The following is a 72089-nucleotide window of genomic DNA, read 5'->3' on the forward strand; positions in this document are numbered from 1 at the left end:
CCACCTTAGTCTTATCGGCACCCGCGTTCGCGTCCGCCATTTTAGGTCTGTGGTAGCGTGACCCCCACGAGGTCATGTCCACCATTTTGTCTCGCTCTCTTGCCTCTTTCCCTCACACACACTTTCTCTCTCACACACACACACACACACACACACAGATCCACTTGCATGAGTTGCTTTATTGCTTCTAGTTAGTTTGTTCATTAGCCTAGTGTGTTTATTACTTCAAGTGCTTGATTGGTTGATCAATCGCTGCTTTAATAAACATGTGTGACTTAGCTAGAGCAGTCCTCTGCAGTTATTTGTGCATTGTTAGTTGTATCACATTGGGCCTGTATACATGCTGTGTTGTTTTGCACCTTCAAATCCGTTGTTTTTATTGTAGACATGCGGATGGCACGCTTAAAAGCAAGAGTGACAACATCACGGTGCACAAGTGTTCCCTAGTGCCTTTTTTTCAGGGCAGGACAGCTGAGATGAACAAAGTTCAACTTTTGTAACGCATCAGTGCAAATCCCATGCAATTTGACAGAAAACAACTAGTCACAGCTGGCAGATATCTCTCCCTTCTTCCTTAAATATCAGTCTGTGGTAAATATTAGGAAGAAGTTAATCTTTTTAGTGCAGGGCGACCCCAGAGCTTCACATCTGTCCCATATACAACATTTAAGAGCTGATACTCACTTAAAAAGAAGATCAGCTCTGCACTCAGGATTTCTGGTAAGTAGGCTATGATAGGTTGCTGGTTATGGTCGCTTAGAAATTCCAGGCACAATCTGCCTCTGCACCCTTGAAAGCTGGCACAGAGCTGGCACTTGTTTTCCAGGTGGTTAAAGACACAGCGTGTGTCCTGGCCCCTAAAATGGCAAACCTTTTTTTATCAGAAGCATTCTGGAGTGACCCTCAAGCAGTGGATCAGAGAGTCCCAAACTGAGCTACAGTACTTCTACGCCCAAATGGCACAGATTTGGCCATTATCTTGCATTAGTATCTGTCTTCTTCCATTGGTTTTTAACATTTTTTTATTATATCCTATACATGCAAATAGCGATTCAGATCTGATCCACAGAGGTGCACAGAAAATGTTCAAGGTGAAAAGGTCAGTTAGCCTGGTGCAAGTGGGATTTTATATATGTATCCATATATTTCCAAAGAAGTAAGCTCATTATTTTAGCACAGTGAGAGCAGAGCTGTGTCAGCTCCTTTTTTCTGGCTGATTGGAGGCAGTGGCTGATGCAGAGAGAGAAACAGAGATTGTCATCAAAGGACAGAATTGGAGAAAGATATGAAAAAGTTTGGAGAGCAGAAAAGAGGGCTTTTGAAGAAACAAACGGGGATGATGGCATCCTGCTGGTGTGTCTAATCAAGCTCATCTCTTCTTCCTGATCCGTCTCTCTCACAGTGTGATACACTACGTACGGATGCAGGCAGATACACACAAACACAAACTTTCCTGTACGAAACCTTTTTGTTTGCCTCTTTCTCTGTGACCTTGTTATTCATCCGTTCATCCCCTCCATCAGCAGCTCTTCTACATCTTTGGTTGTCATTGTATAGAAGACAATTGGACATAATTATCCGCCTGCGTCAGCGATGACCTGCAGGTCACAGTCCAAATAACCGTATGTAAAAAGTGTTCCAGTGTCTTGATGATGTGTTACGGTAATTATAGCAGAATAAAACTCAGACAAAGGGAGCGTCATGTTTTCTGTGAGTGCCATTACATTTCTTTTTCTCAACTGAGTCTCTCTAAACACATAGTAGAAGAAAAAGTTTCAAAGTGTGGCACATCTTTAAAATATTTGTAAAACTCGAGGAACAAAAAGCCTCATTAGTCTACTCACTGTGAATAACAGCAGATAAATGGCTTCTTAAATTTGCTGAAGCCATGAAAATTCAATTTTTTAAAAACTAGTAAGAATAAATCTTATATGAAATGTATCCTCCTGTTAATAATGAGTCTTTTTAGCCGGCCTGGTCTTTGCAATCTTATTATCTTTATTATCTTTTTATTGTTATTACTTTTTCTGAATATTTTTATTAATGCACAATCTTTTTCCCATTGCCTTTTTCATATGTCTTTTAAATTGTATTGTTTTAACATTGAAAATTGTGTTGTTTTAACTCTGAATTTAATTGCTATCTATTTTCTACCTACGTCTGTGTAGGTAATGTCCTTTATAAATAAAACTGCCTTGCTTTGCAGACCCGGTGCATACCACAAAATATCTGAAATATCACAGCTCCTTTGGGTCCTGCTTTGCACCAACTTGTTTGTTATGCATTGTAAAATATTTCTAATGAACATGGCAAGTCGCAAAAATGTTAAAATTGAACGTGTAAGTAAAATGTTCATTGGCAATTTATTTTTATTCGTTTTCCGGCAGCATATCCAATCTTGCAATACAGTATCTGCTTGTGGTGATTTCATGATTACATTATTGCGTCTTTTTGCTTTTTATAAAACTATTATTAAACCCAAAATAACTATTTCTGTATCAGTTAGTCATGCCATCTTACCTTGAATTCATGAAGAAAACTTCACTGTTTTTCTCACTTGCCTACATGGTGAATGAAGATGACGCCTGCCAAGCAGCAGGCCACTGTTCCAACACTAGTTGTTTTTATCCCCCTTTCCCACTGAAAAAAAACACCCATTAATATCTTTCTTTTTTCATTTGTGTAATGGGAAAGTTTACAATCGACATTTACACCCGGGTCAAATGACTCTGCAGTAGTCATGGGTATTTATCCACTCCAGCTAATTTTTTGCCCCTTGTTGGCACGATGCAATGATGTATGACCACAAAATACCATCATTCTCTGTCCATGGAGCACTCAAACATCATTCCAAATTGGTCTATTGATCTTTCTGTTGTTTACTAGCCTGTTTTCTGGCCTGTACATGACAGCAAACATGACTCACCAGTAAAATAAGGAAAAACACAGAAAGGCATGCTCGTCTGCTGCAGAGTCGTGTACACAGCTCTAATCTACTGGCAATGGGAAGGAGTCTAGCACCTATTTTTATAAGTTTCTCCGGTGTTTAAAAAAACATGCGGACACCAGGCCCACCCACTTTTCGATAGGCCCACCCTTAAATTCACTTAAAAAAACCCCCCAAAAAAACAACTTTTTAAAATATTTTAATTTTGTCATGAATGATTCAAAATCAGCTAATAATCACATCATTTGTGCTAAAATAGTCTAAAAGTTTAGTTTTAAAAATGATTTTAAAAAGCTGGAAATGTTATTTTGGTACTTCTGCCCAAGATTAGCAGATATGTGAGGTTTGGGATCGGATGTAGCTTACCGCTAGGCTAGCTCCAAGTGATCTGGAAGTGTGAATCAACTGCTATATGTTTAAATTAATTTCTAGTAGTAGGCTATGTTGCAACAGTCTTTGTTTAGGTACCTTAAACGTGCACGAACAGTCTCGGAGTCATCGCTGCAACCAGGAGATGATCGAGAGCTGGTATCCACAACTCCAAGTCCTTAACAGACAGCTGTAAGCCGTTTCAGGACCAAGGACAGTGTCCATGATCAGCCACACTACAAAAACAACAACACTATCAACTATGCCAGAGTATGATGAAAAAAATAATCCCTGTACTGCGCCTATGGCAGGCTAATATATTGTAACCCACCACTAGATGTCTTTACGGAAGAACGATGCGTCTGTTATTGTGATTGCTGGCAAAGGCACTGACAATTTTATCTGCGTCCAGATCTTTGGTCCTCCTGCTGTATATGGTCAAGAATGCCAAGTTACTGTTGCGCGTATCGCCGATGCTGTTCCTCAGGCATGTCTTCAAACGCCAGAGGCAAGAGGTGCTGCGTTCGGGCAGGACCTACCGTAAATAATGTATTATCAGGCACCTGATAATACATTATTTACGGTACGTTTGCTAATTGATGGATTAGCCTATTCATAGATTGTCTATTAATAATATGACCCCCAGATAATGTCACACAATTGAACAAAAACTATTTCATTCAGTGACAGTGAAAAAATTCAATTTTGTTTGAGCATTTCTTGGGGGTGCTACGGGGGTGCTATGGGCTTCTTTGGGGGTGCTGAAGCAAGCACAGGTAATATAGCAGTATTATTATTATTAAGTTAAACAGTGATCTACTAACGTTTGTAATTTAAGGCCCATCCACAATTGGTCTGGCCCATCCAAAACTGAAATCCTGGCGCCGTGCCTAGCGCACTCACTAATTTTGGTAGAAAAGGGGTTTTAGCAACTGATTGTTGTGTTCCAGCAGCTTTTTTCCTCCAAATGTGAGTGTTTCCACCAGAGATTGCCATGAAAAGCAATTATTTTTGAGTGATAAGCTGCAGTTTACAATAGAATTCTTTTCAGATGAAGGTCCCCAATGTGAAATTTGTGTGTGTGTGTGTGTGTGTGTGTGTGTGTGTATGTGTCAATTTCCTTATTATGTCTGTCCTTGACATGAACAACGTTAGGAACCACTGTACATAAAGAGGTACAAACATAACACAGGTTGGTCTTGGTGGTTTTGTTCAACTAAAACAAAATATTTATCAGCAGGAACAGGGTTCACACCATCGTTATAGTAACAACTGGTTTCCAAAGGCAACAGAAGCTCTTTTTATTTTACAACGTCACCATCAAATAGCTTAAATCAGACACATTCCTATTTCATTTTATTCCTGTTCTCTCTCTCACTTAACTAAAGGCTGAACTTTTAGAGGTTATATAAAGCCATTTGTAATAGCACTGCAGCTTGTATGAGCTGTCAATCAAATGCTTTATCAGACAATAAAGTTTTCTAACCCACAGTTTGAACAGAAATATTCAAATTTATTCATAGTTTCATTCCTGTGTGGTTGTTTAAAATGTGCTTATCTCCCTCTGAAAACTATAATGTATCTGTCAGTCCTACACTGACTGAAATGCTTTTACCACATGAAGAGCTTTGTTTCATTCTGGCACGAATACATTTGGGGATAAAATAATTTCCTGACATCTATCATTCAACAGTACTAGAAAAACGGAGCAGGTCTGTAAAAATAGCAGCATTTTTGCCAAGCAGGGACTCGACATACCTGTTGTCTGCTGGAGAACCAGTGAAGTCCCTACATGGAGATCTGTCAACCCCAGGAGTGATTTCATTTGAACATGTACATAAAAGGAAGACAACTAACAACCATGAAAAATATTTGATGGCTTCTGATTTCATTACATTTTAGCCTGGATACAGTTTACAGTGTCAAAGCCTCAAATAAAATAGGACTAATTTCAAAGTAAAGGCTCTATACGTTAACCCCTTTCTGCAGTTTTGAGCCTATTTTTGCCTGATACATGTGTCTATTCAATGCTCAATAACATTTCATGTAAACATCACAGAGCAATAATTAATGGCTTTAATATGAAGAAGACACGTGTAGCATTAAATGTATGAACATACAATTCTAAATGTATTTATTTCCACAGAAAATACACATGCAATATACATGCATTTTTTTTTAAAACAAAAACACACTTTTTGTTTTACAGTTAACCTACTGAAAAATAAGTGATGAAACTCAGTCACAGTCTCTTAACAACATACTGAACCATGAGCGAGCCAAGAGCCCCTCACCCTGATGAAATCCTTTGAGAAGGTTACATAAAGAAACTACAGAATTTTGCCTTTTCCTGTAAGTGAATTATCCCTTCGCAGTAAGAAGCTTTGAGGACCCCGACTTAAAAGGTTTGCAGCATTTAAAGCCTGTTAAGTTGGTAATATGCAGCAGGTTTGTTGGGGGGGGTTAGGGTTAATGACTGTCAGGTCTAAGAGACTTAGGAGCTTACTCACAGTTTTAAAAACTTACCTTGCCACATGCAGTTGAGCAACTTCTTCTATCAACTTTATATGAGAAGAAAGTATCTCCAGGAGGTGCACACAGCCAGTGGGTTTAAGATGTGGTTTAGCAACTACAAGTCTCCCAATAATGCTATCTTTAACAACATGTTAATTATAACACAATAACTTCTCATCAATGTGTTATCTTCTCACAAGTGATTAAAGCTGGGGTAGGCAGTTTAATTTTAGTTTAATTTAGCAAAAACTGCATAATAGACTTTTAGCATCTTGTAATACAAGTGGTCTGTGAAAACGAGACTTCTACTCCTCCTCTTGACTCTGTTTTCAGGCTTTAGAATCACAAGTCAATTCAGAAACAGAGCGTTCCCATTGGCTTTTCTACAAATGCAGAGCATGCACATCCCCTCATATGGTGAAAGCCTGATTAAATAACAAAAATTCTGGCCATGTTGTGAGGGAACAAGGTAAGGCAGCAGCAGCAGGTTATTAATAACTCAGAGTCACTGCCAAACCGTAAACACATAACAGCCAACAATCTGGTTCTCTTTTAACTACACTCTGGCATATTTTTAGCATGTTTCTATATATGGAACAAACCATACTGGGTGTGACCATGATGACCTAATCTGAAGCTGACGGTAATAACCGTTAAGTGGCTGGCTGGCTGGCTGGCAATGTGCTGCCATAACCAGAATAACAGGGGTCAGAGAAGGGAAAAAGACCTGGATTAAGCCTGCCCTGGGGTAAGGAGGCCAGCCTCACATGGGCTTATGAAACATGCTTAGGCTGAAGGTCTAGACCTGTATATGTAAGCTTTGAATTTTGCTGGTGACCACTGTGTCACCTTGACATGACTCATGGAATCAAGGGTGTACGCTTCATTAACACTCATCATGGAGAATTGGGCCAAAACCTTACTTTTTTTGGATTTTCAATTTTTATACTTTAATTAAGCCATTAAAAAAAAAATCTAAATCTTGACTATTAAACCCTGTAATGTGCAATCTTCCAGTGATTAATTGTTTTCTTGAATAGCATACATAATGGATGTCAGAGGTAAGATCTGATGGAGTTGATGTCTTGCAGATTTGGCAAAATGTTATATATTTATTAATTTTACAGCAGTCACAGTGAGCAGCCATTTTTAAGTTGCTAAGAGTTTTCGTACTGCTAATCAGAATACTCATTCTTAAACCATAATTCCAATTTAGTTGACAAAAATCTTTGACAAATCTTTAAAGAGACAATATTTTCACACAAATATATTGTAGAACAAACATGATTAGTGCATATTTACAGTGCTGCTATCAGTATGTTTTGTTAGTTTCAGATTAGATTTTAAAGGCAAGGCTTTAAACACAGAGAAAGGTACTTGCCAAAGTATTATTTAAACCATCTATGTTTAAATTAATTTTATTCTTACAACCAGATAAGCAAAAAGTACATTTTAAACTACTTTTTTCCCCTTCTTTATTTGAGTAACATTGGTTGTACTTTATGAAATAATAAAACAAATGAAATGAAATTAAACATTTTTAATGGTTTTAAGTTGTGAATTCTTATCTGGGACAAGTTTTTTTCTGGCACAGGGCAAGTTTAGAAGTCAAAAAAATCAAAGCAAATTTTTTTGGTAGGACATGATTTGTCCCGGGGCGGCACGGTGGAGTGGTGGTTAGCACTGTCGCCTCACAGCAAGAGGGTTCCTGGTTCGATCCCGGGTGCGGGAGCCCTTCTGTGTGGAGTTTGCATGTTCTCCTCGTGTCAGCGTGGGTTTTCTCCGGGTACTCCGGCTTCCTCCCACAGTCCAAAGACATGCAGGTTAACTGGTGACACTAAATTGTCCATAGGTGTGAATGTGAGCGTGAATGGTTGTCTGTCTCTATGTGTCAGCCCTGCAATAGTCTGGCAGCCTGTCCAGGGTGTACCCCGCCTCTCGGGAAAACATAGGAGGTGGAGGGTATGGCGGGCGTCTCCTAGGAGAAGTGTCAAAAACTTATTCCCTTGGCAGTGCCCAGGAGGTGAGCTAGCACCTCTTCAGCTACCAGTCCACACAAGTGTCTAGGCCATTCCAAAGCCAAGACACTATGGACTGAGCTACTGCTGCCAATTTATGATGTAATGTCTTCATCTATGTAAGAAGAGAGAGAAAAGCTTTATTATTATGGGGGAAAAATCGTTTTCATCACTCCTGAAGATTTGAAATAAATAAATAAATAAATAAATGAATGAAATCAAATGAAATGTCACATGTCTGAGCACCTATGACCAAGCCAAATATTCCCTTACGTTCTTGTGTTTACATTTATCTCTGCAGGGAGAAGCAACTCTAAGGATGCAGCTAATAGACTAAACATACTTTAATATTTAAGGCCATTTTAAGCATTATTTATATTCTAAGAATGTGTTAAAAGCATGTAAATCGAGCTGAAATATTTTGCCAGATTTTCACCCTAATCTGTGCTTTTTAAATTCTCCACCCATATGTTAACTCCTGAAATAATCTAAAGCTCCATGTTTGTGCATCACAGGCTCTGAAGTCAATTTCAATAAAGAAAGAGGAGGTGAAATGAAAAAAAAAAAATTACATTTTTGCTCTGCTGATATGGCATTGAGGTCAAATTTAAGTAGTTGTGGGCTACCCTTTAAAAGCTAAACAGAGAAAAGCAGGAGGATCTTTTTTTCTTCAGGTAGAATACTAAAACTAACTAAAAACACTTCTGATCAGACATAATACAGGATAGTCCTGTTGTGAAAAATAAAATGCACTGTCCTTAACTGAATAAATACAGATGTGATTTATCCCCTATTTTCGTGCACAGAACTGTCAGTATCAGTATGAGAATAATGCTAATTAGGAACATGGACTATACCATAATCACAAACAGACCTGTGGACACTTTACAGAATAGAGATATATGAGTAAAGATCAGGGTTTAAAAAGCAGAGGGACGCTTTTTAAGAAGAGCAACAAGATTTTGTCAAAGTTTGCAGAGTCAGACAATGAGTTTTGTGCACGTACTGGCAAATTAGGTCAAAATTTTCAAAACACAGTCTTGCCTGAAGGCTTGTTCATGAAGCCGAGTAAATTAGATCAGCAAAACAGACAGCAAAATGTTATTTGTAAGGATGAACATGCAAGCAGGAGTTTACCCTCATGCAGTGGAGGTCGAGTGTGGAAAATTAAAAAATGCTGGTAAGTCAGTGAGCTATATCGAGCCAGCTGTGAAGAAGTGTCTGTTCCCCTGATCATGATAAATTAATAAGCATGCAAAATTTATATTAATTCAAAAGTTTATCCACCTTCTTTCTAGAACTCTGATTTAAGTTGTGTAACATTTAAAGCCTGCTGAGATGCTAATTTGTGGAATTAAGTTTAGAAACTGTCACGTCCAAGAGGGTTAGGGACTTGATTAATATTTTAAATACTTTTACATGGAGGATACATTTAACGGAGGAGTTTAGGGGGGTTAAATCTTCATAATATCTGCTGGTGAATTTCTATGCATATTTGTGTCAGTTTTGATGTTAATAATGACGCATTGAGATGTTTCCATGTAATGAAGTTTAATGTTAGTATTTAATTCCCATGTTCTAATCCAAGAGTGCAGTAAATGTCTCTCCACCTCAGAGAGGCAACAATGGATTTCTCTTCTATAACTAGTACAGATATTCAGGGAGAAATCCATCAGAGAAACGCAGAAAACTTTTTCTCCTCCCACATGCAGTTGCAGAAAATAGAGCAGAATGCAATGCAGACACAAGACCTGCTTTTGTGAAGATCTCACATTTCTCTAGACTGAAACTCACGCAACTCTCACACTTTTGTTCTTACTATCACTACCACGCTCCACCTACATATAAAACCCACAACTGAATACAACACATTTAAAGCCTGTTTGGTTACAAGGGAATTGCAGACAAATGTTAGTGCTGCAGAAGTGCTCAAAGTAGCTATTTATGATTGTGAGTTCACACTATGACTGGACAATATGACCCAACATATTGGCACTGTATCAGCTTCATTCCTATAACATGACATGGCCAGACCAAATGCAAATTGCCAGGGCAAATGAACATGATTGCAGATCCATTGGTTCCCAATAAAGTCTTCTCATGTTTTATTACCTAAACCATGGAAATAAACCATGGCATGTTGGATAAGAGTTCTGCGGAGTCTGTCCTTCTAAGAAGAAACACAACATCCATTGTTTTAGCAAGTGCCCCAAAAGGATTTAAGTTTGTGTTCAAATGACAGCGACCTCTCGAAGCTGTATTGATTATAATGGGAGGAAAGGAGGAAGTCAGGTGGCATTGTTATGTCTAAGTTATACAGTTATGTATAAAGGCAGCATATGGAACAGGTCAGGCTGCAACATGTCTTTCAGGCATTTCCTGAATTAGTGCCCCCTACAGGTCAGATCAGGTTTAGGAAAAGAATCATGGTTGGGTATCATTACATTACATACTTAAAGACATAGTTCAGTAAAAGGGTGACAAATATTCTAAATATGGTGTCCACTTAGACTGATAGACTTTTGGAGGGTAGGGCCCTTTTTTTATGTGGTTAAAATACATTTTGCTGCTGACACCCATCCACAGCAGTCAGTGTATTCTGATAGAACAGTTCATATGTTATCCTACAAATTTGGGCCCCATGAATGACATTACGTCCTTAACACAGTTACGTAACTCTTACTTTTCTTGCATTTCACACAGCACTAAGAAAAAATTACATCCACAACTCCCGCCTCCCTCCAAAGTCCCACCCCCCTCCTCCTGCAACTCCACCTCCCTCCAAAGGCCTACTCCCCCCTCCTCCATTACGTCCTCATTATGTCTATGATAGACGTAGGCGTTGGCAAGGTAACGTTAGATACACGGAAGAGGAGAGCAAGTGTAACGTTTCAACCAAGACAGTCTAACGCAACCCCAGAGTTTTAAAACTCAACCGGAGTCAGTGATGACTGATGAGTTTTAGAATAAGGTTACAGTGCTAACGTTAGATAGTAGCATTATCGTTACTAGTAAGTGGAAACGCACAAGGAAGATAACGTTAATGTTTCAGAGGCTAAGCTACAGTAGGCTAACGTTAGCCATTAGCAACTGGATGCTGTGTTGTCATATATAACGTTATAGCCTATGTTACATCAGAGGCAAACTAAAAATACCTGTCCAGCAGAAACTCTGCAACCATCTCGTCCCTTTTTAGCTCAGGATAAAGCTGTATCAGTCATCGCCATCGCTCGATAGCAGAGCCGATGTTGGCTCTTGCAGCATCGAGTTCTCTCTTAGTGTTAGCTTTTTCTGCTATGTTCTTTCTTTTGCCATCTTTTTTGTGCATGGAGGTGGAAGCAGCGGTCCGCATTTGTCTGCCATTGTTATGGAGAAAAGTTTATATCCACAAGCGTCCCTAGCCTATTTGTTGTCTCACAGACTCGGGGGTGCGGGGGAGGGGATGTTACGCGAGCGGCTATGTCAGCCAGAGGCCTCCAAGTGGGGAAGACAGGCAGGACACCCGGAGTTTTCTTAGAACCATATGAGAATGGTACAATTATGAGTGTGCCATCAGCTTATTAACAGCATTTAAACCTAAACAAAGAAAAGCGTAAAATTTCCAGAAAGGTAAGGGTTGCTTTAATGCCCTGAATGTTGCATTCAGAACCTTTAGCGAACTGACCTGATTTCCTCCTTTGCTCCTGTCATATGAGGGAGGACAGCCTGCAGCACAGAGGTAACAGCCTCCTGGCTCAAGATTATGTGGGTTATATATGAATTATACTGCATTACATTGGTATAAGTAGAAACAGTAATTTAGAACAGCCTGCTGTGTGTGTGTGTGTGTGTGTGTGTGTGTGTGTGTAAACCTTTCCTACCCCGGTGTCCAGGTTGCCCAGCTACAAAGCAATGCCCTGTACCCTGTCTGTATCCTATGCTACGACCCGCCTACCTATTTATTCCTCTCAGATGAGCCTGTCCTAAGCTGACTGACTGTGTCTAATATATAACTGCCAAAATATCTGAGGGTGAATTTTCTGTTTTAAAAATCTCCACCAGAGGACATTTAGGCTAATTAAAGATAAGTTGCACTGCTTATCTTCTATTTCCTCTCATGCAGACTGATACCAGAACTTTTCTCTTTCATCTTAATCAATACTGTTATACAGTTACAACTCATTTCTCCTAACTAAAAACAACAGCTGCTGCGTGCATTCACTTAAACACGTCTTTGGCTTGTTGTGTGCCCTAATAGCATCATTAGTAGGTCTGGCATCGGGCCAATCAGGTATGTGGGACTTTTCCAGTCTGAATGTTCTGCCATGACGGATGGCAGCTCCTGCTGTGTAATTGTAAATAGGTGGGCGTGGTTAAGATGTGTGGGGGCTGGAGAGAGGCTCAAGCTAATCTTCAGTTAAAAGGACTTCACAAGCCAACGTGATTGGAGTGAATTCAAATACAGGTAGACCCAGGTACAGTCAGTTTGAGACATCAAAATGTGTTACTGAGTAAAAGAGCACTTTTTAAAAATGACTGAAGAAAATGGGAAAAAAATACTATGGTGACCTGCATGAGTCAACTTGTATGTACAGCAGGTTGCATGAGGAAGTAAACCAATGACAATCAGATCTAATCAGCTCTTGTTGCTTCGTTTTTGGTTATGGCTTCCTTGCTGAGTTTTTGAACCCACTCATGAAACAATTCTAAGTATTGATGTATGACTTCTCTGCACAGAGAACAGGCGTCTTTAACTTTCTCTCAAAGTTTGAGCAAATTATCATCTGTTGCTGAAGTGAAGCACTGCAGGTTTGTATCAACACACCAACAAAAGTCAGACAAAATGGCAGTTCTGATCTATGTCTGACCGAACATGTGTGTGTATGAGTGAGGGAGAGACACAGTGAGGGAGAGAGGGAGAGAGAGAGAGAGAGAGAGAGAGAGAGAGAGAGAGAGAGAGAGAGAGAGGTTTAAAATTACCCACCTAAAGCCAATCCTCCTCAAGCTAATCAGTGTGCTGAATGGACTAACCAGCTTGGGGACTTGAAACTCACGGGCAGGTAAGAAAACTTTTGCTTCTTTCGCACAAAATTTTCTTAAAAGCAAACTTCTGTGTTTTTAAACTCTTTGGGAAGAGTAAAACAATCCCTATCTTATGAGATCCTCCATCAGTTCTTGCTGGCACACAAAGTTAGAGCTGAGCTCCCCAGGTGGTTTGTTTACAGTGACGCAGATGATGTAAGTAATGCTCCGGCGAGAATGAGTTGCTATTATTTGTCCAAATCAGTTTAAGGGAAACCTGTTAATGTGTTTTTAAATGTTAGAAATATGAGGTGGGATTCATTTTGTTATGTAATGCACGTATAGGGATTTTCTCAACCGGGCCATAATTGACATGCGACCATAAGCTGTAGGCGTGCGTGCTACATGTGCAATAAGACAGTAGTAAAGATATAATTTCTGTTTAAAATGTATCTGCACACGCTCTAAAAAAAAGCTAGAATTAAAATCTGTGAATTTAGAGACCAAAATTTTGGCCCTTAGGATATTTTTGAAAAAACAAATGTAGGAATATAATGTGGCTTACACTTTTGTTATAAAACTAAAAGTCTCCCGGGGCGGCAGTAGCTCAGCCCATAGGGACTTGGGTTGGGAACCGGAGGGTCGCCTGTTTGAGTCCCCGAAATATGGAGCGTGGACTGGTAGCTGGAGAGGTGCCAGTTCACCTCCTGGGCACTGCCGAGGTGCCCCTGAGCAAGGCACCGAACCCCCAAACCACTCAGAGCGCCTGTCATGGGCAGCCCACTCTGACATCTCTCCACTTAGTGCATGTATAGGTCCAGTTTGTGCATGTGTGTGTTCGGACCTGTGTGTAATTGACAACAGAGTGAAAAATTGAATTTCCCCTCGGGGATTATAAAATATAATAATTTCAAGAACTGCATCTCCAGTCAGGTTTATCCGAAGACACATCCTGAACGTGACTGAATCACATTGAGTGTTGCTGAGTAGTGATATGAAAACCCTGTCTCCTAGAAATTAAGTTTGCATGTTACTAAACTGCTTTCTTAATTACATTGTTGAGGCAATGTAATCGCTGCCTGGATTATGTTCAAAGACAGTGTTTCTTTCAGGTAACACCTAGGCTTTGGAGAGAGGTAGTTGGGGAGGATGGCAGGTATGCAACGTGCAGGGCCTTGGCACCAGAACTTAAGGTTCACATCCAGACTCATGTCTTAGTTTAAGGCAACAAAAGCTCTTTGGTTGAGGTTAAGACAAGATTGTGACTTTGGATATATCTCAAATAAAACACAGAGAAACAAAGACCCTTGTCCGAGGTTAAGGTGACAAATGTGTTTTGGTTAAGAAAGAATAAGATTTCTGTTAAATGTTAATAAAAAAAGGCAAGAAAAATAATGCTGTAGCCACTATGAGTGGACAGTGTATTCCAAGATTCCCTATTTGGCTATTGTATATTTTGATGGAACAAACCAACCCATTTCTTGTTAATAGAAAGCATAATTTGATCTGCATTATATTTCTCTTAAAACTAATTTGCTGTTTCAAATTTGTTGCATATAAACATAATTTCTAGGAGATGGGACTGTGAGTTGTGATATGAAGCTGTTGGCTCATGTTGGAAAGACGTGAACTGAAACAACAGACGACTTGTGCATGTGTTCATTGTCATTTACCCGTTTGATGTTTTGACACAAAATGAAAAGTACAACATGAAAACTTTTTAAACTATCATTAGATTTGACTTTCTTGGAATACCCAAACAAATAACTCCCCCACCCCTTTATCCTCCGTGTCCCTGCCCCCATCTCTGCATGTGCCACTACTTCATCCTCGTCTAATATTGAGGGCAGTTTTGATGAGCTTTACATCACGTGTGGCTAAGATCTTGAGGTGTTTCACACCTCATCTTTAGCCTTCATGCAATCTCCTTATGTGTTTGAACTGCTAGAGTTCACGAGTTCACGAATTCACATCCTGTTAAACATATTTAAATTGTATGAGCAAAGACACTCAGATCCTTTAATAGCTGTATCTCTTTGGGTAATCCTTCGCTGAGTTATCATTCTATTAGCATACGTTTTGTTTAGCATTAGACATGTGTCTTAATATCTGTTTAGCAGAGGAACTGTTGTGGTTATTAGGTTCCTTAATTGTTGTTCTAGAAAATCCCCCTAACAACTTCAGCAATATGCATCAACTACCCAGACAATAGAGGGGAGTCTTTTGTTGTGGAGGCCTTGGCATCCTTTCCAGTACTCCTCATGTGTATCCTGCTGAGCCTTTGGCCCCGTTGATGCAGCACTGATGGGCTAGAGGTCACGTGCAGCGCTGAGACCTTGGTTTAACTCCTCTTCATTAGTCGCAGCAAGGCCAGAGATGGCTTACAGGAGTCAAAATGTGAGGAGATCCATCACCTCTCAGATCAGAAATCCACCTCTTGACAAGCATGACGCCGGCCCTCGCTAAATCCCTGACAGCCAAGAATTAAGATACATGATAGAATTATTTAAAACACAGGGACTTGAAACCTTGGGTGATAGGGAGATAGATAACCTTATATAGGAAAATTACTACCTAAAGTTCATTGTTTAGTGTGTCTCAGAGTTAGGAGATGCGATCTGTAAAAGTGGAAGTCCTATAATGGGCAGAATTTTTGACTTTGCCATCAATCATCAAAATCATTAGGATCAGTACATTGCAATTCTGGTTCCTTACATTATAACTGGTCTCTTATTATTGTCCAGACAGGAAACCTGTGTCCCAGTTACAAAGCTGTCGATGCTTTTGACTTACATCCCTTTCGTGATGATGTGTGAATAAACTCTCTCTGTTACAATAGCTAGTCCAGACCTCAGCTGAGAAACCTGAGCTCCCTGCAGCACTCCCTGTGCTAAGCCAGTGTATTGTCACATTAGTTGGTTAGTCTTTTCACTCTAGCATGAGCCAGAGAGCTTTCCACGGCATCACAAGTATTTCCAGCCGGTCTGGCGAGGACAACCCCAGGCAGGGAGGTCGCTGATGAAGCTGTCCCTGTGTAAACCCAGGTGGTGTTTTAACCTCAGGGTGGAGGCAGGGCGATGACCTCTGACTCATAGGCCCAAGTTCACCAGAGTTTCTTTCCCCTCCCAATGCTGTTGTGGGAAACAGAAATGCAAAGACCATAACTCATGCAACCCTGTGTCCAGAGAAGTTAAATTGATACTGCTTACATCAGTAGTAGGCTACAGTTGCATAATAAATGTTGGCATTGTACGTTTCTGAAAGCAATAGATTCTTTCTATATTTCATGCATATTTTATATCAGTGTTTCTCAAGTGACATAGTAGATATGGTCTGATTTGATCATCAGGAGGTGGAGACTATGGTGGATGGTGTAACATATAGGCGAGATGGCTGCCAAGCTGCAGACCACCGTTCAAGACCAGCAAACAACAAAATGGTTGTTTGTGAGCGAGTCATCCCTGTGTTTCCAGCAGCTTTTTGGCCACCAAACATGGGTGTTTATTATCAATCCATTGCTGTGTTTCCACCAGAGATAGTGCCAAGAAAAGCACTTGTTTTTGTGACATTGCTGCATTTCCTTCTGGCATAGTGCTATAAAAACCAAAGCAAAAACATGATATTTTCCTGACCATAACCAAGTCTTTTTTTGTGCCCTAACCCAACTGCATATTTGCCACAGCATTGCTGAAGTGTAAAGGTTTTTAAATATCCACAACAGAATAGCATACAAGTGAAATGTATCTGTGGTTTACAGAAACTTACAATGCCACCATTTATTCTAGCCAATGAGTTGTTTAGTACTCTGCAGGTGGTCCAATTTGTGTCCTGTGCCAAAGATGACAAAACGCTACTTTGATAAAACATTACTTGGCAATATGTAAAGTTGAGTATGATTTTAAACTTGATAAAGCAGGATCTGTATTGTGACCATGAGCTATTAGGCATTCTTTTCTTTATCATATTAAGAGGTTTGGTAATTGTTATCTGCAAGATTTGGGTTACAGTTAGAGTCAGGTTACTTTGACTTTGTCTTACTCTTTGAGCAAAGATTTTGCTTCTTTCATGTTAATTCAGGAAATCATGGATGCATGGCCTTTGTCTAGTGCTGCTATGATTAAAAAGAGAGGAGAAAGTTGAGTGTTTTTTAATCACAGTTAGACAAAGTGCCGCCACCAGGTTTCATTGCTTTTGGAGACACTATCTGTTCAGGGTAATGGATGCAGTTTAAAGTGAAGTGAATGACTACTCTTTTGTGAAAATTACAAAAGACTAAATTGCTGGCATCAAAATGTACTAAAATAAAAAAGTACAAAGGTGCCATCGAAGCACTCAGCACATGTGGCACTTAGCAGCTCCACAGTAAAAAGCTGTTGACCCAGACAGCTCTAAACTGTAATTATATGTGTCTGCCTGGATGTGAGGCAGGATTGGGTTCAAGAAGGGAATGGTTAACTCGTCTTTAACCCTTTTCAGTTGATTTTAATTGAGCTGGTTCCTGTTTTGCAGTCACAGGAAATAAATCTTTGTTTTACATCCACAGTGTTAGCATGTGAGTGAGTGGGCTGATTTGCATGCAGCTTGGTTTATAAGAGGCCATTTAGTGTCTCATAAGAGATAGCAGGGACATGTTACAGTATGTTTGCAAGATCAAGAAATCAGTACAACTTTGACTTAAATAGTGATATCTATGGGAACAAGATTACTTTTAAAATGTATAGAATGGATATGCTTAGGAGCCAAAACACTATGAAAGAAACACAGTTGAAATAGTAGTCATTATATTTATCTGGTACAGTGGCCAGATTAAACCAAAGGGTTGTTTTGAAATTACTTGAAATATTTTAGTTGTGGTATAAGTATTATACCAAGATAAATTGTTGTGACATTATCCTGGATAACAGTGATGGGTCCCTCATGTCACAGTTTCTTATAAGTTTTTATTATATTGCAGAAATGTAGAGGATGTCCTTGTAAAACGGGAACTTGGGTACCAAGACATAAATCATTACGCTGAACTGTTCCATATGGCAGTTTTCAATGAGGTCATATTTCATCACCCTCCTAACTTTGATTGACTGCATGAGCCTGGTGGTAATTATGACAGCAGACATTTTCAATGGATAGGTCATTATTTTCCCAAATGGACAAAGGCCTGAAAAATGAAGACATGTCTGAATGTACTGTTCATGAAAATGTATCATTAGCACAGCAAGAAGGACAGCATGATAAAAAATGTAATTATGCTAAAATATGCTCAAATCTAAAAGTTCTTACAACTGCAAGTTCTCACAACATCCGATCAACCAAAGGGTTCCATAGAGAAAAGCCCATGCAGAAAGACCTCATAACAAAAACGTCCCAGCAATGAAATGTCCTCACCAGTCCTCATAATCAACAGTCCTTACAACAAAAAGTCCTCACAACTGAAATTCTCACAACCACAGACACTCAAACTAAAACTGTTTACAGACAATAGCTATCACAACTTTAAGTCCTCATAACAAAGAGTCCTTCCAACTGAAAGTCCTTCCAACTAAATGTCCCCACAACTAAAAGTCCTCATCATAAAAAGTCCTCACAGCTAAGTGTCATCACAACTTAAAGTCCTCACAATGAAAAGTTTTCACATTTTAAAGGTCTCACAACTAAAATTTCTCATAACAAAAAGTCCTCACTACTAAATGTCCTTGTAAAAAAAGTCCTCATAACAAAAGATTCTTGTAAAAACAGTCCTAGCAATGAAATGTCCTCACTAGTGCAGGTCCTCATAACAAATAATCCTTACAAAATATAGATTTCCCACAAATACAACAAAAAGTTCATAGAACTCAATTTCCTCATAACAAAAAACATTATAACAAAACTTCTTGTAAAAAAAAAAAAAAAAAAAAAGGTCCTAGCAACAAAATGTCCTCACTAATGCAGGTCCTCACCACTGCAAGTCCTCATAACAAATAGTCCTCACAACAAAAAGATCTCATGACAAAAAGTCTCCACAACTAAGGGCCCCTTCACACCTACCTACCTAAGAGTTGTACAGATAAAACTAAACCAAGTCTCAGTTTGTAACAAGTGTGAAAACATTTCTTTGGAATGTTCGGACTTTCGGACCAGTTGCACTTAGTTCTGGCAGGCGGTCATCAGAACCAAAAAAAGAAAAAAAACAGTGCAAGAAGTCAAAATGAACCGTGACAGCACATGTGGAGAGGAGGTCCAATGACTTCAAATTTGTACACTTTCAGTTATTTTTCAATTAGTAATTGAAGATTCGAGAGGATGGGAGAACAATGCCACCTAAAGATCAAGAAACTATGGCAGTAGTATATAAAGGTGCTAACAAAATTAATCTGTTCATAGTTTAGAGGGCTACCCACCAAACTGACACCCTGCTGACACATGCTCGTATTCAGACCAATCAGTGTGCAACATAAACGCAATGTTTAACCAAAACTGTCTGGATGAAATTTATAAAACGTAACAAAATCGCATACCTTGGTTTGAACTTCAATGTGTGAAAAGACCCTAAAAGATGTCCTCGTTAATTACCACATCTGAAGGTTCTCTCATGTAAAAGTTCTTACAACTAAACATTCGTAAAACAAAAAGTTCTCACAATCCAGAGTTCTCACTGAGAAAAGCCCTCATACTGTAACTACTAGTGCTTACAAGGAGAACATTTCTAAATCAAGGATCCTCACAATTCAACAGGTTTACAACTAAGTCCCCACAACTACAATCCCTCACATTGTAAGAGTTCTCGTAACAAAAAGTCTTTGCACCTAAAAGTCCTCACAACTAAACAAGACAGTGAACCAACTTATTCTCTCTATATAAATTAAATGTAAATGCATTCAAGTAAAGACATCACTGTGAGGAAAATGGCTCAGACTTCATCAGATTTAACAAAGGCTTCAGCACTTACATAGCTTGATAATGATGCGGAGATGGTAGCTTTGTTTCAGGGTGTATAGAAAGATATAAAGGCTATTGAGGGAAACAATCACAGACTTGCCCATTAATACACTCTGATGTATTGCTTTTGCAAAATATATTAAAAAGAAAGTTTTAATAATGAAAATCACTATATTAGATAAGAGCATTTCAGTAATGGCTTTATGCTAATAGAGTCTGCATTCTGTACCACAAGGTTGTTATTCTCTTTTTAGTGCAATTTTGATTAGATTTAAAGCAGTTAATTATCACCCACAAAAAAATCTGTTTAAATTTGATATGCAGTGAGAAAATGCTGTCTGTTGTCTGTCTCGTGTCTTTCAATTAGGCTTCTACTCGTTAAATAAATGTACAGGTTAGGACAATAGTTTAGTGTGGTTCTACTGTTAGAACAAAATTCAACCTTAAAAGAAAGCGATGTGTAAAATACAAGAACTAGAAAAGAAAGCAATATAAAAGTGTGCTTGTAAGAAGTAAGTATTTTTCTGTATCGGAAGTCTAACTGTTTCAATTTTGCTTGTGAAGAAAATATGAGAGGAGAATGCTTGAAATTGTTTTAAATTAAATTTTTATTTGTCAGCAGCAGTACCTGACAAACAGATTTTCATGAAACTTGGATGCAAAGGTGTAGCGTGGGCCAAGAAGGACGCCATTCCATTTTGGAGCAGACCCAAATCTTGGGGCTTATAAATATAAATATATATATATGCACTAACAGTACAAACAACAGCAGCTCTGCTGAACTGTATTAATAATGGGTGTTAACTCACATTCAGTGAGGCGACCTGGGGGGGGACCAAAGGGTGGGCATAAGGTTTCCATGATGAGGTTGTCCCACTGCTGTAGGTTTGACATTGCAGCTGTAACTATCTTATGAGCAGCCCAGATAGTGCACAGTGCAGAGTGGCAGCACTAGCCACTGGGGACATGAACTTCGCGTGCATGCCTGACCGGCCTGGCTACCGAAACAAACAACGCACCCTTATAGAACAATTTGTGTTATCATCTCACGAATGATCTTACATCCTTAACATAGAGTTACATAATTAACGTAAAGTTACAGAAGTTAGGCCTAGACAGTTAAAGCTATGGTGGTTAGGTTTAAGACAAGAAACAACTCAAACTTCGCATGGTTCCAATCTCCAGGGAAAAGTCCACGTTTTTGTGAACCATCCACCACCCCAACCTGCCTTCTTACAAGACCGTTCAGAACTTCTCCCTTTTTAACTCTCAGCAGCATATTTGTCACGTGATCGCAGCCTTTTGAAATATGTGGGATATGTACAAATTTGTGTTCATTACTTTTTGTAGGAACACATACAAACAGTGTATGAGCACAGCGTAAAACAAACCACAGAGAAGCTCAAATGACAACACAGTGGCATATTATATACTTTGACATTGCAAATAGGGCATTTGGCCTTGGTGGTGGTCCACACTCACTGAGTGCACTTGTAGTTCACAGTGTGTCAATACAGAGGTCACAGACATAAAACATTTCAGTCGCTGAATTGATCAAAAATTGATACAGAATTTGAAAATTCAAAAGTTCCACAAAACATTTCAAATTTATTTTAAGTTAGGCTATATCCCAAAAGTTTGCCTACTTTTCCCTCAGTGAAAATAGTGTTTTCCAATGCAGTTTCCCATGTCTGTGCTTGTTAATCAAGTGCGAGAGATTAATGTTCATCCAGGTGTTGGAACGCTCCCCGAGCCTGTTTAAGAAATTAAGACTTTCACCTCTGACACATGATGTCACAGCACCTCCTACACCGTCACTCCTCAGAGTGTCACTTGTTTGTTGTGTTGTGGCGAGGCACATTCAGACAGACATGACTCACCTCCACACCATGTTTACCATGGAGCTGGTGCACCTGACAGGGAGGCGGGGGTGGGTGGGGGGGGGTTGACTCATGTGATGTGTTGCGTGAGGCGTGGAGTTGAGCTCAGGGCAAGCACAGGAAGAGGAGGGGGAGCACCTTTAAGCTGCAAGGAGGATGAGGCCACATGGTGGGAGGCATACAGTGAACCTGGATAATTGATCCTTGCCAGGGGCTGCGATTAGCTTTAGAGGCTGTCATATACATGTTAACATGCACAAAGACAATGGTTTAGTTTTCTATAATTTTTTTTAATAAACCATAATGTTTTTTGATGTTTTTGTGCATCATAGATAGAACACGTCCACATCACAAGTGTTAACTGAAAATAAGAATAAAAACTAACAGTATGACAAATCTGAATTCTGTGGACACTTCTCATCTTTAGCTTTAAATTCACTGAGAAATCTAATCTTCAACGTTGGAAAATATTCACTGAGGTAATCGATTTGAACAGAATATTTATACATACAGCAATCTTGAGGAGAAACCACACACTACCTAAGAAACTGTGATTTTTGTTCATACTGGCTGTTGATTGCCTCATAATGATCACGGGCTGCTCGTCACGCACATGTTCTTCTTCTGCAGCGACACGTGTCACAACAATGGCTTGACTTTGTGTGTGGAGGGGCGAATTCCTCTGGCGGAACCAGGACCCTGCAGCCAATCCCTCGTTAAACAGCATTAAATCCAACCAATCCTTTTAGTCTGTCACCCTCGAGAGGATGAGGTGAGGCAGGGAGACGTGTTCCTGTGGTCTGCTCTGCCTCTGCTGATGGGAGCATTAGCAGATCAACCTGATGCACCTGTAAGGGCCACTGCAAGCCTGACTACAGTGAAAATTACACAAAAATGAGTACCAATAATGACCTGAGAGAAAGACACTTTAGGTTTTTTTTTTAGATGTCATCCAAAATGAAAATTTGAGGAAATGAGAGAAAATAATTGTATCCAAGAAAACATGTAAAAACAACCAATAGTAAAGGCTATTCTTCACACTGACCATATTAACAAACATTATTAACATTATATATACATGGCTGTTCATTAACTTTTTATATCAGCAGAGAATGTGCTTTGCCACACAGAAAAAAGAAGAAAAAAAATGCCCTAAGTTACTAAAAACATGGTAATATTTAAATACTATTTATTCTTATTTGTTTTATACAAAAAATGGTTAAACGTAGTTCTTTAGTGACCCAAAACGCACAACTGCTAAACCTCTTTGTGTTTGCAGGAGCCACAGACGTTGTCACTGAAACAGGTCTATACATCCTTCCTTCCTTTTGTCTCAAAAGAAGGGGGGGGGGAGCATCACTCATTGCCCTTGGTGATGTTCTTTGTGCTCATGTGTGATGCCTCGTGCCTCAGCGAAGTATCACGTATCCTAAGTCTCCACTAATGTTGTCTTTAAGTATCAGACAGTGGGGCTCACTGTCAGATTAAGGCCTTCATCTGTTGGCTGCAGCTTCACCTCCGAACACCTCATTAAACTGCACTCAGTGAACCGACTTTTGAAGAAAAGAAAAAAAACATGTTTATTGTTAGACAGCAAATGGTGAAGAAATCAGTACTGCTATAAAATTGAAACTTTAAGGCTTTTGCCTTTAATGGATAGGACAGTTGTTTTAGCGTGTAAGAAGGAGAAAGAGGGGGGTTGAAATGTAGAAAAGGGCCATAGTTTGGGCTTGAACCACTCCTGTGGCCACTGTAGCAAGGCCCTACCAGGTGAGCTAATGTGCGCCAGCTGTTTAATGCTGTCCCCCTGTTTATATGGATTCATTTACAGCCAAGTCTTGTCCTTTCCAATATGGCTGCAATGTTCATGTATAATGCAGCAGCCAATCATCATCATCATCATCATCATCATCATCATCAATGATCGTCATCTACGTTTATATCTACGGTCACTGCCTTGCACGACAGCTGGATTCTCATGATATCATGAGATCACGTGAGAATCTTGGTTTCCCAAGATCATACATAAATCCAGCTTGTCATGCTTCAAGTAGGCCTAATGCATTTGTGTCAGTGTCTGGAATTGGAAGCAATCAGTATATTATGAGGAGCTACTAGCAGGCATGGTTTAGGTTTGTGAGGTGACTCAGAGAGGCAACTGTTGGTTCAAAAAAAAACAAAAGTGGCCGCAAAAGGGTTAGTATAGATGCTGCAATAGCATCAGTTATATCCAAACTCAAGAGTACTTCTTCATTGAAAGAAGAGCAAAGAACAGCAATGAAGCCTTTTCTTGATGGAAAAGATATTTTCGCTCTTGTCCTGACTACTCCATGATAGCCAGTGATAGACAGATGAGTCATCCATTCCCCTTCCATGTAGCTGTTCTGTGTACCAAACCATATGGCACATCAGGTTAAGGATAGCCACCAGGAAATGTGCCAGGCTTTGAAGCCATTTTTCATAGTGGCAAAACATTGGAATTACATCCCTCGCATGAGGCCATGTTGCCTAAAAAATACTTTATTTCTATAGACTTACAAGGTAAAAGATGTAAATCAGTAGATACTTTATTTTTCTGTGTGTGTCTCAACCCCCCCAAAATTGGTCCAATAACATTTGGAAAATCTAGAAGAGCTGCACAGTTGAATAATCTCAACTGTGTTAAGTCAAAGTAACCAGCTCAGCCAATGGAAGTCTTGAGTGCACCAGCTCTATGGGCAACACAGTGTGGAAGCAGTGTGATCATCAACATCATTTTATAGGCAACTTTTTTGGCCTCATACACCACTGAGCAAGTGTCATAGGAATGAGCAAGGTTCACCTCCAACACTGTAACCTTGTCTCTTTATACATCTATATGAACCCCCATGAAATCTCAACATGTTGATTTTATAATTCTCTTGTGCAAAAAAGCAGTAAAGACAACATTTTAATCAATGACATTGCTCTACACGTAGGTGTATTTTGTTACCTTTGTAAAGAGCCATGCTAGTTTCCCCTTGTTAACAGTCTTTATGCTAAGCTAAGCTAACGTGCTGCAGCTTCATATTTGACATACAGACAGACTAGGGAGTCTATAAAGCTTCTCATCTGGAGAGCAAGAATAGGAGTAAGTGTATATCTCAAAACTGAATGTAATACAACAAAGTTTTATGCTTCGCCTCACTGAGTGTGAGTTGAGTACAACCAGTGCTATCTTTTTTCTCAGGAGGAAAGTGTGCAGTGCTCAGCAGTTTAATGGGCGCTGTGGGTGTTTGAACTTGTGATAGCCTATGGAGATAAGGAGCTTAGAGGGAACAGCATCCTGTGTGTTCTCTTTGGCTTTCTTGCATCCTGCTCTCTGGCTGACCCATCAAACATGTAGAAGACTCGCCATATGCTGTGACACAGATGAAAGCTTTTCAACTTTCTGGCTGAAAACATTTAAATAGATCAGCTCTGCTCACTTTCATTAACCAAATATATTGTAGCTGCAGTGTTCCTTGCCTTAAATATTCTAGAATCTGTTCCCCTCAGAAATGCGAATTGTATAAAACTTGATTTCTGTGACCACTAACAAGCAACCAAGAGGAACAGAAATATGAAGTGTCTGTTCCTACTTTTTCCACTGACATGTTTGTATCAGTTCATGCTGCATATAGTCAGAAAACATTCATAAATTTGGCAGAATGATGTGATAATGTTGGGAAACTGACACTTCTGACTATATACATGCAGAGCTGGTGAGGAATAGGCTACTTCCCAGCAAGTATTTGACAGATGGGGATGTGCAAGTGGGCGAAGTTAAAGCTAAATCAGAACAACATGTCCACAATATTCTATCATTGAGTGGTAAATATATGTATAGGAAATATTCATAGAAACTCTTCTGAACTCATTTCAGAAAGACACTCCGTTCCTGGTATAATTAAACAACACAGCTATAGGGACATTTACTTTTGGTTCTAGGTTCGTCATCATTGCGCTAACATCCCTCTGAGATGATCCTTCCCCTAACTTTGTCTCCCCTCACTGTACTGTCTTTAAATAGCCATTAAACATGCTGGCCGAGGGCGGACGGGCTATGCAACTGATTCATAAGGCCCTGGTGTGAGTGCCTGGGCTTCACAGGCCCGCCCATGTTTCAAATGAAAACCAGCTATCATTATGTGAATTGCTGGGCTGTGGTTTTGAGGACAGATTAATTGGCTGTAATCTTATTACACTGTGGCTTGCTGCAGCCTTGACGACCCCCCACTGGCCTCCCCCTTAGCGCTGTCTACCTGCCTGCTGGCGTCACTGAACTCATACTGTAGTCTGCTGGCTTGGTGGACATAAGACATGCTGACAGACGAAAAGAGCAATTCAGTAATTGGAGATGAATTGTTTGTGATGCAGATTACCTTTCGCATATTCATCTGAACACATTTGTATCAATCTATAAAATGACTATGTCTGTTTATTCAGATTTTAATTTTCTCTTAATTCAGTCGTGACCCAGATTTCCTTCCTTTAAAATTTCGTTTCACTCCTTTAATTAAAGGTAGCCACATATTTACAATGTTATGTCAAATCTCTAGTTTTTATTTTGCTTTCTAACTTTTTTGAAAGAGTTAATGAAAATCTCAGTAAGTCATTTATTTTCCATTATATTTCAATTTTTTTGTTTTTCTTGATATCTTGTTAATCTTGTTGCTGTCCTACAGGAAAAAGCACTCTGGGATCCCATGGGTGGTTAGAAGCCGAAGTTAAAGGGATTACTCTTGGCTGTCGAACACAGGAAGTTCTTGGAGCCAAGAGGGATCACCTGACTGGCGGTGGCCCAACACCTCTTCCTAGAGACAGCAGGACCTATCAGGATACATCAGCCCTGCTCTCACGGCTTGTTAATTCACCATGGAGCCAAGAAATCTTGCGTGAAACTGCACGGTTGTCTTGAAGGCAACTAGCTAAAGAGTTTGGCAGCACCTTTTGTGTGTTTTTGGAATACTGCCCTTGAGTGTGTGCTGCTGGTCCTTAGAAAGCAATTTATGCTGTCTGGATTTTGCTGTTGACATGCTTTGCCCCACTACCTTTCAATTCAAAGCATATGACCTCCATTCATGGTCACAACGAAGCTAAGGCCTCGAGGGAGTGTCATTTGTCAAGGAATAATTTGGACTCAGGCCAAAAATGGCCAGAGATGTCAGTCCTCTGAGCCTCATGCCTCTTTCTGCAAGACACCAGCAATGGGTTGGAGCTTCTCTGGGGTGTATCCTCCCCTTCTTCCCTCTACGTTCTCTAATTTGCTACTACTTCCTGTCATGTGCAGCAGCAACAGGAAGCATGCCTGGCATAGAATATGACTATGGCATTAGCCCCAAATTTGTTTGCACCCCAATTCCCCCAGAAGCAGACCCCAGCTGCTATTCCCCACCCAGTGTGCCCCATGGACCAACGAGTACTAATGGCCACACAAATGGCCACAATGGCAGTAGCCGGAGAGGCATGATGTCTGACGAAGCCAAAGCCACCATCTTACACCTGCGTGAGAGCCTTGTGAGGCAAAAGGAGACCATCCTTGACCAGCGGGAGACCATCAGGGAGCTGACAGCCAAACTCACCTTGTGTGAAGGCTTTGGTGGTCACCATAGCACTGATCACCACGACAACCATCATGATACCCATCATGATAATCATCATGACGGCCACCATGATGACCATCACGGTCATCACAGCAACCACCATTCACCCTCATCTTCACACCACGGGCCTTCAGCATATCACAGCAGCGATCACCACTACCCCCACGGCAGCCACAGGTCCGACCCCCACCACAGGAAGGGCTCCTCATATGGAAAGCACAGCTCCTTCTCCCCTGAACAGACAGGCAAAACACTGCAGACTCTGAAGGAGAGGCTGGAGAGCTTACAGGTGAGTGCAAAGATCCACAATGCATGCTCAGAAACAGAACATTTTGTGTCACCGGTGGGGATTAACCACTTAACAACCAAAACTGGCAAGTTTTGACCAATGCCAGGAAATATATGCACTGATGGATGGATATTTTTGAGGTTTGGAGCTCCACCATTTTGGTAGCTTGTGCCAACACATTCTCAGTCCCAACTTAACAAATACCAACACTTATCAGTGGCCCTATGTATCAAACTATGAAGCTCTGAGTACCCGCTAATGTCAGTTTTGGATGCTCTGGGAAAACAGTCAGTTTTAACTTGTTACATGCATGGTGTCTTTTTTAAATAAACTTAGGTATTGACAGGGATTGAACTGTTTAAGAGCTTAATTCTGCTAGGCCATGTTGGAGATAACTATTCAAGACTAATTTAAAGGGGACTTTGTGCAGCAGTTGTATGACAACTGAATGTAAATGAAAACATCTTGTGTAACTGGCGGAGTGTGTCCATGTTCCCTCAGCCCTGTGTTCACACATATCAGCACCTCGGCCAACGACATAATGTCTTATCAATCTGTTTGTATGTTTGTTTGTTTGTTTGTGTCTCTTCTAGTCTTAGCATTATTTCTCAAAAAGTTATAGACATCTTATCATATGGGCAACCCTAACCTATAACCCAGTTATAGAAGTACCAGCTCTGATGCTTAGGGAAAATAAGACTCGGGGAACACTGGGCATCATTTGGGATGGAAAAAAGTTTACGAGGGAACATAGGACTGAGGGAACACAGGGCCTAATATTGGATGTAAAAAAGTTAATCAGGGAACATGGGTCTAAAAGAACATAGGGTATAATTTGAAATGGAAACAGTTCATGGGGGAACACTGGGCTGAGAAAATGTAAGGCCTGACTGGGGATGAAAAAAGTTCAAGAAGAAACAGGACTGCAGGAACATAGGGCCTAATTGGGATGGAAACAGTTCATTGGGGCATATAGGGCCTAATTTGAGATGAAAACAATTAATGCAGGAAAGTAGGGCCTAATTTGAAATGGAGAAAAAAAGGTTTATGAAAAAACACAGGGCTGCGGGAACATAGAGCCTAATTGGAATGAAAAAAAGTTCATAAGGGAACATAGGGCTGAGGGAACGTAGAACTTGATTTGGAAGGAACATTGCGCTGAACTGTCACGGGAAGCTCTGAATTACAAAATAAGGAGCCGCCAAGAGAGTTGAAGTATGTAGAAAGTTCTGAAAGAAAACAGAAATCACAAGAAAGCAATCTATGGTCTGCCACAAGGTAGTGTTTTTTGTTAACTTATTTAACTGTATGTGGACCATTCAAAGAAGAAAAGACAAAGAAAAGTCCGCACTCTTCAGCTCCCTTTAGGTGCATTTATTCCACCATCCTGGAGTGACGTTTCGGGCCACAGGTGCACTTCTTCAGACTGAGAAATACAGCTGTAGAACGCCATTTTTAAAGCTCCAAACAGGTCACATGACCAATACGACCGTGACAATACAAAATAGAAAAAATAAATAAATTAAAAAAATATATATAACATTATACACAGCACAAAAGAAACAAACATCAGGCTGTGAGGCCATCATACTCAGTTGACTAAATGTATAGAGGCGCCTCTATGAAATATTCGATATTTAGGATGATAGAAAGATACATTTAAAAAAAACAACAAGTTATTGTGTTTAATACACCAATTTATCAGTGTCAATAACCCTGGGAAAGAACACGGTCAGGCATGTACATATAAACACACATAGTACACTGGAGGACACAGAATACAGCAGCACAGACAAGTATAGTTTAGTACCAAATATTTTGTAAGCAACTCAGAGTCAAACGACCATTCAAAGAAGTCAAATGCCTAATATATTTTTATCAAGATTACATTATTGCCCCGGGGTTCTGCTCTTTCTCAAGTTCAGTGATCCAAACTGACTCCCACAGATGCTGTTACCTTTTTTTTTTTAGAAGAGTTTCTTCTTTTAACTATACAAGAACGCTGCAGGGATAGAAAGGAACAGCACTGTCTCCTATCTGAAGATATTCATATGGCTGTAATTAAACCTGTAATATTTCAGGTGAAAAGGGTAAACAATCTGTAAGAGCTCCCGAAGGAAGCCTGCACGATACGAACATTTTGACATGCTTAGTAATGTGTCTGCAAGGAGAGACTGAACAGTCTGCAGGGAGGTGGAAGCCTATCAAAGGTTTGACTTAATTGGGGTCATGTCTTGCGTCATTAAGTGTCACAAGCTCAGCCGCTGAATCAGCTGCCAGTGATGTCAGCTGCCAAAATACAGTAAGAAAGATATGATTCATGAAGACATGGTAACCCATAGGATGCTGTTTGTGTTCATGGCATTACAAGGCCATTTTTCATTAATAATTCATATTTTCAGTTTTGAAATATTTTGATTTCTAAACAATACTACTTTTAATTGGGTATCTATAGCTTTGGAATAAACACAAACATTTTAGGTAAGTGTCAAAAGTTGGTGGAGATACGTCTCGCGCACACATCAAGAACCATCCATCAGGCATTGTCTGACACACAACACTTTCGGAGCTAATATCACAGCTGTTGGCTGGCCTGTTGTCTCAGAGCCATTGGAGGCTAATGTCCTCTCAGGGCTGTTCCGGCTCTCCATCTCTCTGTTGGATATCAGTGGCCAAGCCTGAGCTCACACAGGGAGCTGCTCTAAGATTAGCCCTCACCCCTGACCTAAAGCAACCCCTATGTTCAACCATCACATGTTGGAGTGAAGCTTAGTGGAGATAGAGGGAAGGTACTAGCCTCTCTGAGAATCCTCTAGATCATCAGATCACAGTATTGTTATTTGTTATTTGGTCAGTTTATTTATCCCTATCACCATGAGATTAAGGTGGAGTCAGTGATTCTGGAGAAAGATTGTTAATGTTTGAACTTAAAACCCAAACGAAACAGTGCTCCTTCAGGACCTCTTGTAATATCTCTGATTTTATTTCATTGCTATCATGGTGTAGCTCCATACCTCATGGGCGAGGACATTAAAGAGGGAGAGTAGCCGGCATTTGTTTATTTCCCATTTACAGAGCCAGGGTTGTGTTAACCCCTAACCCTTACCCCCTAACCCACACACAGAACAGACAGCTCGCTGATTGTAAGGAGATATTTGTTAAAATAACAAAAATGTATTGGCTTAGAATGGCTGACCGCACCTTAAGGGTCTATATCCGCTGTGGAAACCATGCCAAGTAAGTCTACTTTGTATGCCAAAAAGATTGGGAACCATTAATCCAGATTTCTAAAAAACACTTTAAAAGTTAATTTCATTCAGCGTGAGCCCAACAAAGCACCAAATCAGTGCTAACTGGAAGTGGCTCTCCCAAAATGTAGGTCTTTCTGAATTTGTAGACATTGCACAATGTGAGCTGTAAACTGTGTTGTAGCACCTACAACAGGAAATACATGGGGTTTTGCTGTCTCACTTTTGTTACAACATTTAACAATGCTGGTGTCACATTGCAAGACTAAAAGCCTGCTGCCTGCTGGTCTGCGAAAGCCTCACTATCAGTGCAGGTGGTCTGAGGCTACGCTCAGGGAAAGTGTTGCCAAAAATCCCCTCCAATCTCCCTCGAAGGTGTGAGACAAAACAAAGGCAGAGCCAGGATTTACTTTCCGTCACTCCCTCCTCTAACAGGATGTCTACGCCACCAGCCTCTGGCCACGCGCCGAAGGGCGCTAGCCAGCCTCACCTTCAATTAGCTTCATCCTCCCTGACGAGGCTATTAATCGTGGCGTGCACTGGCAGGGAACAAAGCCGGATTTGCTGGTGAGGAAGACAAGGATGAGCAAGGGAGAGGAGGGGCGGAAACTATTCCCCTGCAAGTTTAAATGTCATTCCATAATTCTTTTTTATTCGCTGCAAATTTACTGCAAAGGACTTTGGACTCTTTAATGTAGTAATTTTTTTTAAGCTCAAAGCTTGTTAAATTTGATTCGTCATTCTTGACCTTGGAAAGTAGTGTTTAAAAAAAACAACACCATCTCATGGTCCACTTACTAGCTTTTTTGTGCCCTGCATCTTAATCAGCATATCATCAACATTGTTCATTTGTCAGGTCATTTTTAGGACTTCCTGTCCATGATGGCTTATAAGTGAAACATTAGAGTTCAACCTCGGTTTTACTTGAGCTGGAATTTCTTTGTGAAATTTATACTTTTTGTTTGTAACAGTCTAAATCAAGCAGTTTATGTATGTGTACAGTGTTTTTTTATTTCTAAAACATTTAAACATGTATACATTTGACTTGTTTTCAATCAATATTTTGGTATACAAATTATTACTATTCAGAGATCTTTGCAGGATGTTGACAATGATGATTATAGTAAAGATGGTGAAGATTTGATGATGATGAAAGTATTTCTATGGTAGGAACTATCTACTGAACTATATAAAGACTAAGATAGCAGTGGTGTGTTCAAAAAATAAATACTGCCAGTAACACTTTATAATAACCATAATTAATAAATGGCAAATTAATAGTTAATACAACTTTAGTTTACAATGAAAATGATAATTAATAATGTTTATGACTTTCTAGTAATGCTATGATTTATGGTATTTTACCAATTGATTGTTGCACATGTAATAAGGTTTTTTATATACTAGTAGTAGTCGGACAGAACCACCAAACCAAAGCATGTGTATGTGACGACACGGGAATGACTCAATAATCAGTTATCTTTTTCCAAAGTTACATAAAACATCTTTAAGTATTGGTTTGTTAACTGTCTACAAACATTTAAAAACGTAACTGATGATTCTGATACCTTGTTATATGGTTAATAAACCACTCATTAAAGTTTAATTAATCATTATTATAAAGAGTCGGTAAATATATAGGGTAAACTAGTATATGGAACATGTATGCCATTGCAACGTATCCTTATAGAATGGTTCATCTGATATCCTACAAATTACTGCCCCACAAATACTACAAATAACTTAAAGTTACATATTTAACATAAGGTTATGGAGGTTAGGTTTGGGCAAGAAAAGTTACTGTAGTTAGATTTAGGAAAAGAAACATGGTGAGGACATACCTTAAAATTCACTGATGCTCCTAACACGCATCTCGTGGGTAAAGTCCTGGTGGAAAGTCCATGCATTTGTGACCCATCTACCACCCCAACCTGCCTCCTTACAAGACCGCTCAGGATGGCTTCCTTGTTTACTGCAGTCAGTGCACTGGTCACGCAACCGTAGCCTTCCAAAATACATGGGTTCTTCACGAATTGCTGGCTCAGGATTACGTGGGATAAGCATGAATTTGGGTGCATTACATTTTGTAGGAAAATGATAAGAACATCCTGGCAAATGGGTCCTTTAATTGCTTGACCAGTGGACATGTGTACTTGTAACACCATTTTTAGATTTATTCTATAACATTCATGTGTTAACTGAAGCCTACAGAGCAGAGTCAGGGCCTGTTTTGCTTCACACTGTGAGAAATCCTGACTGATGTGTTTGTGCTTCTGCAGGCCAGGAACTCCTCCAGCTCCTACTCCAGCTCCCTGAGGGAACTCCTCCAGCGGAAGATCACCGCCCTCGAGGACCAGCTGCACAGCTACTACCGAGATCACCATGACTACGGTCACCATAACGACCACCATGATGATCACCATGATGACCACCACGATGACCATCACGGTAGTAGCCACCACAACGACCATCACGATGACCACCACGATGACCACCATGGCAACGGCCACCATGACGACCACCACAACGACAACCATGGTGCCGGTCACCACGATGACCACCACGATGACCACCACAGTAATGGTCACCGTGACGACCACCACGACAGCCACCACAACAGCCACCACGGTAGCCACAGGAACAGTCATCGCAGCAGTCACTATAACCGCCATCACGATCACCACTACGACTGGCACCACAGCCGGCAACGTGGTCACTATGGTAACCATCACAGCACCCACCGTGATGACCATTATGATGACCACCATGATGATCATCACTATGACCACCACGGTCACCTCGATGATCACCATGGTAGCAGTCATCACGATGATCACCGTGACTATCACCATGGACCTGGACACCATGATGACCACCATGATGACCACCATGATAATCATCACGGCAACGACCATCATGACAGCCACCATGGTAACGATCACCACCCACGGAGGCTTCCCAATGGCAGCAAGGAAACAGCGTTGCGAGGCGCAGGGCACAGCAAACTGGAAACGGTGCTCAGCCAACTGCATCACGGCAACAATGACCACGGTACATACAAAAAGCAATTGTACAGTGCTGCCTTCCATGTAACCGTAAACTTGTGCTGTGGTCATTAGCCAATATTAAACTTAGATGAGAGGCCACAGTTTACTTAAAAAATAATTACAAGTCAAAAATGAAACCTTGCAGGTCCGTTAACACTTACAGGGAATGAAAAATATTGTCATCAACCGTAAGCTGGCCATTTTGGAAGGGTAAGGGGCCGGACACATGCTGCATCTTAAACCACGTGGAAAATGCGAGGTCTGGCGCTCGGTGCTACTCTTGTGCCTTTTTGTATCAGCTTTCAAGAACCTGGCGGTAGGCTGCGCCTGAGGTTGCTAAGCAACCTTAACAGGCAACGATCATAGCCTATTCACCTGAAATCCTGAGTGCAGAGATGATCTTCGTCCAGATGCTGTTTATAAGTGTGTGGTGCTATTATACGTCTTAAGCTCTGGCAGCCCTGCACTACATTGAAAACAATGAATTTGAGGGCACAAAATACGTGGCATGTGTACGGCCCCTTAGAGTGCTATTCACTGACTGTCTACTGCGTCAAAAAGAACTGCTGAACTAACACAAAACACAACACAGTGAACAAAGTTCAAAACACCAAATGTAGCATATAAGGCCTACAGTCAGACACAAAGGTAGAGTAACACCAGAGATCATTAGATTAATTCTGCACAATTAGCAAAATTTTATTAGCATTTAGTTAGCATAACATTGGCTAGCTTGTTTTTGTGCGGATGATTGTGCAGGTGGCATGTGGCTTGTAGATCTGACAGTCCTTTACCTGCCTGCTGAACATGGACCTCAAAACAATAACATTTTTTAAATTGCTGACAGGTTGAGGCACTAACGCCAAACACCAGATGGACAGCAGAGACATGTAGCATTAATGGTGGCAAGCTGTCAAATTTCTTTGACCATTCTATATCTTCTTATCTAACTTGCATTTTGTAGCATTAATATTAATGACAGAACACTTTGTTTCTTTGAACAACAGTGCCAGATAGGATATACAGTAGTAACTCCAGCAATGAATGACCTCAATCTAAATTCTGCACCCTCCGTCTCACCAGGAATCCACAAGAAGCTAAAGAGTCCCAACGCTTTCCTGCTCGACTTCCCCATGAAGACTAACTACATGTACGCCAGGATGAAGCGGTCGGTTGTCAACGAGATCTTTGCCATGACCATCTGCCTGTGGCTGAAGGCAGGTGCTGGTCCGGGCCTCGGTACTCCCTTCTCCTATGCTGTAGCTGGACAAGCCAATGAGTTGGTGCTCATTGAATGGGGCAGCAACCCCATGGAGCTGCTAATCAACGACAAGGTAAAAGCATTAAAAGAAAAAAGTAACGCACAGTATCAAGAGCCTGTAAATGCTGAGAAGCACAGATTTGGACACTAAAACTCTTTGTTGAGGCTTTTACAAATGAAATTGTTAAGTTGACACATATCTCCTTTGTGTGAGGTGGTTCCAGCTGATTCTGGTACAGAAACAGTGGTGCTACTGTGTATAAAAGGATTAAAGACTAAGAATCCGCTATGAAGTTGTTAAAAGGGGATTTTCCAGTCAAAAAGCTGCTTCTCTGGGCTTTAGGAAACCCATGCAGTTCTCACAGCCTTGCCCCAAAGTTTGCGAATTCTTCACACAGTGAGGTGTGATAGTCACAGCTTAGACTGACAGACTGTGGAGTGGAGGTCAGAGGTACAAGGAGAGGACAGTGACTTCAAACTCAGCATATTTGCCATTTCACGTTCTAAGTAACTTGTTAAGGCCTTTGCTCACGTCCATATTTTTTTGTCAGAAATAGCACATATTTAAAATCTGAGAGTCATCTGACCAAGAGGCAATGCAAAAAAACAAAACAAAAAAAAAAAACAGAAGAACAGGGCACATAGTATCATTTCATAACTCAGATAGCCTACTTTCAGCAGGTTAGACAGTAATACTCAGGTGGATGATAATGATGAGGAGGAGGATGTGACAGGTTAATCGACCTGTTGCTGCGCTTCCAGCGAGTTTTTAGTCACCAAATGTGGGTATCTTTTAGCGACCCATAGTGTCACGAAAAAGTTGTTGTCTTTTACCACGACACCTGGTTAAGACATTTTTAGCTGAAATTTCACTGCTAAAGTTAAGGAAATTTGAGATTTCAAAGCAGGTAATGTTTCCGAAAAGGTTACTTATCTTTGTATTTGCATCCAACATGTTCTCATCCCAAGTTGTCACATCGCCGCTTTGTCCGTATATTACTCGCTAGGTATCCTCCTGCGTCTGCTGTTGACATTCCGGGATGCTGCAAGCAACATCAGGACGTCAACAAAAGCATGTGGTTAGGTTTAGAAAAAAAATGATCATGGTTTGGCTCTCCATTCATAGGGGAAGTGAACACTGGGTCTCAGGTGAAAGTTTGTTGGACCAAACCACCACCCCTTCCACCCGCCCTATAGGTATTTTCCAACTCCTTGTGTTACATCGTCAGCAGCAGCACTTCAAACTGATGCTGTCCTGTGGCATATCATACTGCCAAAACAAGTGCCATCTGGCTGACTGGCAATGTATTATAACACCATGAAAGGTGGCATTTGGCGTCAGGTGTCTGAGGCTGAAATCACTGACAAAGCAGCGGTACTTGACGACTTCGGAATGAGAACGAGTTGGTGCATCAAAGCTTGAAGATTTTGCAGAAAGGGCCTTCTTATTTTCTTGATTCTTGGCACTTTATGTTTATGACCTTCTACACAGATTGCTGACACACAAATTATTCAATTATTCTATTAGCCTCCTAATCTTTCATTCTCTGAAAAGCTGATAACGGAAGGCAGACACTTGTCTTCTTCCCCTCCTGGCCGCAGCACTGTGAGCAGTTAGCTCAACAAACAAATCAACAAAGCAATTAATCTCATTATCGTAATTGATTGGCCTAATTATCTGTAGGAGTAACAATACCAGGAGGGATAAACTGTCATGTTCGCTTTCTTCTAGTCACTAGACACTTGGCCATCATCAAACTGATCAGTGACACAGAATGCAGATTAATCTCAGTCTGCAATTAATTTTAGGAGTTTATGAGATTCTCATATTGTACTAATCCACTTTTCCTACACCCACTGTCATCCAATAGAGGTTTGCCAAGGAAATTTTTTTCTACAATGTCACTGTGGTGTTTTGGGAAAAGAGGCGACAGTGTTTGTGCTATCTCTTTCCTGACTAAACAAGGAAAAATCCTTCTGTTTGGTTGCTCATATATGATTAAATCAGAGATTTAATTCTTATTAATCAGGGTGGAGTCTGCACTTTAATCAGGGTGGTCAGGTCCAGCCTCATCCTCACCTTTAACGGAATGTCTGTCTCTGCCACCTGTCTGTCTTTCTCCACCTGTGTGTTTAGGCGGTGACATTGCCCATAACCATGACAGATGGGAAGTGGCATCATGTGTGCATGACATGGACGACACGGGACGGTGTCTGGGAGGCCTACCAGGACGGGGTGAAGAAAGGCTCAGGTCAAAACCTGTCAGCCTGGCACCCCATCAAACCAGGAGGGATCTTCATCCTGGGCCAGGAGCAGGTAAGACATTAAGCATGCTTTCTGACAGAGATCCAGTATGCATAAAAACTGTAGATAGATACGGTTGCCATGCACAGACAACGTAGAAAGCAAGAATTTTAAAAAGATTGGTGATACAAATTGTTGCCATAGTGTCAGTTCAATTTAGCTATAAGTTTAGTTTTATAATTTTATAACGTCTAGAGTTCGATCTTAAGTCAGTAATCTGTAGCCCTTTTTAGACAGGAACTGTGCAAATTTGAAGGAAAGCCCAATCAGTCCACCAAGGGTTCCGCCAATATGACTACCCTATGAGGCGGAAAATTGGGCACCTCGGATCAACTCACCAATCCGGCTCTGTGTGTCTAAATGCTCACAGCTTGCCGGCAAAATGCCCCAACATTCGCTGAAAATCTGGCAGTGAAAAAGGGCTTCTGTTTTATAGGGACAGTTCGCCCCCAAATCAAAAACCCATCTTTTTCCTCTAGTGCTATTTATCAGGCTAGATTGTTTTGGTGTGATTTCGAGATATTAGCCATAGAGATGTCTGCCTTTTCTTCAATATAATACCTCGGGCTCTTCTGTTGCCTGTGACTGTTTTTTTCCCAAGAATCAGTGTGAAAATTGGAAAGACAATCTTGGGAGACAGGCAATTCAACTGGCACTTATCTAGTCACAAGCTTATTTAGTTTTTGTCACTTGTAGCCTGCAGCTGTCGACAATTAAAATCCAGTTTTGGGTGTTTAGCCAATGTAGGGTTAGGGTTAGCCAATATAGGGCTACAGGCACAGGCTCACCTTTGGTGGGGTGTATTTCCACGAGCTTCACATTGTTGTGCTGTTGATCATAAAAGGTGTTTCAGGAGGTTTGAGGTTGTGTTTTTCACACACATTTTTCCCCTTTGTTAAAATCAAAGTCGTGGGAACATTTCCAGTGGCTGAATGTAGTAAGTAAAGTAAGCGTTTCCATCTTCCAAGCTAGCTTGATTCTTAGTGATGTGCATGCATACAAATACGAAAATGAATCCAGGGATGTGGTTGTTTGTTGCATTTCAAATCAATAGGGGCATGACAACAAAAGTATGGTTAAATACTGTCAGTAATTAATTATGCTACTTGTTACTGGACGTTAGCTCAGTGGTACTAGTTGAGCTGGTAGAAGGTGCATGCTTTCATTGGCGCAGTGATATGTTTGGTAGGTGTAGTCTGGAAGAAAGAAAATATATCCTGCATGGTCTGCTCACAACAAGGTCTGTGGATTATCTTGAGGAACTGGGTCGTGATTTCTTAAAAGAATCATTGCTGTTGAATTTTTTAAATGTATTTTTTTGGCACTTTGAGAACCACAAGCCAAGTGCTATGTAATTGCATTATATGGGAGAGAAGGCAGACCTCTCTGCCGCCAATATCTCCAACACTCAGTGACTCACACCTAACAATCTACAGTGATGCACAGCTTTTTGTGTTGAGTTGTTCCTTTAAGATTTGGTCCATCCAACATTTTCAGTCTTGACCTGTTCTTTACTCATCCTCACAGGACACAATGGGAGGCCGCTTTGACGTCACTCAATCCTTCATTGGAGAGTTGTCTGATCTCCAGTTCTGGTCCAGAGTCTTGACGCCCAGTGAGATCTATGGCCAGGCGACCTGCGGAGGCCACCTCATTGGTGATGTCATCTCCTGGTCCGATGAAGCCGTGGAGTTGCATGGAGGGCTCACTGAGCTCCCCTTTGATCCCTGCCACTAAGGACTGACGCTCCAGTCCCACACCCAGAGCTGTAACATCATCACCCCAACATTTTCTACTACGTGTTCCCATCAGAAGTAGTTGAAGAGCAGGAAAATGTTTTGTCATGGATTAAAGATGGGGATTTATCTCATTGCTTGCTCACATTGCAAGCTCAGCCATGAGCAACAGACAAAGCAGGAGTTACTTTGCTTTTTCTATATATTTGCCATTCCCATCCGATCTTTCTGCCTTCTCCACCTACACCCTCACTTCTTCGCTCTGACGCTCTCAGCAGGACGACTTTGAAGGCTCCAAAGAGCGCAGGGCTTTGGATTTACCAGCTGTGTGGTCATGACTACGGCCGCTCTGAGGGATCCAACACACATAATAGGATTTCATTCCATCAGCACAGGTCCAAAGGTTGCTTGTTGCCATCAGCTCGCCTGCACTAGCTCATTTTGTTTGGTATGTGAGCAACATAGACATTACAGGAGGTGAAAGAGTGGCTAAAAGGCAATGGATACAAATAAAGCCACATAGAGACCTGAACCTAGATGACTCATACATGTTGCTAAAGTATCGAATATCTGCTCATTGCTTTGTGGAGACAAAGGTTGTGGGACGTTTTTTTCAACGTAGGTTTGTAAAATTTGGCACAATCTACTGGTGTTGATTTTGCACAGTGAGATTTTGGTGGACTGTTTTATACTAGTATTTCATATTGAAAACTTTACAACAGACATTTTTTTTGTAGAAATAAAACAGAATTTGCTTTTGTGGCATTCAGAAAAAAATCGAATCAATTTGTTTTGTGTTCTTCATGAGCATAATGATGTTTTAAATCTGAAAGAATCCGCTGTGTCTGTCTGTAAGTGGATCTGCTTCTCTGTTCAAAAGTCAGCGGTTACATAAGAACACCATGGCTCAATGTCAGACATGACACGTTACAGCCACGGGCCACCTGACTGCACCAGCACAGTGTTAACTCAACAGGTCACAGCAGTAATGCAGATTTCTCTTCGGCAACCGGTGGCTTACAGTGGGATTTACCCGTGGACAACTGATCTGATCCTGCCTATTTCCAACCAGCTCAAACCACATGGCAGAGTGAGACACACACACACACTTGCACAAGTTCAGAGAAGATAAAGAGGTAAAAGAAGACATTACTGATCTCTGTTTGTAGCTGCACCTTCATGTTTTTATAACAAAAGAGTTTTTGTACATGTAAATTATATCAGATAGTATGTTTTTAAATTATTAAAACATTTATTATGGCATTCCTCACATTGTAAATAAGTACATAGCACTTTCTCAACCCCGTGTTAACCCTGTGGTTGTTTGTAAAGCACATCTTCAGGTGTAAATGATTTATTTTTTGTCTATTACAACCCCACTCCCTCTAAGTTAAACTTAGAGAGGATGAACTCTCTTTCTTGATAGTAAAAAGGGGTATCTGTTGTTGCCATGGTAATAGCATCTCTCAGCATCAGGACCACATCGTCGCACTACAGCAGTAAATATCTGCAAAATGTTTCCTCGACTGTAATGCCAAGATGGCAGCACTTTAAAACCATGCTCCTGTTTTCCTCTCATGATAGTGGGCCAAATGCACGTGACGTTTGTTTTGTATGTTTCTTCTGTCTCTGTTATATAGACCTCAGTTTATACACCACCTCCATCTAACAAACTGTGTAGTTTGTAAGCTGAATGTTGACAAATGACATGTAAAAATAAGATATACAACTTTACGCTTAAAGACTTGCTTATTCTCGCCTTTGGTGTACACTTTAATGTATATTAGGTTTTTTTTTTTGTTATCTTTATTCTTGTGTCTTTGGCTGTAAATATTAAATGTATTACAGTGTATTCAGTATACAGTCCCTCCCTTGTGTGTAAGCCAAAACTATAAACTGAATTGTTAAACTTGAAAGAGGAAGAAAATGCACTGTAAATGCTGTCAAATATTTGTAAAGATGTTGGGATTTTGAATAAATCTACTTAAAATATTTTATGAATTCAAACCAGACTACAAATTATTTTTTTTATTTTTGACAGTGTGATCTATTGTATGCACATGTTGGATTGTCTTGTGACTGACACATTTCAAATAACAGTTTTAGCAGGTCAGCCTGATCACCAGAATAAGTATATGCATTATCAAAACATTTGTATGTTATTATGTAGCGCTGAAGCTTTACGTGTCTTTACGTTCAAACAACACTGTGGTGAACGTGTGATTAGTCATGGGCCCAAAAACCACTTGGTTATGGTTAGGATCATGTTTTGGCTTAAAATACACACTTTTAGTGGCACAGCAGGAAACACAGCGATGTCTTGGTGGCACCATACCAACAGGAAATGTGGCAACATCTCAGTGAAAAAATATCCACTTTTCATGTCACTGTCTCGGCAGGAAATGCAGCAATGTCTTGGTGCCAAAATAACTGCTTTTCGCGCCACCATAACAGCAGGAAATGTAGCAACGTTTCAGTAGAAAACAACTGCTTTTGTGGCACTATCCTGGCAGGAAACGCCACAAAGTCTCATGGTGTGTCTCAAATCACATACTTCGGTTGGTACACTTCTATGTAGTGTACTGTGTGCACTATGTACTCATTGGCGTAGTGCCGTCGTGCACTCACCGGAAATGACGACCGCAAATTAGCTAGTTAGCAAACTAGCATTAGCATCCGCGTTATCGTTCGTGGTACCAAATCATTACAGACTGCTAAATTAACCCAATAAACATACTGCTGGCTTATACCAGACAACAGTATAGTGGTGCTTAGTGCAAAAAACACATGTATTTGTACAATGCAGCGTTCACGGTCGCAATTTCCAGTTTTAAAAGTGCTCCCTCCCTTTCCGCTACGTAGCCAAGATGGTGACCATTTAGGGCGAGAAGTGTCCATAGTTCCACACTGAACTTTTTGACTGTTTTGAGTGCACCATCCGGGTACTCATAGTGCACTGCATTTTTCCATACTTCTCAGTGTGAACGCACTTATGCACTCAAAATAGTAAGTGTAAGTACAGAAGTGCACGATCTGAGACACAGCACAAGTGAAAAACAAATCGCTTTTTGGGGCACTATCTTGGCTGGTTAACACAGCAACAGAAGGTATCAACATTTTCTTCTAGCAACCTGGCCAAGCAGGTTGATCCAGCCTTGATTTAAAACTCAAGTGCAGCTCTCGAATAGGTAGAGTACCAGTGTGAATGTCTGTGTGTTACTTTTATGAATTACAGTATTCATCAACAACATTTTACAGTATCACAGAAAAGAAGAACAGATGGTGATGGGGACTTCCATTATGGCTACAGGTGCGCACCAGCTGCTGAACTCTCCCAGCTTGTTTGGTTATCAGTTGTGTTTTGCATGCAGCTGCAGAGGAGCCAGTGTTTTCATATGAGAGATATCACACTCACTAACCATAGAAACACTGGGCTGGCGTTTTGTTCCTGCTTTTAGAAAATAAATTATTTTAGGGATTAAAACGACATAAGAGAAACAGCTGACACAAAGCAGTTATACATTAATTTACTGAAACAAAAGCTTTGTGCCTGTTGAACTCTTGGATCAAATAATGGGAGTAAACAATGGATCAGCTCTGCTGGAGGAGAAACAACAGGAAACAACTACAGATGAAAGTAATTTTTTCATTTTTCCAAAGTGTTTCTTGGTACAGGAATGTGTATGCATTTAAACTTCAAGTATTAATCACTTTAAAATACATTTAAACATGTTTTTCTTCATAAAAGTGTGATCTTAATACAGCAAATTAGGGACTTTTTACCTTACACAAAGATCAAATGAGTTTTTGGAGTGTTTTAATTTCCATGTTTCATATTTTACACTGTTTCACTTTAAAATCAATTACATGCACGGGCTGTGTCAAGTGGCTTTTAGAAGAACACTGTCGAGTTTTACTTATTATCACATTAACTGATAATTCTATTAATGAGCTGCTCGTTCTGCGTTGAGGATGCATGATGAGTTTAAAGGTTCTGTTCCAAACAACAGTTATAGTGTCCACTTATCCTCAGTGTTGCCTGGCCGTGCAGATAGTTCCAGCTTTATTTATTATTTGCAGTGCTTTCCCTACTGTTAAAGTGAATGTTATTAGATGTGTTGAAAGAATCAAAATGACATTTAAATTTTCCTTACAGAATCAATGTGCCAGTTACTTACATTAACCAGCAAACCTCACTGTGGGGAGGCAGCTGAAGTCTCAGCAACATTCTCAACACCTCAGCAAATAAAACTGAAACTATCAGCATGGCTGGATTCCAGTGGAGGTACGTAGGAAAATCAAATGTGCCAGTGCATTAGGTATATTTGCAGAATCAGATACAACAAGCTCATATGTATTAAAATCACATTTTATTATAATGCAGCCTTGTGCAACAATACAGGCTCAGCCTCATACAGATTCACTGTTGGGCTGATTTAAATGACCCTTTGTGAGAATTTGTAGTGCTGTGATAAATCAACACCAGCTGAATAACAGTCCATGTAAAGTTGAAGTGTTGTTTTTTTGTTGCTGTCTCTCAGGCTGGTTGAGTCAGTACAGACAGCTGGCTCATTACTTCTCTCTGCTCTGCTTTCTGCTCATCATCATCACACTGTTCCAGACTCTCTGCTGTGAGTATGATACTTTGACTTTTTGATAGGCAAAGAGGCAAAGTCCCTCCCCTTCTGTTGGACCACCATGGGACCTTTGTTTTGGGGGGGGGGGGGCACAGTAGTCATTGAGTGGGTTTACATGGACAGTTTAATTCCCTTTTCATTCAGAATGAAAGTTCCTTCCTATTAAAAGTGATCTTGTAAAAACCTAATTCGGAATGAAAATGGCCAATGCGATTGAAAATTCATTCCGATGTAAGGGGCTGGAATATTCCGTTTCTAATTCCGAATGAAATAATTTCTCGCACTTGTATACACTCATTCCTCTTTAAGTTCATTCTGGTCTTTCTGCGCACGCTTGTTTCCTTGCCCCTCTGGCGCGATGACGTCTAAAGCGCGCGCGACTCTTTGCACTCACTGGTTTCCATTCGCCAAAGCACGGTCTTCTATCTCCCCTCTTCGACCTTCTACCTCCCTTCTCCTCCTCAACAGACGAAGCATTAGCAGAACAAGGTTGTTGTCGTACTGCTGCTTCAAGAATATAAGCAAAACAAGCCTGAAAAAGGCACTAAGAACGGCGTCGTCAAGCATCTTGTTATCCCGAACGAGGACTACAGTGTTTTCTTCCAGTAAACGTAAACACGTGACATCCGCCCCGCCCCCTATCCAATACGTAAACACGTGACATCCGCCCCGCCCCCTATCCAATCAGAAACCTTCCCTGCCCCAAAACTGGCGCAGACCTGAATAAAGGCGATTAAACTGATCTCTCGTGTAAACCCTCATTGAATGAATATTCCCCATGTAAACTACCTGGAAAAACTTGAGTTCCGAATGATTTCATTCAGATTTAATTCATTCCGAATGAGAAGCCATCATGTAACTGCATCCAATGACACAAAATAGTGTTTTGATCCAGTTTGAACTGTTCCATGAATCACGGATACAATATTTGTAATAATAAGACACAACATGCTCACTCACAATTAAACCTTTAGGACTGGGTGCTGAATCCTTAATTTAAGTAATAATAAAGTAAAGAATTTTTTACAGCCGCCCTTCTTCAGCATTCTGGCAGTGTCACAAACAATGTACACAGGTGGGGTTAATTATAGGTTACCACAAATAACACAACAAGTACACCCCAGCAAGGGGGAGCCAAAACCTTTCATGACACAGAATCTTATGGATTAGAACACTTACACATGCAACAACACAAATATGATCACTTCATTAACAAACATGAATATATTGTTCACTTCATAAAAAACACACAAATGAATTCTCCGAATTTCTCCAGCTAGGGTTGAGGGTATCAAGAAGATGTATCCATTATGCCTCCCTCTGGAGAAGGATTTTGTCTCTATTACCGCTCCGTAGCATCTTCACTTTCTCAATGCCCATGTAATGAAATGTACTTAAGCTATGGTTCTGACAGTTGATGTACTTAGATATGATCTTTGTCAACTTAAAGTCAAGAAAGTTACCATTTGTTGTAAAAGTGTTGAAGTGTAAGACTGAAACGTAATATGTAATTAGAAAGACTATACGTCATGACTTACAGTGCACTAGTGATGTTATTTGGAGCCAGAGTCTGCGCATTTGCCATCTTCCAATTGACCAATAGCGAGTCATGTCATCAAACCCCCTTTTAATAGCATCAATAACTGATTAAAGCCAAACTTACCAGAAAAACAAACACTTGAACAAACATCAGCAGCATGGTTTCACTTTCACTTCGGCTTATTGTTTAACAGTGGCCAGCGGTGTCAGGGGAAAATACTGCGGGACAAGAACGAAAGATAAGGCAGTGGAAGTTCGAGTAGGGTGGGTGGGAGTAAGGCTGGATAGGTCCAACAACCGCCGACACTGGTATTTGCTTCCCATAAGACTGTAAAGCCAAACCCTATTCTTTTTTCCTAAACCCAACCGCATGCTTTTGTTGCGTAAACCCAACCATGGGCATGTGTTGGCAAAAGGTAACCACATGCATTTGTTGTTGAAGAAAAAAACATCAATTTGAGGTGTTGTACTGACATTTAATTTGAAAGAGACTGTATGTAAACTGTACATTTCCTGTGAAAACAGAGGTGTATTTTGAGAAAAGACATGTAACAGGAAAAAAAAAAAATTTGATACAGCATCCCAGAACATCAACCACCAACGCACCCAGATAAGAATAACCTAAAAGCTCCTTCTACACACTGTTTATTTCTGCTGTAAAGTTGCCAATTTTAACATGAGTCTACAAGGATTAACCTGCTCTTAGAGCCAGCCTCATGTGGCCATTAGAGGAACTGCAGTTTTTGACACCTCCGCATTGGCTTTATTTTTTATCCCCGGAAGTTACTGTTTAGTTCCTAGTAAAGATGTACATATTTAAAAGTGGCTCACAGATATGTATTTATTCTTTTGTTGGTTGGTTGTTTTTTGTTTGTTTGTTTGTTTTTATGTCACAGTGAATTCTTAAAACAGCTGATCACTGTAGTTTTTAGGTGTTAGTCACTGAGACAGAAGGAAATAGTGCATTTGTGGGGACTATTTTCAGTGATGGGTTTTGTCCTCTTGTGAGTATTTGTGGCAGCAGGATGGTGTATGTGTGTGTGTGTGTGTGTGTGTGTGTGTTTATGTTAATGAAGGAATGTGTCACCCAATGCAACAGTGCGGCTCACTGATGTGTTTCTAATAGATTTTGGACAACATTGCAGAGGAAGAGGACTTATCAGGCTTTGACCAAGCAGACAGTATTTATTAGGAGGATTGCATCATTGTTTGTTTTGGTCTTTTCTTTAGATTATGAGAAAATTTTCTTGAGATATATTCTATGAACTTGACAGCAGCCATGAGCTGCTTATGCCGTCATCTTTGCTTTAAAAAATCCAGAATATTCTTTACTCTTGTGCCAGCAGCTGACATTTTGTCAAAAATTAAGACGTCATTCTTTTTACATCTTATTTTAGATTCTTCATTTGAACGTTTACCGAGAGGATTAACTCTTCATGTTTCCTCTGAATGGAGTCATCTTATTTTTTGTACCTCTGTCAGTCTGCTTTGTTTTCTCCCCGACACATCCTTTATTATCCAGTATCCATGGAAACAGGTGATGGGACATTGTGTATGTAATTTTCTGTCTTTGTGGTGTGTGTGTGTGTGTGTGTGTGTGTGTGTGTGTGTTTGATGTCACAGTGGTTCAGATCACCTTGGTGTTCCAGTCGCAATCAACCCTGCAGGAGACCAAACTGAGAGATCTGACACACAGACTGGAGAAGCTTAACCAGTCATATAACCTCCTGTTCTCCCAGTATCCAGCTCTGAACCAGTATTGCCCAGTCAGTAACTCCACCACTAGTGGTAAGTTTGTGTGGATGGGCTCTTGGAGTCAGGGTCAATGAGGGCCCCAAGATTTAGACAATTAGTCTGGTCCTTAAAGGACTGTTTACGGGTTTGACTTTTCGAGTTAAGTTACAGCGCACTCACCAGAGGAAAAGTTCAACATTGTACATCTCTGCAAATCACACATACGTTACATTTCAGACATATCATGTTTCTAAATTGAAATAGTACCAGGAGGTGGACAGGATGACTGATGGCTTGTCACCTGGGCGAGACACCTGCCAAGCTGCAGACCACTGTTTGAGACCCAAACCCAGTTGTTTTATAGCGAGTCATTGCTGTGTTTCCCAACCAAACATGAGTGTTTTCTAGTAACCTGTTGCCGTTTTTCCAGCAGTAAAAGTGCCAGGAAACATGGTTGTTTTTTAGCAAGACTTTGTTGCATTTCCAGTCACTATTGTGCCATTAAGAGCGCCTTTCTTTAAGCCAAAACATGATCTTTTCCTAACCATAACCGAGTGTTTATATCACTACATTAAAGAAAGACAGAAAGAAATAAAGAAAAGAAAGTAAAAGTAAGGATGACAACAAGTCAAATGCAAGAATGACCTCAGGAGACTACCTGAAAATCAGTGTGGTATTTGTTGTCAATGTTGACTTTCCAATCCTTTCGTAGAATCAGACGTGCACCTGCAGATTGAACACAAGGAATTATTTGCAGAAAACCGTTTGACCCAGCGGCTCTGATCTGCATAGTGATTTGCAAAAGTACACAAACCACAAACAGCTAAGGCACAATGTCATCTGCTGCTCCATGTCAGCTGCTTCATTTTGGATGCAGATAACAAGAATTCTCTCTCTCTCACTATAACCACCCACTGTAGTGGATGTTAGGCATCCATTGTTTGGAGCACTATATTTTTCCATTTACCCTGAAAATAATGATGTAATCTGCACATGTATATGAACATTAAATGGTCTGTATGCAACATTCAGAGCATTGATATAGCAACAAAACCAGGTAGGCCTCACCAAGTAGACCTAATGGCATCCTGAGCAGAGAATGTAGTCATGCTATCTCTCTGTGTTTTGTAATGAAAGCTTCTGTGTGGATTGTTTAAGCCTGTTTGGCAGGGTCTGCATGTTAAGGAATGTGTGTGCACCATTGGCTAGCTCATTATTGTTGCTTTGCACTGCGTTCATCAAGTGCTTAGCGTTGATATCGGTCAAGCTGTGAAGCTAATTTTACAATGTCCAAACCAGGCTCACAAAAACACCATTTAGTCTTGCTTCCACTTTTGCCCAGTGCCCACTCCTAGTACTGAATCCCCGAATGAGCAAAAAAAAGCATTTTCCCCATAGACCACTATTGTAAAAGAGACATCTGTGAAAGCTGTTGACAAGCCACCTTAAACTGTAAACAAGGTCAATTATGACCCTTTCTATTATACATTTTGTGTGCATGTGGGTTTAATATTTGTAGAACTTTCCCTGAACAGAAAAAAGCAATTTCAACATATGTGATGTCGTCATAATGTAAAGCCTATGAGCCGAGCGGGAACTCGCAGGCATGGCCAGCAGGAGAAACACTAGTGCACATATTCAGTGGGCCATACACCGTGGAAGTAAACCGGAAGCTAAAAACTGTTTTTTGGGATACGCACCAGGCAAGCAACCTCATTGGAATGAATCAGCGTCATATTGGAGTTTGGTATCTAGGTATTATTATACATCCATGGCCCAAACGGTGGAATTACAGCTTCTGGTTTTGTCATGTGATGCCACTTGACCCAAAAAGACTTTTATCACCAGTAACGGCGTCCCTTAACATACCCAAGACTATGGCCCAACAGCTGTGGAAACACCGTGTCCAACTTCTGTTCTACCCCCAGCATGACCCACGAGTAAGCAGCTCAACTTTGAGCCAATGAACCCTTTTAGCATTGTTGACAGTGTTACCACCATTAGCAGTATCAGCACAGCTAGCGGTGCTAACATATTAAACAATGCTGCAAGGGTTTTCAAAATAAACTATAAACAAACATATTCAGCAGGGTGACCTGGGGGGAGACCAGCAGCAATGCTTTCCACTGGGACGGCATTAAAATCTGTAATTGCTGAATGAGCGGTGCCACAAGCTAACGTTAGCTTCTGTCTGACCTGGTTGGTTCACAGTGCAGAGCGGCCAAGAAACCAGTGGAGACCGGAGGCTAGGAAATGGGCATGTTTTAGCTGAACTACAGCTTCTGGTTCCGTCATGTGTTTTGACTTAAAAAGACTTTAACTCATAGACTCGTGAAAGAGACAATTGTAAGTCAGTGGATACATTTTTTGAGCGCCACAAGCCCCAGGAAATGACTTGTCTCACTATCGAGGCTTGCTCTATTCGGTCCAATAACATTTGAAAGTCTAGAAGAGTTGTGCGATTAAAATGATTTTATCCAAATTCAAATTAGCAGAGCACTTAAGGGGAAGTTAGCCCCTTGGCCAAGGGAAGTCTCTAGTGCGCTAGCTCTGTGGGCCCAACACTGCAGAAGTTCTGGATAATTTTACACCCGAGAGGTTAAACTTTTGGGATTCATGCACCACTGAGCAACTTTCATAGCAAAGAACGCTGCCCTGCCTCCAACGCTGTATCCACCTCTCTTTAGTGATGGCCAAATGAAGCCTCATGAAGCATTTTCTTTATTTTATGAGCCCACTAGATGGCGCTCTTGTTTTAAAAAGGGAGGCTCAAAGAATGGCAAGTCAATGTATTTTCAATCTTTTGTTGAAAAAAAGCACCAAAAAAGCCTGTTTCCCCTCGTTAACATCATTAGCTCTGTCAGCACTGTTGCTGTTGTTTAGTACTGTTTATGGAGTTAGCCGGCACCGTTAGCTGCAAGCCGTTTGCTCAGCCACTTCCATGTTGAGAACTGTGTACTGACAACTCATATGCTCTGAATTTCACATAGAGCCTGTTTAAACAGCATTAAGGATTGTCACAGTTTTGCAAAATGTAGATCACTTTATCTTAATACTACGCACAAAGTCATTAACGTGTTCAAAACAAAACTCATTTGGTCATGATTTTAGACATGTATTTTGATGTATTATGACAGTCTTTACAATTGCTTCATGATTTTGTAATTCATGCATGAAAGGGCAAGAAAAAAAATCATATAAGAATGTTTTCACAGCTGGAAAAAAGTCCTATCACTGCTGGAAACTGACCCAGTCTTGGCATTTATGTTGTGAAAAGGTCATTTGGAGCTTGAAGCAGATTAAAACACACTCTAAGGATGTGTTATTTCACCCGTCTTCTTCTTCTTCTCCCCTCTTTCTCTTCTCACCCAGAGAGAGTGTGCAGCCCATGTCCAGCCGGCTGGACACCTCAGGGAGAGAAATGTTTCCTGTTCAGTCAGGACAGGGCCGACTGGATCAGCAGCCAGTACCACTGCATGGCACTGGGGGGCGCTGTGGTCACAGTCAGGACAGAGGAGGAGCAGGTAAACTGCTTTGTCCTGTCATTTTTTACATTACATAGTCATAAACACACCCGCATACATTAACATCACATATTTCATCCATTATGTTTATTGTAAGTGTGTTTATGTGTCATCATATTTCACATAACATCACTGGAGACTGTGTCTGCCTTCTTTTTTTGGCATTCATGTGTCCTACATTGAATTTCATTGATGATATATTCTGCATCTGTCCAGTTGTAAACATTTGAGATGCTTTCCTTGAATTATCAGCTCACATCTCGACATGAACGCGCACACACACACACCCTCAGAGGAAGAGGTTAAGAATAGATTAAAGACCTGTATGAAATATGGGGACGTCTGCTTGAGGTCATCTGGGGTTTTATCTTTCACTCTCTTGCTCTATATGTAACACAGTTTAATGCTATCCCCAGAAGAGGGAGGGGAATTAAAACCTTTTATTGACAACTTTTTCTGACATGTTTCTCAGGTGTTTCTGTGGAAAAAGGCCCGGAGTCTGAACCAGGGAGACTCGTACTGGCTCGGCCTGAGGAGCAGCGGAGGTGACGGAGGTTGGCAGTGGAGTGATGGCTCCCCGGTGGAGCAGGGACCAGGGTGAGTGATGACAGACAGATGGAGAGGAGGAGGAGGGTTGAACGGGGATAAATGGGGCTGCTGAGGTGACAGCCACCAGACGCTGATCTCTTCCTGTAGCCTGAGAGTGTGGTCACATGTTGGTGGTTCACCCGTGAGGACACACAAGCAAAGGCATAGATTTCGGGGAGGGACACGCCCTCTACTAGTATTTTTTGAGTCGTTATGCAACTTTATGTGGTTTTGTGTCTCTTTGAGGTAATTTTGTGTCTCTTTCTGGTCAGTATGTGTTAATTTAGGTGACATTTTGCAGGTGAATGCCAGGGAGGCCCTGGTAGGCCCGTTAAATAATCCATCCATGATTTACAGCCTGAATTAATGCAGAAAAGGCATAAAGCATAAAATTTCCCCAGAATAGAGGAAATTAAAGGAGAAGTCCGTTATTTTGCACTTTGAGCCCCATTTCTGGGTTGTTTATGATGAAATAGAGTGGTTAAGACCAAAATAGTGACGGTTGCTCCTTTTCGGAGAATTCAGCTTCCCCCTGCCTGGCTTAACACTGCTGCCTATGGCCATGTGTGAACCTGTCCTAAAACCACCCTAAACGTTCGTTTTCAAAGCCATGAAACTCACCGAGTGGTCAGTGGTGTTCATTGATGTTCTGGCATAAAAATCGTAGCAAACTGTGATTTCCGTGATGATTTATTCGACATTATGTCTAATCCATTGGTTTTCTATAGGAAGCCTCATTGTCTGTTGGTAGTAATCCGCCACAGGAAACGGAAAGGGGGTTGTTTACGACAAGGTTGTAGTCATTGTAGTATTTCAGCTCAGCGAAAGTGCCGGCTCGACAGTGCTGTGTGCAGTCCTGGAGGAAGAACGAGAACGAAAGAAAAAGTTTTGTAATAAGTTTAAACAGCTGCACAATGGATTACTCGCTTGTAAACAGCCTTCCCAGTACGATGCCTTTGAACACAACGCCAGCCTTCTTCTTCTGCTTCTTGTCTGTGTCCCATTACATTGCAATGGTTTCCTGCCAGTTAGCGACACCCACGTAAAGGAGCATTTTCGCCATCAAGTGAGCTGGAGTGTATAACACTTCAGGGTCAAACGAACAATCAAGCGGAAGATTACACACGGGTGTGAGGCAGCTGAAAAAATAGTTCCACAATCGAAATGAATAGTGAAAAACGCGGATGGAAACCACAGTTTGCTACGATTTTTATTTGACTGATTGATTGATTTTTATGTCAAAACATCGAATCTCCTTTGATTTCCTCTATTCTGGGGACTACTATATTATACAATCAAAATGTAAAAGATGCCCTGAGAGAAATATTTGTTTTGTGAAGAAATTAAAATGCACAATAATATGCACAAAACAGGCTTCTAAATCTACTGAGTCTGTTCAGGCAAACTTTCCTCATGATTCAAATATAAAACTCTACTATTTTGCTAAAAACTGGGAAAGCAGAGTTTACAAATTAGTCGACCTTGAAGGACAAATAACAACAAAAAACACAATGAGGAGGTCTAGATAAGAAGCAACAGCAGGGAAAATGTCTTGAAATACAAAACAAATGTGTATAATCGGTTCAGATAAAGTAAAATTAACACTTCCTTTTTGGTGTTTGTGTTCAGTGTGTTTGTTTTGATATTATGTATTGTGCTAAAATGGCTTTTCCTTCTATTTAAATCATGACTATAGCTCACAGTATCGACAGTAACCTCTCACTTTGCATATGCTGTGATTACATGTGCCATAATGGGGAGGGGATTGAAAGACAGTGGGTGGCTGTTTTAATTTTATAATGCATTTTTATATGGAGGAGGAGTGGTTGCCATGGTAACAGATTAAAGAGTTGTTTTTTTTTTGTTTTTTTTGCGTCTCTCTGCAGGTTTTGGGAGCGTGAGCCCGATAAAACGGACAGCAGTGAGCTGTGTGGTCGGCTCACCCCGGGAGACACCTACAGAAGGAGCTGGTTCACCTACAGATGCTCCAACCTGCTGAGGAGAATCTGTGAGAGGAGACAAGCCTCTCTGCAGTGAACCAGACGAAAACAATCACAAAAAAAGCACAGCAAAGCCAGATTAGTGAAAAGCGATTCAGAGGCGTGCAGCTGACATATTTCTGCTGTTGATTTAAATTTGATAGCTGTTATATTGATAATAATAAAAAAATACTTTTCTCACAAAATTAATTCCTACTTGTTTCACATATTTGCTTGTTTTGCTTTTGTTATTGTTGTCTTTCTTTTTGCAGGAACCCAACCTCACTAGTCCTTATTCAAACTCCATCAAGAAGGAATAATATTTCATTTATCCTTCAGGAAATTAGGCTTTCAACAACTCAATTCCTAAATAATTACCTTTTTGTATTTAAAAAAATAAACAATTATAACAACATAACTAAAGATACCGATAACCTGCAAAAGTAAATTTTAAAAAGTTAATTTTAATGTAAATGTATTTTCTTTTAATAATATAGGTGAAGAGGTGATGTAAAACATTACCGTTTATCTTAACTGGACAAGGAAAAACAAAACAATGTTATAACTATTTCCAGAGATTTCAACCACATTTAAACCACATCTTAAATGAAACTTGCATTCAGACTTTTCTTTTTCCAAGGTCAAAAATGAAGTTTAACATTCAATATTTTTGCAGAAGAGATAATATCTAACATTACTGAATGAGGTGTGGAGGCATTTTCAGTTTTGAAATTTTACTAGTTATTCTACTAAAATAAATACGTAATGTAACTACTTTAACTACTTCATCAACGTAATATAAATTATACATTTGATTACCTTTTAAGTACTTTTCTAATAAATGATTTAAAATGGGCAATAGAGCTGAAAGAACCCAGTAATAGGCTCTGCCAAAAGAAAGCCTTCCTACACAGCGAAGCAACAGAATGAATGTTACATTCTACATATAAACTTTCTGTCATGAATACAGACTGTTTTAAGTGAATCTGCTTTTTTGTCTGGAACCTCCTGTCTACGACGGGGTTGAGATGCCCCCTCATCGAGGACTTGGCTCAGATTAATCTGATCTCGTTTAATTTGATGATGGGACTTTTGTGACCATATGCCTTTGCTGACGTCGACTCCAGCAGGATTTGAACCCAGGACCTTACATTTCTTCTATATTATATTTACATATAACTACTTAATCCCGACACTGGGCATTTTGCATTAGCATGAGTCCACATTCATCATCATGATCATTGTCATTAGAATGGATTCTCATTGCTATTCTGTCTATTTTGTTTTATTAAAGACAATATCAAATATGGTTCACATAAAACAATTAGAGCAACACAAAGCCAAGTGTTACAGGCAAACAATCAAGGTTTACAAGGTTCTGACTGAGTAAGTCATAGAAAAGACTTCTGTCAAAGATGCTCCAACATCAGTCCTGGGAGGTCACAAAGGTTACATATAACAGCACAGTCTTTATGGAGTTCTTTGAATGTTTGATTGCAGCAATATATTCATTGAGTTCAGTTTTGAATACAGCAACCTTGGTTTATAACCACTGAATTTGCATTTGTAGTAAAAATAAAAGATTCGGGGCGCCGGTGGCTTAGTGGTAGAGCAGGCGCCCCATGTACAAGGCTGTAGGGCCTGGGTTCGACTCCAGCCTTTGGCCCTTTGCTGCATGTCCTTCCCTATCTCTCTCTCCCCCGCTCATGCTTAAGCTGTCCTATCAATTAAATAATTATTACATTTTTATTATTATTAAATATTAAAATAATAAATATTTATTATTAAATAATAAAAGATTCATTATAAATCATTTTCTTACATTTTCATCTTAACGACAATTCCAAAATGAACATAAAACCGGTTTGTCAAAATTTTTACAAAAAAAAATTAATCAGACTAAATCTCATTTTTAAACTCTTAAGGAAATATTTTGCTGGGTAGAACCTGTAGGCTAAATTAATTTAAAAGTAACTTCTCTCACTTTATAAGTAAGAAAATAATAGAGGCAAAGACCACACTTTTTTCCACAGCACATTCTTTATTATACCTTTCCAAAATATGTAAGAAATTATGACAATATATCACATACTGAATTAACAACATCCCAACAATACAAATGGATCCATTTACAAGGTTGATGTTGTCAACATTGTCTGTGCTGCATCATCCATGGATGTTTCCAGTCTGCAGCTGTACCTCCTCACTGTGTCCACCAGGTGGTGCTGCCTCTCCAAACATCCCCTGAAAGCGTCGCTCCTGTTACCCGACATGCCCTGCGAGGGAGCAACCCTTCAGACCGGAGGACACTGGGCGTTGAGATTATAGCGGAATTTCTCTGTAAAAGGTAAACAGTGTTTCTCAAGAATTACATGCCTTCTGCTTCATTAGTACGTAGTTAATTATTGCTTTTAAATGTATTTAGTTCATTCATTTATGTGTTTATCTCTGGCAGACGGGTTAGAAGTAAGAAGCATCATCACACGCTCAGTGACACCTGCCAGGCTTAGCGTTGATTTATCTATATTTATCCCTGAAGGCTAACAGTGAGCAGGCTTGTAATTGTGACGGTTGTCGTGATTTATAATAATATGTACCCTATTTATTTACTGACAGCTAATTATTAGCTTAAACAGTCGCTGTCATTAATAATAATGCACTATTCGCGGCTAATGTGTGCCAATGTGCATGACAGCGTTCAGTTATCTATTGTACGTTATGCAGAGGTGATATGCCAAACTCCATTTGTAAAAGTGGTGTGTTTTTAATATTCCCTGTGCGAGTGCGATACACACCTCGTAGAGCACAATTAAAGGTATCTCACTACTCAGGAGCATCATCTGGTAAATTCGGCACCCAACACATTTATCAAAACTTAATAGTTGGTGATCAGTGCCATCCAGTGCCCTGGACAGTGTGTTTTGAGGATTAAAAATGCCTCCTCTTGTACTGCAGACACACTTTCTTTTTGCAGGGTCCAGTCAGTGTGATTACAGTTTGGAGTGGATAACACATTTTCTTGTCCTCTGCAGAAATCCAGCAGCTTGAAGATGTCTGAGCAGATGGAGGAGAAGATCAAGAACTACAGGACAGCTCCATTTGACGCCCGCTTCCCCAACACCAACCAGACCCGCAACTGTTTCCAGAACTATCTGGGTAAACAAGACAATTTACCTCTCTCTCATAGATCTAGTTCATAAAGTCTGGGCGCTGTCAAGGCAGTTTAAGATTGATGTGATCCTTGATTTGATCCTGTTCTTGTGTCACACTATTACTGGGCAGTTCCTCTGTTTTCACTCATATCATGTTGAATCCAACGTCAGCTTTTAACCAAGACAAGTGAAAATGGACGCAAGTCACATCTACCTCAGCTTTGCTCTAAAGCTTTGTCTGCGTGTCTTAACATATACATATTGTTTGATGATTGTGTGAATGGAGGAGCTGGGCTTTAACTGCAGGTGTAAAGTCAAACTGAAAAAGGATATTGGATATTTAATCTTGCTCCCAAAAAAATAATTTGATTAAACATTTTTATACTTCGTCTTATCATATATTCTCGGATGTTTTTATCTGCAGAATATTCTTATTTTAAAAAGTAATCTGGTGAGGCTGACAAACCTGACACTGACACAAATCCTGTTAAACACCTACCAAAAACCTGTCAAATTTGTCAGGTAAAAAATATCTAGACTTCAGTATTGAAATCAAAGCTGTGTTGCAACTGCTGCCTCTGGAACTCAAAGAACACAGAGACTGAATACATTGCACATTTCCTGCTGTGCCAAAGGTCAGTATGATGTTTGTAGCAGCCAGCTGAAGAGGTGTTACAACTCTATTTCTGTCTCAGCCTTCTTCTGCATCAAATTATTATGTTTCAGGGGGACGATTAGTGTCACAGCTCCATTTTGAAGATGTGATAGTAGCTGTATTTCAGCTTCATGTCAAGCATTTCAAGCGTCCTTGATGGATGGGCTGTTTGTTCACTCATCTTCAGCTCTGCCCCCCTTTTGATTTTCAAAGTAACATAGCTATACTCATGGAGTTTGATTGTAATTTCAACTGTATTTAAGGTACAGAAAGCGTTGATTCTTTGGGTTTTAAATAAGAATGGCTTTCTCTGATTAGCAGTCATCTCTGGGATCTCAGCTGGCTGTTTATTTCCTGCTCTGGCATCTCTTCTTTCTCTCTGTGTTATCTGCAGATTTCCACAGATGTAACAAAGCTCTGTCCGCCAAAGACCAGGACACGGCTCCCTGCGATTGGTACAAGAGGGTCTACAAGAGCCTCTGCCCTATGAGCTGGGTAAGTTACACCAAATACTGACTGTTTTCATCATTTAAAGGAATACTTCAGCCCCCCAAATGATCACTAGTGTATCAATTATTCAGCCCATGTTATGTTGAATTTGTAAAGAAAATTCTTTTTTTCTCCCACGCCTCCACAATGAACCAAGGGTCCAAAAACAGAGTGATAAAATAGGTTTATCAACAGCAAAACTATATCAAAACATCCATTTACCAACTCTCAAGTAGCTCTTGTAGTATAATCCAAGTCTCATTTGTCCAGTCATATTCTCAGTACTTTCCAAACAGACAGACCTTTCTGATGAGGAACTGAGCCGAAAGTCAGTGTTATCTGTAGTGATGGCCAAATGAAGCCTCATGAAGCATTTTCTTTATTTTATGATCCCACTAGATGGCGCTCTTGGTTTAAAGAGAGAGACTCAAAGAATGGCAATTTAGTGTGCTTTCAACTTTTTGTTGAAGAAAAAGCGCCATCTAGTGGGCTTATAAGATGAAGAAAGTGCTTCATGAGGCTTCATTTGGCCATCTCTAGTTATCTGAGCTCTCTTTAAAGCCAGACTCCATCAACAAAACCAGTGATTTTACCTCTCCGAACACGGTCTATGGCTCCACCAGTTAGTTAGTTGGTGTTATAGTGTGACTGTGGTGTTTTAAAGGGTTAGTTTGGACTCACCAACACAGTCACATAAAAATAGTTACACAATAACACAAACAACTAACTGATCAAGGTAGTGGTAAGCTGTGTTTACACTACAAGCAACAAAGAAACAGCTTAGCCAGATACATCACAGAGTCTCCATTTATGTGTTGCTCAAGCACTTGTCGATTCAGATAAATCATCCTGGCTTGTGTGTGTCTGCTCCTTAAAACAAGGATTCTGGGCTAAATGTCATCTAAAGTTTGTATTTGGTCAAAAACATGTTTATGCTTTTAAGCCCCATTTTAATATCACATTTTACCACCCTATTGCATCTCCATGTCTCCATCCAGCAACGGACAGAAAGCTAGCATGACATCAGCTAACTCAGCTAAATAGCAGAGCACCACAGCTAGAAACAAAAACATATGATTGGTTGACATTTCAGCACATCATTGGAGTGCTGAAAAAAGTTGAGGCCAGCTTAGCTTTGATTTGTAGTCACACCAGTACACAGTGACAGGTGTCAGGAGTCAGTTTGTAGCGTCATGTCGCTGGCTTCCTTTAAATATGATCTATAGCCTGTTGCTGTATTGCTCTGAGTGTGAACACAGCATAAGACCAGAAGCTTCTGTGTTCATCCATCCATTCATCCATTTTCATCCACTTACCTGGGGTTGGATCACGGGGCAGCAGGTCAAGCAAAGCACCCCAGGCATCCCTCTCTCAGCAACGCTGGACGCCAAGGCGTTCCCAGACTTGTGACGACGAGATATGTAATCTCTCCTACCAGTGGGACGTGCCCGGAACACCTCCAACAGGAGGCGCCCAGGACACATCCTCATCAGATGCCAGAACCACCTCAACTGACCCCTTTAGACACCAAGGACAAGAGACTCTACTTTAAGCTCCCTCCTGATTTCTAAGCTCCTCACCCTATCTCTAAGGCTGAGCCCAGACACCCCACAGAGGAAACTCATTTCGGCTGCTTGTATCGGCAATCTAATTTTTTTGGTCACTACCCAGAGCTCATGACCATAGGTGAGGGTTGGGATGTAGATGGACCAGTAAATCGAAAGTGTTGGCTTTCGGCTCAGCTCCCTCTTCACCACAACAGTCAGGCGCAGTGCCCGCACCACTGCAGACACCGCACCAAATGACGCTTGTACCGTGTAATACTGCAGTACCCCCCACAAGACCCCATGAGGGATGCGGTCGTAAACCTCTGTGTTCACCAAAGTACAATTATTATTTAAATTAATTATTTAATGATTTTTAATCATTTTTAATCATTTAAAAATTGGTTGGAAAGGCTGTCTGTTTGGGAAGTGCTGAGCAAACAGCTGGATAAATAAGACTTGGATGAAACTGCATGAGCTGTGTGAGAGTTTGTAAACTGATGTTTTGATACAGTTTGCGGTCGTTAATGGTGTTCACCTATGACTAGTGATGGCCAAATGAAGCCTCATGAAGCATTTTCTTCATCTTATGAGCCCACTAGATGGCGCTATTTCTTCAACAAAAAGTTGAAAGCACACTGAATTACCATTCTTTAAGTCTCTCTCTTTAAACCAAGAGTGCCATCTAGTGGGCTTATAAAATAAAGAAAATGCTTCATGAGGCTTCATTTGGCCATCACTACCTATGACTTCAATTCATCAAACATTTTCTCAGTTTTTGGATTCTTCGTTCACAGTGAAGCCATGTGAGAAATGTTTTCCTCATGAATTCAACAGAACACTAGTTGAGTAATTAACATACAAATGGTCTTATAGGGCTGAGAGTATTAGTTAAACATCTGCTGTCATCGACTATAACACCGATATTTCCTTTTTTATTTTATCATCTGCACATCATCTTCATATTAAAACTGTAGAGGTGTAGTTGCATAATGCCAGACAGAGCATGTGAGCGGAGCGGAGCGGGGAGCGGAAGGATTTTGTGTTGAGGGAAGAGCGGCTATTTTTTTTAAAAGGTGGAGCAGAGCCTTATCTCTCACTCCAATTTCGCTCCGGTCGCTCATGCCCCACCCAGAATGCATCTTTGCACCTGTTCACACCCGCACTATTTTCTTTCAAAACTATGGAGTTTACTGTGTACTTCAGAAAAGAAACTGAGAAGAGAAGCAGCGGTACCTTGGAGAACGGTCCCTAACTGCGGGGAGAGGCGAGAGGGCTTCCCCGGAGGTCGGCCGCTTAACCCGGTCCGTCTCCTCTACGCTTTGACTTATTTCCACCCTGCCAGCGGTACCGTGTAGAATGGTCCCTAACTGCAGGGAGAGGGCTTCCCCAGAGAATCTACCAAGCTCATGTTTTATTTGTAAATAGAAGATTACAGGTTAGGGTAGTACGACGCAGTTTTTTTGAGCGGAGTGGTGAGCGAGTGGAGCGGGATAAAATTTATGATGGAGTGGAGCGGAGCGGCGCGAAGAATGCGCAGAACCAAGCGAAGCGGACGAGCGGCGCAAAGTGACAGGTCTGCGAGTGAGGAGCGGAAATTTTCACCTGCTCCGCTCACATGCTCTGATGCCAGATATTCATTTCTTTTTGACCTTAAGCACGATATCTTGGTCCTTTTTGAACTTCATCTTGCTCTGTCCTGCAGGTTCAGAAATGGGATGACCAGCTGGAGTCGGGAACTTTTGCTGGAAAGATCTGAACTGACACATTCCTCTATCATCATCTTAGTATCTTAATGTGAAGCATCTACTCTCTCTGTACAGAAGCAACTAAATAAATTATTTAATGTTACTGTGAACCTTGCCACTGCTTTATATTTGATTTTGAGTCCCTGCTCAAATTACCCTGGACATTAAACATACACATGATCAGACGATAAGAAAACTAGAAGGGCAGTTGGAGAGTGCAGACCTCCGCCACGGCCAAATGCCCTATCTGGCAATGTTGACGAAAGTGGGGAAAAAAAGTGCATTCACCCAATGATTCGGATCCGCTCCAAAATTGAATTGGTTCTTTTATGGCCCTACAGCTTTCCACCAAGTTTCATGAATGTCAGGCGGGTAGTTTTACATTAATCCTGCAAACCATATGAAGCCTCTTTGGTGGAGGTAATTAGCATTAACATATATTTGATATGTTAGAAATACTAGGAAGAACTTCAGGGGCTTTTCTTTTGAAAGTGACAGCAGTGTAGAGAGTCTACATGGTTACGTTGTCAGATCTGAAATATTGATGTCTTTAATCAGCAAGTAGTCAAGACTATGTCTGTTCACACAGCCTAACAATACTGAAAACAGCCTGATGGAGATGTATGAGGTAGGGTGGAGTAAACACAGTTATTTTGAAATAGATAAGTAGGAGAGGTATAAGTAAGCACCCCCTTCACCCTCCACCACCTTTTTGGCTTATTACTTAAAGGAATACTATGCAGGATTGTCAGTTACAGTTTGTAAACACACTTAACAGGGACAGAGAAAGTGAAAGCCAACCCCAGATTGAGTCTTGTTTGCCTTTTCCGGCACCATTTCTCTTAAACGCTGCTGCTTACGGCCTGGCATCTGGTCGCTACCTTTTTTTAAAGCCCTGACCTCACTTGAGTACTGTGGGGTAACACACTCAAAAACTTCTGCAACACAGAAAATAAGTAAATACAGGCAGAGGGCAGAGTCTCTGTAGAATTTAAAAAAAAAAAATCATTTTTACACACTTCAAGGGGTCATACGTGATGACTGACAGGGATTATTCCTGTATGAGTCTCTACAATTTTTTTTTTATATTTAAGGAGAAAGTGAAGAAGCTGAGGAAGGGGTTTGATACATTTCTCTGTTTATATACCAAAATATGATATGGGGGATAGCAAACATTTGAGCATAAGGGCTTCACAATGTGTACAACATACAAACATACAAAACCCTTGACTCTTAGACCCTCCATCTGCATAGGGAAGGATTATGAAATGGATATCATACATACAGAGTAGAAAGAAGTAACACCAGTAAAATTACAATATGAAGAAACAGAGTGTCAATATTATATAAATAAAGTAAAAAGTAAGTAATAGTGTTTGGATTAAAGAAATAAAGTTTTTAAAATACCACCTGCAGGTCAAAACAAGGTAAAACCATGAGACTAGATTTAACATAATTGTCAGTGCACAGAGTATAAATGAGACAATATATAAATAAACTGAGACAAGTAAATGTAGCCAAGCATCTAACCAGACGTGCATAAATCAGAGGTGGGCCCAGGTCATTGTTTGCAAGTCGAAAGTCTCAAGTTGTTGTGTCTCTGTCTGTAATTTTGGATCCACACGTTTTTCATATTGCAATTCATTTTCTGTTGGCCACCACATAGTTGTTTTTTTGTTTATTCACTTCTTGCACATATGCTCACACACTGTCTCTAAGTGTCATTGTCTGGGTAGGTCAGTTGAGTCATCAGCCAATTTACAAAGAACCAATGGCACAGCGACACATCTTCTCTGTCAGCCTATCATCTTACTGCTCCTCATTTTAAATATGGTTCTTTCTCTGCTGTAGTTCTTTCTTGCCACAGTCGTGCATGTCTTCCACCTCCGCATCACCACCTAGGCTTTATGGATTCATCAGCCTCATCTGCCTCAGCAGTCATCAGCCTCGGAGTCATCGGCCACCACCACCACCAGTGTCTGGACTCCATGGAGGGGATTTATCCTGCTGCCACTCAGATGTCCCCCAGTCGCAAAATATCTCCCTCTGGTGTCCAAGCGCCAAAGGTTTCTGTTAAATTTGAATCAGCACAAATCATATATTAATCTGTACACTCATATTCTGAATGAAATATTAATTAACTTCATTCTTCTGTCTCTCCTGATTGAAATAATATTTAGTGGTGCTCAAATTTTTCATTTCTCTAAAGCACTTAAATAACTTCCTGTCCATGTTGACTCTTCAATCTGAAATTAAACATTTATCCTTGACCTTGAAAGCACCTGTTCAGAAACAGTCTCACCATCAGGTCTATTTAGCAGCTCCTCTGAAGCTCTTCATCACTGACAGTAGAAAATAAACTCTTTGATATACAGTATCTCTGAGTTAAGGTTTTTCCAAACTCATTCTGGCAAAATTGAACTATGTGAAATTCATTGCATAAGCACCTTTACACAAACCTCTGTCATGCCCCATCAGCTGACTTTTGTTATTGTCTCCATGTCACGAGCAGATCACAAGACTGGGAGAACTGCAGTGTGTGTGTGTGTTATCTGACACCAGATGTATCCACTTTTATTTCACATTGATGTGGACAGTTGCCTCATGTGGTGGCTGTTCACAAACTACAGTATATATCCCATAATCTATTTATGCTAATGCATACATGTTACCATGGCAACACATATGCACGTCAGTGTGGGTATTTCCCCTGATTAAAAATAAGTAAAACTGCCACCACTGTATCCGACTCTGTGTACTTTGTCTGTTCATTAAGTCCATTAAAATGTGTGTCAGTGATCCTACAGTATTATACCCTGAATCATTCCTGTACAAGACACCTTTCCATACTGTCTCAAGAATCACATGAGACTGATTTGCGGTCTAATAATAGCCCACTAATGATGCTTACACTCAGTTATTTGTCTATGGGCTGTTTGACCATAAATATAAAAAATTAAGAAGCATTAAAGTGCTGGATGCAGTACTGGTGCAGTCATGGGAATGTGATTTCCCCACAGAGGTCCTGATGATGCAGGATGATGCAGAATGATGCAGGATGACAAACCCCCACAAGTCCAATCAAGGAGTTACCTGACAGTCAGGAAAACTCATGTTTACTCCTCTTGGTTCGTTTGCAAAATATCAGAGTGAACAGGAACCAAACAAAAACTAAAATGTAACATTGCATCATGTTTAACTCTCAGGTGAAACCATATGAGCCCAACCACAGGTGTGAGAGCACCCTCAGTAACGGACCGAGTTGCATCAGCATCCGCAGCATCAGCATCATCACCCTGCAGCTCCTGTCAAGGTCGCCGCGAGAGGCATCATGGGAAAGCGAGGAGGAAACCGTGGCGCAAAAGAGAGGGAGGCGGGGGGCGGGTGTTGGGGGATCACAACCATCCCCTCGCGACCCTCATAAGCCCCTCTCCTTACGCGCATGCGCCCACGCTTGCGTCAACTAAGCTGACCAAGTAACCGAATAACGCCTGCAACCATAATAGGACATGGAGGCCGCCTCTCCTTACGGGATGCGGTGATGATGCAAAAGAGTCACGGATGTCTGCAAGTAGAAGCGGAGGGGCGGGGTCACGTCACGGCATCCCAGCATTCCAGTTTTTCATAGGTTGACGGCGTAGGCTGGGGGAAAAGAAAAAATATAAAAACAACTGCGTGCGGGTACGTGCGGTTCACCTCGCAGCCGCCGTATGTGACGTGACGGATTCAGAGAGAAAAGGAGGGAGGCACCGCTGCAGCAGTGTATCATTGTCCGTCCTGTAGTCACGACAGGTGAGTGTCACTTTATTGTCCCGGTTATGCTGCTTTTGGATTTGAGGTCTTTCTTTAGGCGTGGAAAAATCCAGTGCTTGCTTCAGTTTGACCGACATCACAGACACAGAGAGAGGTAAACGGACCAAATATCATCCTCATTTACCTCCTGCTCTTTATAGCTGTAATATGCACTGTGAAATGCATGATATTTCCAGTTGTGGTTGAGTCCTGATGGGAAGGACGAGGGAAGCGGTCGTGTCCTGCCTGGCAAACCAGTAGGTACCACGGACAGCGCCTAACGAGGTTTGTTTCTTTTCTTGCAGCTGAGAGCGCCGGCGGGCGGGTCCTGCAAAGCTTTCAACCACCACCTGAAGATCTCCTCTCTGCAGCCTGGAGTGAAATTTAGTCCGGTGATCATCCAGATTGTTTCCAGAAGATGGAGGAGCAGGCAAGTGATTTTTTTTTATCCCCTTAATGTTGAGGCAAGCAATCAGGAGGTGATTAGTTTAGGGGTGGACTACTGCTCCAGTTTTTATACATGAAGTCATTAAAACAGTTGAGGGATTGTTGCAACAAGAGTTCACTGGAGCTGTGATTTGTGAATAATGCATGTTTCTATATGGAGTGCTGTGTGGGCGGTGTATGCCTGCATGTGTGCCATAATAACTCTGTGAGTCAGGAACACTGCAGATGTGTGCCAACACAGACACTATGTGCTGTAAGAGCTGTGATGGTTTTAAGCGTTCATGCTTGGTTTTTGGTATTGTGTGTAGGTGTGTGTTCAGTAGCACTGGCTGACTGTGAGTGTGAGGAACAGAGAGGTTGTAAATGTGTAGCGTTTGTTTGTTTCTCCTGTATATGTACAGTATGAGGACCAAAACTTTTACTATACAGCTGCAATCCAGTTCATAGCAGACAACATTTCTGCGCTGCAAAATATCATTGTGAACGCTGGATTTGATGATAAATGCATTTGTGGAAATTCTTAGCGTGCTGTTTCTATTTTTGCTCCAAGCTTCTAGCTACAAGACGCCTCTTCACTACTGAGGAAACACACTTGTCTCTCTTACTATGCTCACACACTCTACAGGTGCACATGTCAGCTATACGGACAAATGCAACATATTCACACCCTTTAAATCATTAAGTGATGTCAGTGATTATCTCTGATGCGTCATGTGTTTTGTCGTATCTTGCTGTGGTCTTTGTATACATCCCTTTGTTTGTGTGGTTATGATTGTTTTTATGTATTTTTTATCACTTTCTGTCCGACTGTGTGTGTTTTTCTCTCTCTCTGCTACACTCTGGACTCTGGACAAAAAATTGGTCTCAATATGATTCCCTCAAAAAAAAAAAAGGTTATACTGTATGAAGAGGTAGATGAGTCAGTAGATGTAGATGGACCAAAGTGGGTACGATTGCGATTTGATTGACTAATTAATTGATCAGAATCAGGACGAACATCTCTGACAGCAACATTACTGTATTTAAGAGGCTGTGGTGCACTAATTTTTTAAGGTAACATAAAGGCTTGGGTATCATCTCAAACTAGACAACCCATGGCATCCATTGATACCAACTATATTGGCATAGCTTGTCATGAAAGGGGCTAAATAATGCTTTGAATTTAAGTTACATTTTGGCGAGGGAGCAACTGGTATGGCCATTTGTAGAGGGGTCCCTTGAATGCTCACCTCAAGATATCCGCATTAAAATGTGTTGTATAGGTACCCACGAGTTTCCCTTAAACTGGAGAAAGCCTGCATTAAATGTTTAATGCTTTAGAATCAATGTATTCCTTCAGATTAAAGTTGTATATTTGTCTTTTTAAGGAAAGGAACAACCAGCCTATCTGAAGAGCAATGAATGGCCTAAGACATTAATGTATAAACAGACACATGACGTGAACTCAAACTGTTAACTCTACCGGAATTAGTCTATGCATGTCAGATAGTTAGTAACATTAGCTGTAAATAAGAGACCAAAGTTCATCAGTATGCGATTTCTTAACTCTCATATTGACATAGTTTTTCAACCAGCCTGTTTACTATAACAGTATAATAGAATTCTGGAAATTCTGAGAAAAAGACTGATGCTGAGTTTGTGGTAAAAACTAGTGATGGCCAAATGAAGCCTCATGAAGCATTTTCTTTATTTTATAAGCCCACTAAATGGTGCTTTTTTTCAACAAAAGATTGAAAACACATTGAATTGCCATTCTTTGAGCCTCCCTTTGTAAACCAAGAGCGCCATCTAGTGGGCTCATAAAATAAAGAAAATGCTTCATGAGGCTTCATTTGGCCATCACTAGTAAAAACTGTTCTTACAGCCAATATCAGTGGGAGGCAGACTCACGAACATGACCTCAGACTCCTGTGAATGTTGTCTAGTAGTAAGTTTGGTAGCACAAATGTGTGTCATTCCTGTGTCCCTTCATGGGTGTCCCGTTGTGTCCTGACTCCTCAGCAGTCTGCTGTTATCGCTCGTGCCAAATATTGACCGGCTCATCAATACACGACCCTCACGCACTGAGGGACCCTCACGCTAAAATCCAGCCTGAAATGTTATTGGATTCATCCCCCAAAACAGCTCGATACATTTACCCTTCCTCCTGGCATCACTCAAAAGTGAAGTTGATTGTCTCTTTTATAGGAAACGGTGCCAGAACTGGATGCAGGTCAGATGTAGTCAGTGTGTGTGTGTGTGTGTGTGTCCACACCCACATGCACCAGCTTTGCAGTACACTCACAGGAGCATTACTTTAGTTTGTGAGGCCATGTCGCATGTGTGCGTGTGTGCATTGAGTGCCGTGCCGTTGTTACTTTCAGCCTGTGTCAATAAAGCTGTCACCTCCAGGCTGTTGCCATGGAGACCAAGGAAGGGGGGGGGGTGATGGAGGGATATGGACACTCTTGGCTGGATGGAGGGAGAGAGAGCTTAATTAAGGCAGGAAGAAAGATGAGGTTGTTGTGTAAGGATAAAATATGAGTGTGGAGTTCTGGAAGGACAATTAGATGAGTCATGGCGGTCGTCTGATTCATGCATACTGTAGTTGTACTTGAAATGCTCGTAGGTTTGTTTTCCAGTTTCTTCATGTGCAGACAGCAGAGGAAATCCTATTTGTCGAGTGTCAAAGCTTAAAGGCCACACACAAGGTACCAGGGGGGATTTGTGTGTCCGGGCTGTGTGATTACATTCTGTCATTATGACACCGGTTTCCATAGTAACAGAGCATCTGTTCAGCAAATGTGGTGGGTGCTGCAACAGGCTGCTAACACAGAAGTTTGTCTCGAGCTTAATTACATGCCTTATGAAACATTCTCAGCCAGTATCCCTAGATTTGTCCCTTGTTTCTGCTCTTCTTGAAACAAAATCAAATCTGTATTATGTTTGGAGCAATGATATTAAAATGCTAGAAGCCTAATCAAAGTGAGATTGAGCTGAATTATGTCAATAATGAAAAGAATATTCATCTTTCATAAGATTAAAGAGGATTTGAGAGTTTTGAATGAAGGGTTTGTCACCAAAATAAAGCACTATTCTGTAACTTCAGTGCACTTTGGAGATAAATGAGATTTTCAACAGGAAAATGTTTAAACATAAATGTTTAAGTGACACTAAAGCAGCTGTATTGGTATTTGACCCACTCACTGTTGTCATCGATCCCTGTCCAAGCCATTTTGGGTGCCATCCTGTCATGTGACCAGTAATTTCTACTGAGTCACTGTGACTTGACAAAAAACAAAGCCGGACAAGGAGACAGACAGTCGGTGAGGGAGACAGAGAGAAAAGAGGAAGGTGAACTTCGGTGCAAATATAGCAGGAGCTGCGTGTGTGTGTCAGGGTTGACAAATAACTTTTGCAGTTTTCTGAGGCACCACAGTGAGTTGCGTTTAGGTCTCATGACACGCTCTGGGCTTTTTTCTTACTGTCTCCTATAATTAATTTTTAACTTGAGTGACGATGATGATTTCAGACAGATGGTAAAGGATGAGTTCAAAAATGTAATTAATGCTGTCTGGAAGTTAAAGCTGCAATCATCTGATTTTACTCATTATGAGAAGTACACATAGACTGTAAAAAACTGGACATCAGCCACTGTGACATCACTCATTGGTTTGTGGACTCTTGTTTTGAAGCCTCAAGTTTGTCATTTTGGCCATTTTGATCTTGGATTGGAGCCAGACGTGACCATGTTTGGACCAGAGGGTGGAGCTAGCCTCAATGCTAGCTGCTTGCTTGGTTAGCAGGGTACATTTACAGTCCATGGCTTACTATGATAATGTTAATGCTAATTATTGCCAACAAAAAACAGGCCTAAAACCAAAGACTGTATAATAAAGATGGGTGACATGACAGTTCCCGGAACGTGAAGCCAAAACTTCTCGATCGCCCCCTGGTGGCTGACAGCAGTGTAGTTCATAAACCCTGCCCTCTCCATGTTAGTGGAGGGGACATGGGCCACACTAAAAGTACACATCAAATAAATTTTCACAGACATGGTTCCTGCCATTTTGGGTAGTTGTCATCACACTGACGTATGTTCAAGTGTTCATTTTTCTAACAAAAAAAAAAAAAAAAAGAAAAAGTTAATTAGTTATTTGATGCTCTAAAAACGCAGTGTGATGTCATAATTGAAAGCTGTGCATGCAGATCGGTGCACTCGCCATCAGTGGTGCTACTTACAATTGTTTGGACAGGTGTTTGGGTGGGAATACCATGGAGATCACTACTGTGCAGACTCTGGCTCACCAGCGCAAGACGTCAGCTGCCGTATTCGGGATATTCTGGCTTCATTTTTGTACAGTGGGAGGAAGTGGACACGGGTTGTCCATCATTACATTCAGTCTATGCTTAAAGTAAAAAAAACAAAATGTACTTATCGAAAAAACTGAACACCGGACACCTTGGAGGGTCTTTAAGTCCAACCAAACGCTGAACAGACTTTTTCTGGTGACCGAAATTTTAAAATGAACTTTCACAAACTAAAAACTCACAGAAATACTGTTAAGGCTGGACCTATAATCTGTGAATCTGGAGTTTCACAATGTTTTTGTTTCCAAACCAACCAAGTCACTCTGGTAGTGACTTGTCCACAGATGCCACTAAACTGTCACTCAAATTGGCCAAATCTTTATTTCTACATGACCTGAGTCCTTAATAAAAAATATAACTGGGTGAGTTATACAAAAATTCACTCTTCATACAGTTGTCATGAACTGGTAAATTAGCTATAGAAACCAAAAGCATTTTCTGTACCAGTCTGTAAACATGTTTATTTCTGCCTTAAAGTTGGGCATTTTAACATGGGGGTCTATGGAGACTAGTCTGAGTGGGCGGAAGTTTGCTGCATAGATCAGCCTCTCATTGGGCGGAACGAGCCACCCGCTGAAGTCCCGCCCTACCACCTCCGGTTGTGTAGCAGTTTTCAACCGTTTTCAACACGTCCTTTACTAACTTTTGCGGTGTTTGATCTTGCAGAGATGTAGCCATTTTTTTTCTGCCATGGTTCGCGTCCTGTAGGCGATATTTTTGTGGGCGTGTTACACCAAAACCTGTTTTCCCCTGGCAATATTTTTGCAAGCGCACCGTTGCTGTGGCACCGCCCAGAACGATTGTGATTAGTTGAAAGAAATACAAGCAGCCGGGGCGTTTTTTCCTCCAATCTTAAAGTGAGAGTCGGCCCAGCCAGACCTTTCTTTTCTTGAGAAAGGTCTGGTGAGCGAGACTAATAGAGACTGACTCGCTCGATGAGCCAGCCTCAATCAGCCATTAGAGTAATTGCAGTTTTTGGCACTTCCGCATTGGCTTCATTTTTCAGCCCTGGAGACTGCCACTTAAGCATAATGATTTCTGTGCCACAGATATAAAATCTTAGTAAATAATCCAAATGATGTCATATTGGGGGTTTTTTACACGGGAAAAACACATCAGGAATATAGTTCTGAATATTGTCTTAGTCGGCTGTGAGGTTTATCTACCACTGGCAGAGAGTTGTTGAATGGGGAACCAGGGAAACCGGGGAAGGGGACCACACCCACACCAGCACACAGACAAAACTAAACAGTGGGAGGAAGACAGACAGGAACACAGGGAGGAGGAAACACATTGAAACACTTGGAAAAACACAACTTACTGCAGTGCCGTAACAATTTTACGTTTACTAAGGAGAAGGTACAGTACATCAGTTCTGAACCAGTATACCATAAATAATTTAGTATTTTTGAAACCACTTTGTAATTTGTCTTAATGTTATTAAGTTACTTTTAAGAAAAATGATAGAAAGATTTTAAAGACAAAGTGCCTATTTGGTCTCCATTTTAGATGCTGAAATACACAACAAGTGCAGATAAATCCCCAACGGTCTGTTTGCAAACACACTGAGAGAGATGTGGAGGCTTTTAGTCTGTGTGGGCTCACCAGATTATTGATCGCTCATAAATGTCACCTAAATCCTCGGGGAATGTATGCAAACGAAGGGAGGCAGCAAAACAGTGAAAAGGCTGTTTGACCAAAGAGAAGATTTCATTAACCTTGAGAGCCGGAAAACATCTTGCTTTTAGAAACATTTCACTGACTGAGTGGATGATTCATTCAATGAGTGCAGATGAATTACTGTTCAAAGAAGGGGAAGGTGGATTGGGTGGATGTTCACTCAGTGTAGAGGGTTTTATGAGTATGTCATATTCACTGCCTCTAACTTCTCTTCAAACGTTTCTTTACAGTTCACTTTTCAATTTTAGGTTGTTGCAATGCAGTGGTTAATGAGTGTTTAAGGTTTAAGCAGAAAAAACACTTGATCAGTGTTGGTAAAATATCATGTTTTGGCTTAAAATTCCAGATGAAGTCAACACAAACACAGCTGGAAATATTCTGACGTCTCATTAAAAATACCCTGTTTTGCTTTTTGTTTATCTCCGACAGTGGTCTGCAGCTGTCTGCAGTTTGGCAGGTGTCTAGGAGTAACACCCTCCACCAACCCTGTCCTCCCCAGTTTATACACAATCTGAACTATGCCTCTTTAAGAAAGTTGATATTATGCACAATTGACAATGACCCTTTTTCAGGTGTAAACACACTTTGCAGAGGTGAAAACTGCGGCTCCCCCTCCACCTTATCTGCCATTGTTAAATATCAGGATGCCTCCTTGTTTATTATCACTGTTGGGATCACTGAACTTCACAGATGATTTGTTCATTTGTGTGATGCAAAGTAGACTTTTACTCTGGAACTGAAACTTCCTTCCTTTCCATGCCTTTGCACAAATGAACTCCGCTTCCCACAGTCCTCTGTTTTTCACACCTGTGTGTGAAAGCAGAAGTAAGGGCGCTCTCTTCACTTCCTAGAGGACTCTTTAGTCTCCACTGTCTGATCAAAGTCTTAAAACAGACACTAGACTTTTCCAGAGGGTGCGCGGGCCAACCAGATATTCCTAGTTAGCTAAGTAAAAGCCCAGACACATCAAACTGACATCAAAGAACTAGTAGCAATTAAAGCCGACTTGTGCATCGCCTCATGTTGCCTGTGTCTTCGCCAAAAAGTTGCCCAGAACACACAGCAAAGACTACAGCCGAGGAAAATAACTCTCCATAT

The 72089-nt window shown here is 40.7% G+C and overlaps 4 protein-coding genes across 6 annotated transcripts in view; all 4 read left to right on the forward strand.

Annotated features, from left to right (window-relative positions):
• Positions 1-26948: 26948 nt before the first annotated feature.
• On the forward strand, positions 26949-39134 carry si:dkey-14o18.2 (neuronal pentraxin-1). Its single transcript, XM_050035216.1, has 6 exons — positions 26949-27536; positions 33064-33367; positions 33629-33835; positions 34915-35165; positions 37230-37409; positions 38925-39134. Exons 1-6 carry the CDS (start codon positions 26949-26951, stop codon positions 39132-39134), a joined length of 1740 nt encoding a protein of 579 aa, XP_049891173.1.
• Positions 39135-43294: 4160 nt separating this feature from the next.
• Positions 43295-53192, forward strand: LOC126384256 (C-type lectin domain family 6 member A-like). Its single transcript, XM_050035217.1, has 6 exons — positions 43295-43418; positions 43675-43764; positions 46933-47097; positions 50416-50567; positions 51040-51164; positions 53042-53192. The coding sequence occupies exons 1-6, from the start codon at positions 43295-43297 to the stop codon at positions 53190-53192; spliced, it is 807 nt and encodes a 268-aa protein (XP_049891174.1).
• Positions 53193-55424: 2232 nt separating this feature from the next.
• On the forward strand, positions 55425-60832 carry LOC126383994 (cytochrome c oxidase subunit 6B1-like). The gene is made up of 4 exons (XM_050034788.1): positions 55425-55481; positions 56167-56290; positions 57336-57436; positions 60680-60832. Exons 2-4 carry the CDS (start codon positions 56185-56187, stop codon positions 60731-60733), a joined length of 261 nt encoding a protein of 86 aa, XP_049890745.1. The 5' UTR covers positions 55425-55481; positions 56167-56184; the 3' UTR covers positions 60734-60832.
• Positions 60833-64225: 3393 nt separating this feature from the next.
• slc2a3a (solute carrier family 2 member 3a) overlaps positions 64226-72089 on the forward strand; it is a 34143-nt gene continuing 26279 nt past the window's right edge. For 2 of the 3 annotated variants that reach the window (XM_050034969.1, XM_050034971.1), the window contains exons 1-2: positions 64226-64514; positions 64820-64944. In XM_050034969.1, coding sequence (XP_049890926.1) covers positions 64933-64944 — 12 coding nt within the window. In that variant the 5' untranslated portion in view covers positions 64226-64514; positions 64820-64932. Of the gene's footprint in view, positions 64630-64819; positions 64945-72089 lie in introns of all 3 variants that reach the window. The other variant, XM_050034970.1, reaches the window with a different exon arrangement.

This window comes from Epinephelus moara, chromosome 22 (assembly GCF_006386435.1).
Source record: "Epinephelus moara isolate mb chromosome 22, YSFRI_EMoa_1.0, whole genome shotgun sequence".
Classification (NCBI taxonomy): Eukaryota; Metazoa; Chordata; class Actinopteri; order Perciformes; family Serranidae; genus Epinephelus; species Epinephelus moara.

Excerpts from the sequence above, each read along its gene's own strand:
- si:dkey-14o18.2 (XM_050035216.1), top strand. The coding sequence starts at position 26,949 with ATGCCTGGCATAGAATATGACTATGGCATTAGCCCCAAATTTGTTTGC. Across the intron at positions 27,537-33,063 it reads AGAGGCTGGAGAGCTTACAG|GCCAGGAACTCCTCCAGCTC; the intron begins GTGAGTGCAAAG and ends GTGCTTCTGCAG. Across the intron at positions 33,368-33,628 it reads CGATGACCACCACAGTAATG|ATCACCATGGACCTGGACAC; the intron begins GTCACCGTGACG and ends ATCACCGTGACT.
- LOC126384256 (XM_050035217.1), top strand. The coding sequence starts at position 43,295 with ATGTGCCAGTTACTTACATTAACCAGCAAACCTCACTGTGGGGAGGCA. Across the intron at positions 43,765-46,932 it reads ACTGTTCCAGACTCTCTGCT|TGGTTCAGATCACCTTGGTG; the intron begins GTGAGTATGATA and ends TTGATGTCACAG. Across the intron at positions 50,568-51,039 it reads TCAGGACAGAGGAGGAGCAG|GTGTTTCTGTGGAAAAAGGC; the intron begins GTAAACTGCTTT and ends CATGTTTCTCAG.
- LOC126383994 (XM_050034788.1), top strand. The coding sequence starts at position 56,185 with ATGTCTGAGCAGATGGAGGAGAAGATCAAGAACTACAGGACAGCTCCA. Across the intron at positions 56,291-57,335 it reads CTGTTTCCAGAACTATCTGG|ATTTCCACAGATGTAACAAA; the intron begins GTAAACAAGACA and ends TGTTATCTGCAG. Across the intron at positions 57,437-60,679 it reads GCCTCTGCCCTATGAGCTGG|GTTCAGAAATGGGATGACCA; the intron begins GTAAGTTACACC and ends TCTGTCCTGCAG.